The following is a 72,089-nucleotide window of genomic DNA, read 5'->3' on the forward strand; positions in this document are numbered from 1 at the left end:
GCCGAAGAAACAGGCGATGACGTGGAAGCTAAATGGTCGCAACTGAAATCCATCCTTCACCAAGCAGCTGAGAAAAGTCTCGGAAAATCTGAGCAAAAGACGAATGCATGGATCAGCAGCGAAACTATTGAGCTTGTCAAGAAACGTGCTCGAGCCCGCAACCGATCGAAGAAAGCGGAACTGCGGAAAACCATCAAGAAGGCAGTCCGCATGGACAAGACAAAGTATTTTGACACCCTTGCCCAGGAAATGATCGACGCGGACGAAACGGGCAACCTGAGAAAGGTTTACTCTGTTGTCAAGCAGTTAGCAGGGAAGCGTTCAGCCATCAGCGAGACTCTCAAGAGTGCTGACGGCCACCCGATTAATGATGCAAAGCAGAGAATAGAAGTATGGGCCAACCACTTCGAAAAACTGCTGAACCGACCACCGCCAGCAACTGCCGACATTACAGAGAATCAATATAAACCTCTCTCCGTAGTGAGCACTGACCCGCCCTCGCTTATGGAAGTGCAAACAGCCATAAGCAAGCTCAAAAGACGCAAAGCGGGTGGGCCGGACAACATACCGCCGGAATTCTTCTTGGATGGCGGTACTGCTCTCGCACAGGAGTTGACCAAACTCCTACAATGCATTTGGGCAACAGTGTCCATACCAATGGACTGGAAGACCGCAGTAATCGTCCCCCTCTTCAAGAAAGGCGACAAAAAGAATTGCGCTAATTACAGGGGCATATCCCTTCTCAGCATTGCTTTCAAAATCCTTGAAGCAGTAATAAAGAATCGTCTCGAACCAGCGTATATAGGCCGCGCAAATCAAGCGGGTTTCAAAAAGAACAAAGGCTGCAGAGATCAAATTTTCGCTATACGTCAGATACTCGAGCAACGCGAGGAGTTCAAAAGGTTGACAAACCTAGTTTTCATAGACTTCAAAGCCGCCTTCGACAGCGTGGATCGAAAATGCATCTGGCGTATCTGTGAGAACCTTGGACTACCAGACACACTCCTCAACGTGCTACGAATGCTATACGCAGAGACCTACAGCCAAGTCCGAGTATACGGCACCCTGTCCCGCCAATTCAGTATCCTCAGCGGTGTCAGGCAAGGCTCGATCCTGGCCCCCTTCCTATTCAACCTCGCAATCGACTGGATAATGGAAGAAGCCCTCCGCAATGACAACGTAGGCGTGTCTCTGGATGACACGATAATTGCCGACCTCGATTTTGCAGACGACATCTGTCTAATGGATGATAATGGAAACGACGCCCAGAGGCTACTCGACAACGTAGCCAGAAATGCAGCGGCAGTCGGCCTCTACCTGAACGTCGGCAAAACCAAATTCTGCTCCCAGGACATCAATCAGAAATTCCACGTCTACGGCGAAGAACTGGAACGTGTTGAAGACTTCACCTATCTTGGAAGTAAAATACAGCTCGACGGCAACGTAACATCTGAAATCAAGGCCAGGATAGGCAAAGCTGCAGGTAGTTCCAAAAACCTTAAGAACATCTGGAACCAGAGAAGCATCCCTCAGCTTGTAAAAGTGAAGATTTACAAGGCATGCGTACGAAGTGTACTCTTGTATGGTTGCGAGAGCTGGCCAGCAAAAAATTCTGATATAAACAGTTTGCAATCCTTCGAAAATCGATGTCTTCGATGTATTCTCCACAAAGGACAGGACCTCCCCGCTGAAAGTATCACCACCATTGCAAAATGTGATTCCCTTGCCACGACGATCCAAACAAGACGCTTGCGATGGCTAGGGCATGTCCTCCGAATGAATCCGTCCGAAATTCCAAACGCAGCGCTCGAATTCGAAAAGGGCGATAACTGGAAGAGACCCCCAGGCGGCATACGCAAGACCTGGCGAAGAATCGTTCGTGACGAAGTAAAGAAGCATATCAAACCACCGAAAATGTCAGCGAAGAAATGGGAGACTGAATGGTTCGACCTGTGCAAGGAAACAGCCCAGAACAGAAAGCAATGGAGAGGTCTTATTCGGGACCAAAATGTGGCGGGATAAGGGCAGCACTGCCCGTGAGCCCTATCTGGGAGGAAAAAAAATTTGATGCATCAATTGAACACTTTTCCAACCAATCCGAAATTTCAAAGTATGTAATTATCGCGAACATTATGCAAATTTAAATAGTTTTTTTTATTTGCCATTTGCAAGATGTTTTCTGGCATTAATTGTGCATTTAATAATTGTTACAAAGTTTTCGACACCTTTCTATACACACTGTACGTTCCCTTTTCGCATTTCCACAGAAGTTCAAAATCCCTTTGGATTTAAGACGGGTAAAATATTTTGTCTTTCCATTAATCTTCATAAAAATAGAACTAACAATTCCAGGAGTTTCATCTCGAATTCGCTTTACCACTAACGTCAACATTCAGAAACATTCACTACGTTTGTCAACATCCAGGAGGGAAACCCTATTCTATAGCAATATTTAATAAAACTCTAAGAGTTGGGGAAATGGAATCCGTTTCGATTTTTAAAATCTGTTACTAATTTTGTCGTGTCCTGTGGATTCTTTGCTTTTGAGAGCAAGTGTTATCTCTAAGATTTCAAGGCGATTCAATGGCAAGTAAACAATTGAATTCGCAGTTCTGGAGAGTTGCGTTTTAAACTAACCAAATTTTTGTTTTTAAACGAACTAAACAACCTAGCAAAAAATCTATTCATGATGACACTCTCTCCACGAAATTAAAAGGAAGCACGCAATTTTTATGCCCATTAATTTTTTTTACAGATTTATAAACATTCTGTCCATTTTCAAATTTTCTGGCATTTGATTCTTCCAATAAAGTCTATTGATTTTGCTGCGTTAAACTCGATACAAATATCCAATACCTGAAGCGTTCATTTCAAAAAAAATTACTTGATTCAAATTCATGATTGGTTTTTGATTAGCAGCCGCTTGTGGACAGAACAGGTCCTGGCAATTATCAGAAAATTTGATAAAGTTCTCTCATACAAAAATTTAATCTGATGAGAGGAATGCATACATAAATGGAACATAAAAATTGACCAGAGAAGCTGTTTTTTGAAGTTGTTGACCTTTTCTAAAATGATCTATATTTAAAAGGCTGCAGATAGGTATCCATAAAGTTATACATTTGTCTTTCAAATTTTTCTGTCAAATGTTCTTCTAATGTTTTGGGGAGTTTCATGCTCTTGTTATTTCTATATTATCCAATGATATCAGGAAGCTCAAAAATTTTAATTCTTGTGAATCTCATATTCTACTTTTATCAATTTTTATAATTGTTATCTGGCTCTACAATCCAATTCGAAAACTTCTTTTCTGTTTTCTTTCTTTCCTTATTAAACTCTATCCAACAATTGGGAAAAAAACTTTTTCAACCAAGTTTTTCTAATCACCATAAATTTGGGTTTTTTATTCAGACAATGATGGAGTACAATGAGTGTGAGCTTCATGAAAAAAGTTTGATGTTTTCGAGAGACCTAGATTCTCATTCCATTTTTTTTATTTTTAAGACCCTATTGGCCGTCATATAATATATCATTGTTATCAGGATAAAAATTTTGGCAAAAGATTGCAATTTTTGTGGATCTCTTGGCTGACTTCAGTTTTTCGTATCTTCTTGAAAAGAAAAATTGGAGAATTTTTCTTCGTTCTTTTCTTGTATCCCGTTGTCCCATTAAGTTTTTCTAATCGTTGAAAGTATTTGGCAAAGCCTGTTCTCTTTGTTTAAGAATAATTTACTCTTCTTTGCGAATAGATTAGTCAAAATCAACCCTATCGACATCAATATGTGTCTTTTCTGTTTTCGCATTATTTGGGGGTAGAATTCACTGAAGATAATGAATATACCAAACCTTTATCATAAGTTTTGGTATGTTCATTATCTTCAGTCCATTATCATCATTGGATAGAACCAAATACGCATTTTTATGTCGTTCCGTCATGTAAATTAGCCTAATTTTAAAAGTGTTAAAATTATTTTTCAATGATATTTGCGCGCTCAAAGTCTGTCTTTAGCGTAAAAGTGAGGAAATATTACAGTCACTCTGAGCTGTGTTTTTCTCATTTATATAAGTATACATTCGTAATCACATTCACACACACACACTTTTATATATATATATATATATATATATATATATATATATATATATATATGCATATATATATATATATATATATATATATATATATATATATATATATATATGTGTGTGTGTGTGTGTTTATATATATATATATATATATATATATATATATGTATGTTTGTGTGTACATTTATGATTTCTGATCTTTGTTGTTATAAACCCAACCGAGAGTTTTTATATCCTAAGTTATACGTGTTTACGCATACTATTATATATGTATTAATGTATAAAAATAAATCATGCATGAACACTTGTAATTGAGGATTCGAAAGTTCATACGTGGGGTTATAACAGCAAAGATCACAAAGGTGCACAGCCTGGGCTGTTTGTGCACCGCACATTGAGAGTTAGGTAGTGACCATCGATAGATCTATTTATGCTTTTTCTTCAAAAAAAATTTAGATATTTCTCATTATAAACCGCACGCCCCCATGCAAAATTATGAATCTTACTTTTTACCCTAACCAGTGTTGGAGGAACTTCTAGTTATGGGATCATTAAACTGGAGGCGGATGTTTTTTCAAAGATCTCAAATATTACGAAGGCCTCTCCTACTACTGCATCTATTAATTTTTATGTAATTTTGAAATTAAAATTGACAGACATCTTTGTGAACTTAACTATTGTTATCATTAAAGCAGATCAATAGTTAAATTTGGAAAATTAATTCTTTTTTTCCACACGCGAAAGATTTAATTTTATTCTCCGCACTCTAGACAGGTAAGAATAAAAACTCGCGCTTGAAAAAAGCTACAAGACTTAAGTAGTTTTTATGAATTGGTTCAAATAGTGAAAGTCTCCCCAGTTCATCAAGTAAAATTTATTGATGACGAACCTATTGTCCAGCGCGAGCTACTCATAAGCAGTCGAAAAACCCTTTGATTGGTAGCTTCTGGTGTCTGAAAGTTTTGCTTTTATTTTTCATGTTTTTTGAATACTGAGACAAACTGCCCAATTCTCCCACGGCATATGAGGGGAATAATAAATTTTGAGCTGAGAATATTTTAGTTTGTGCGCCCTGAATTTTTGATCCTTAATTGTTTCAATTACAATGCCTCTCCCACTACAACTACTAGTTTTTTTGTAATTTTCAAAATAAAATTGACAATTAACTTAGTAAACAAAACTATGGTTATCTTATAAGAATCAACAGCTTAACTAATTATTTTATTAACTGTATTTTTTACACATGGAAGGCTTGTTTTTTCCACATTTTGGAAAGGTAGGAGTACAAATTTGCGGTTAAAAAACAACATGACTTGAAGGTTTTTATGAATTGGTTCATTTAGTGAAAGTCTCCCCACTTCTTCAAGTGAAAATTTATTGATGAGGACCTCAATGATGAACGCCAGCTTCAAGCAGCACAAAGAACAACTCAAAAGGTCTTTGATTGATAGCTTCAGCTGTTCAAAAAATTTGTTAATATTTCCATGTTTTTCGAAAAACTGGAGACAAACTATCTAAATTTTTTTTACTGCATATGGCACGATCGAAGAATTTCTTTCTGAAAATTTTTTGGTTCCTGCACCCTAAGTTTGTGATTGCCAATTGTTTCAATTGCTGACATCTCGGTCACAATGGGTATTAAAATAGATTGAAAAAACAAATCCACTGTTTTATTGATATAAAATCTCAGGATGCAAAAAAAAATGTGCGTGGGCTTATAAGAGCAAACATTCTAATCTGACGCTAATTTGAAGCACAAAAAACGCAAAAAATAAGAAATGATTAAATCATCCAAGCTTGTTTTAATTGTACAGTCGGGTTGCTCTTTTCTTAACCTGTCTTTGCTCCCAAACAGAAAGTAATGTAGTGCCAACAAGATGCTTGGTTTATGCTGTTTTTCTTCGAAAGAAGTTTGCATATTTCTCAAAATAAACCCCTCAACCTCGGGAAAAAAGCCCCTTTCTTGTAAGTTGATCATGTTGGAGGGACTTCTAGTTATAAGACGAATAGCCTGGAGGCCTGCAATCATTGCAAATGCCTCTCCGATTAAAACTTCAACTAAGATTTTAGCATTTTGAAGTCAAAATGAACAATTAACTTAGTTAACAAAAATAGGGTTATCAAAACAACAGTTCAACAGTTTAAGTATTTATTTTTTTTTGCATGTGAATTGTTTGTTTTTTCTAGACCTTGGACAGAGGTAAGAATGAAAACAAAATAAGGGAATAAATACGTTTTGAGTGTTTTTCTTGAACCTCCTGAACTAGTGAGAGCCTTCCCACTTAACCAAATAAAAATTTATTGGTGATGTTATATACGTTCAATTTGATTTATTGTAGGATTTGTGTTTGAGTTGGTCAGGTTGAAGTATCTCTGAAAATCAGCGGGAAAATTCATGACCGGCAGACTAGTAATATAAACGGAAACACATTAGTTGCAACTACTGAGAGCAACTGCGTCCACTACTCAAAAGCTGTAGAAAAAACATCTATTGGCATCTTCTGATGTCTGGATGCGTTGATAAGGGTTTTAATGTTTTTCAAAACTTAGAAACAAACTAACGAATTCTTGCTCTGCGCATGGCACGAAATAGAAACTTTGTGCTGAGAAAATTTTTTTTGTTAGCCCTACACTTTTTAAGCTCAAATGCTTCTATTGTTGAACCTGATATCTCAGCCGCAATTCTGTTTATGCTAGATTGTAGACAAGAAGTCACTGCAACATCATGATCAGAAGAAATAACCGACGTTAATTCAGTCAGCAAAATGTCTCAAAGATGTGTCCTCATGTTCACAACTGGAGACAATCTAAACATCGGACAAACTGTTGCAGCTCTGTCTTTTTTTCTACGGTATCAGTGTCTCACTTTGTCCGTGATATACAACAGCATTGTCATCAAAAACATCAAGAATGCGCGAAGTACAATAGGGGCAAATTCTTAAGGTTATGATAAGGTTCTGAACTTCACTTCTACAAATTATACCTTACCTTCTTCCAAAAACTGTAGGACATCGATGCAGCCAGCAAACAATTATGAACACTGAAGCTAACCAAGTGCTTGATTGTGGAAAAGAAAAACTTTTGGAGGAGACTAATTGGAATGCAAGCAACATGATACGTGTTGACAAAAATTGATGCAAATTCTCTCTTCAGCAGTTTTCATTTTCTTTTACTTCAATTAACTGAAAATTTTTATTTCAAACACAAGTCATTGTTCCCCTAAAAATTGTCAGAAATATCCAATGAACATTGTGAATAGGCCAGATAGATCAATTTTTCACGTAATCTCCATTTTTTGAATTTTTATTGCAAACACTCGAAATCATCGCCCAAAAACCAGATCTCGCTTATCTATCGATAGATGCAATGTCTGTCCTCGACTGAATTTGACACGTGTTTTATCTTAAATAGGGGCTTATAGGAGGACCATCTTTGTGATGGAAACGTCAGTAAATTTTGGTAAAGATGTTGATCAGACCCGGCGAAAAAACCGTCCGCTAAGTACTAGGTGAGCTCTGTAAGTTTGGGATCAATCTCCCTCACTTTTAAGATCTTTCCTTAAAGTGTCAAATTGAACAGCGACGGGCCCAATGGAATCCTCTGTTGAACACCAGTTTCACTCTGCTCTGTGGTTACGTTCTTGTAGAGTATATGTATTTGCTGGCACTAAAAGAGCCTCTGCAACAAATGGAAACAAATCGTTGAAATCTGACCGAATTGTGAACTCTTGAATGAACTCAATGTAGTCTCAAGTTAAACCTGAAGAACTTGAAGAAAAGACTCAATACATTGTTTGATTTTGTAAGTAATATAAGCAGAATAAGTTTCTGCCGCTTCTCCTCCAGTGACTCCACCTCCCTATGTGAACTTCTCAAACAAACCAGTTGGGTCAGATTTGGTTTTTTATCACAATGTTTTCCGAAGCCGGCTTCATTTATTGTAATTGAGCAGAACTGACCCTTTTTAGCCAAGAATGCAGTAGATGAAGCACTGCAAACTCCCTGGTCGTCACATCGGGAAAAAAATCACCAAAAGGCTTCGTTTACAATTTGTGGCTTCAGATTTCAACGCGCACTCCCATTGATCTGGGGCTGCGCACTGCATGGTGTAATAAGTGCTGCAAAAACATGGAGGATCGAACAAAAGTGCATTTTTTGAATTTCAGAATTGCATTCATAGACGTTTTTTCTTCGCTAAACTGAAAACTTTTTGATTAAAGATTATTTAAAAAAATTAACTTAAGGCAAGGTTTTCTCAGAAGGTAGATTTTTTCATTCTCTAATTTTAGTTTTTCGTCAGGTGCGATTCCATCCGACATTGAAATACTAGCGATCCTTGCTACTTCGTATCGACCTTGAAGGCACAACAAATTTGCTCTTTTTTACCAATTCTCCATTTTTGCTTCCTCGTTGTCATCTGGTTTGCTTCTGCAAACCACCAAACTTCCCAATGTTCCAACGTTATAGACGTTTGAATAACCTTTGATCTAGGTTACTTTTATGTTTTTTGTGGGTTCGTATTGTCGTATTGATTTTGAAGGCGCAAAAAAATTGCTAATTTTTTAAATCCAATTCTTCCTTTTTACTGTCTTGTTGTCCTCTTGTTTAGTTCTACAGATAACCAGACTCCCCAAAATTCCACCGCTGCAGACGATGGAACAAATTTTGTTCTAAGTTACGTTTATGTTTTTGCTCCAGTGATTGCTGAATCTAAAATTTATTTCAATATCATAAAACAGTTTTTCTAGATCAAGTGCTCATCTGAGCTCTAAATTTAATCGTTTACATTATCTCTGAGCAATTGGGACCATCTGTATTGGAGCTTTACAGGGAACAAGGCAAAGCGGCAATATTTTCTTTCGTTCAATATTTTCCATAGTTTGGTCAATGAGCTCCCATCCCCAATACAAAAGGTCTTCCTCTCTTCACATGGACCACTGAAAATTCTCTGTGCAAAGATATAACTATGAGTTCGTCAAATCTGGCCGGACTTTTATTAGAAAAAGTTTTTTCAGCGTTTTAGGAAAAGCTTGGACTGGGAATCCGCCCATAATGACTTCAAATTTTTCCAATACCCTTGTTCCAAGCCCCTCGCCAGTGTAATGCATTCTCATCTTTTGTGTTATACTTTTCAAGCACGTGCAATTCTCAAAGTTTGTTTGCTGCGTCAGGGAGAAATGATATTGTACTTCTGGTTTTGTGATAATGATCATTGAATGCTCATAATGCTCAGATTCGGTGCTCGGATGTTTGTGTTAAACCCATATGAGCATCATCAAGAGGCTGAACAAAAGTATCGTGCGCACTGTTTTTGAGACAAGAACAATCGATTTCATTTACCTTTAGATTTCACGTCTTGTTATCTGTCTGCTGACTATTAGGATTAGACTCATACCCCTGCTGAAAGCATAGAGCAAACATACGGGCAGGTTACTGGAAACCACCAGCAGTCTTAGACAAAACTAGTGAAAAACAACAAAACGAAAATTAGAATGAAAATCAGGGGAGGGCTTTATTGGGAAGAATTCAAAAGTTTTCAGCAGAAGTGCTGAATAATTTCGTATGAAGCATTGTTTACAAAATTGACCATTGAGAGCTTCGACTTCATTTTTCCCGTTTTCGTTCAGTTGTTGTTGTTGTTGTTGTTGTTGTTATTGTGGATTTGGGACTTCCATCGTAGGTTCCATAGAACCAGTCGTCAAGTTTTAAAATATTGTGCACTTTTTACCACAGAGATGGCAAACAAAGAACAGTTACCACGTGCCGATTTTTTTTCAGAAAAATTTTTGTGGACGAAAAGCCTCGTTATCGCTATTATTCTATTTTTCAGTCGGGCTTTGTTCTCAATTTCATCGTATTTGTCCATTCTATTCATAAGTCGACAACTTTTGATGACAACCTCTCCTCCGCTTGACAGCTCTTTCTTGAAACTCTCAAGCTGTTTCAGCTCAATTCTTGATACTTTTTTGCAAACGAAACCAAACAACATTAATGGAAGGATCAGAGATTTGTAGAGTCCAAGTTTGATCCGCGCTTGTACGCCCATTGCAACAATCCTGCAAAGTCAACAGAGCACTTTTTTCGCTTTCATCAAGCGTTCTTCGTTGTGCGCCTTCCAAGTAAGTTTACTCGAAACATGCATTTCTAGTTCAAAAATTGGAAATTCATTATTTTGAGGGATTTATCTTTTCCCCTGAATGTAATCTCCGTGCATTTATCATGGCAAGATCCTTTTTATTCATTTCCACTAATTTTTGGATTGCTTTCGGGTCTTTTGTACATCCGATGTTTTTTTTCCAATTGCTCATATTTTTAGATAATGAGAACAAAGCAATGGATCTGAGAAAATCAGAGCTTCCGGCAGGTCTCAATAAAGATGCAGTAGAAGGCGGGCTCAATAAAAATCCTTGAGGTACACCACTTGACACTGTTAGTGTTCATTATCTAGTGTTGTCGACGCATACAAATTGTTTCCATCCCTTTAGGTAGTTCAATAGGATCTCCAATAAAGACCCTCTTACTCCTACGTCTACAACTTTTTTAAGAGCTCGTAGTGAAGTACTTTGTCAAATGCCTGCAAGAAATCTGTGTAGAACGCCACAATCTCAGAGTCGGGAGTTTCTTCAAGGGCCTCATGTATCTTTTTCAAGAAGGATAGCACATTGGTTGTGACATAGCCATTTCTTCCGAGTTATGTCCATGTAAATTTGCAAAATACGTGCAATTACGTGAATAATTTAATTTTCGACGTACCGTCTCATGAGTTTACTGTTTTTTTATTTCATCGACTGTCCTGTTGATACCGTCTTTGCTCAGTGATTCGTTACTATAAAGACCGTGTGAGAGAATTTGTTGAGTTGAGTTCTTGCATAGTTTCAACTCCCTTAATGAGCACCTGTAGAAAGATGTTTCGGTAAGTATGGCAGTTGTAACTCTTAGTTATGCCGTTTTTCAGAAGCCGTGAATTAAAAAGGATTAAAAATATCCTTCATACCTCTCGTACTAAATGCGCGTTTTTGATCTTTCAATTGTTGTGGTTTTTCACCCCTGCGTTATCTCAGTGGGCGTTAAGACTCTGAAAATTGAAACCACTTTTCTTTCAAATTTAAAAATAGACTAAGTAATTGAATTCTGGGCGTTAGCCTTCGATTGATTACTTATATTTGCTCTCAAAATGAGCTCAAAGAGATAAATTTTAACGCACACAAGAAGCCGGTCTTGTGCATATGCCCTGTTTCCCCATAATTCTTCGCTATTTGGGGGGGGGGGGGGGGGGGGGGGGGAAGGGGATGATGAAAAACCGGGCTCCAAATCAATGCAAGCAGGGGTGAGGTTAAATTCTAACGCAGCCTGGGGGTACGGATATAATTTGATTTTAGGGGCCTGACTGGAATTTTTAAATCCTTCCTATAGCTTTGCCGGATTTGATGGCAGTACATGTGGGTGTGGTGGAAATTTTCCAGGAAAATTGGGGAGCGTTATTTCGGTGCAGAAGTAGCATTTTGTTTCTTCCATGGGATGGGTATGCCTCGGTGAATATTTGGTGACCAATGCACGTAAAATTTACCAGACACGAGTATAATTTTATCACGGAGAAACGAAGTGTTTTACCAAATAAGGAAGGCACGTTATGGTTGCGCTGTCTTTTAGTCTGCATAACTCAGCGTGTATTTTGCCTGATATTAATTTTACTAAACAGTTACACAGCGCTGCGCGAGCTAAACGTGAGGCAGTTCAACTGGTGAAATGAGAATAATGTATGTATATATGCATAACAGCATTTCCTACTGAAGTTATCCCCAAAAATTACATGCATTTACTGCAGAGAGCGAAAGTGTATACCGCTGTAAGAGAATAGAGATATAAGCACACATTGCTTAGTCGCATTTTCCATTTTATCCCGCTTGCGTTCAACTGCTTACTCGTATGTTAAATACATTTTTTTGTTCTAGCGGTTTTTAGCTACAGCAATCTCTATTCTTGCATAATTACGTACACGCGGTTATATAAAATTGAAGAAAAACCTGCCGTACACATTATTTGCCTGTGACGCTTCTTGTTGAGATTAACTCTAGAGAAATCCCTTGAAAATAATCAGCCCGCCACGGATCAGACCCCAAAGTCATTTATTTTCCTGGGCTTTTCCCTGCTCGCGATCTGCGCATCCACATACAAATAGTCACACACGTATAACCCTCCTCAGACCAAAGCCCTAGTTAGTAGTAGACTACTATTCCTGCTGCTTAGACTTATATCTATTTGTCAGACTTAGTGTTGCATCAAGTTGATATAGAGTTACGTAACACTTGAGCATTTGCACGCATGGAAATTTCCTGTCTTTTCATATAAGTATAATTTTATTCACATCGTTTTCAGCCTCTCTCCATCTTTCTCTGCAAATGGATTGCCAAAATTGGCAGGCTATCTTCCAACATTGTTGAATACCGGCTGAAATATTTTATTTTTCTGGCTTCACGTGTTTAAAACAGGCTGAAATCTTACATTGTTTCATCTTTCTTAAAACATAACGTGTAGCGATGCGTGCAAACGTTTAAGTGTTCATATTGATTCAACATAACAATAGGATATTGAACAACGTATTAAGATAGCGAAGTGAGATTAACACATTTGTTCACGCCTCGATTAATTTCACACTTTTTGAGCAATTGTGGCAAAACGTGTTCAAAAAGCTCAGTTGTCAAAAGAGCACGCAACGTTTTTTTTTGACAAACAAAATCATCTTTTCGAAGTCTTCAAACTTGTCATTTGAATACAAAGATTGTCATTTTCTTTGTTATGCAACACTGGGTCAAAAACATTTAATGGTCGCACATTTACTGGTCAAACAATTGTGTAAACTGTAAAACGCGGGGAAAACTCCATTTTGTTTTGTATAGAAACTGAATTACACACAAGGTTCATTCACATAACACTTACTCTTGGAATTGAGTAAACAAACTTCCGTTATAGGTTTCGTTTGACTCATTCGTTCATTTTACCATTTACCGAATTCGTCAGTTCAACTTTAGGTAAAGTTACTTACTGGGAACAGATATACAGTCAAGGTAGAGCAGAGTTACGGGTTATTGTGCGCTCCATTTCAAGACGGGGCGCGCGAGCAAGGCTGACACGGTTACTAAATTTGGTTCTACTGTTTGGTAAATTTCCATTACAAAATCAATTCTGGGCAGTTGTATAACTTGATCTGGAACAAATCTTGACTGCCAAAATTGGAGTAAGTTTTATTAGACTCAACTTGTCCTTGGGCAAAGGTAACAGATTCGAAAACCCTTTTGCCTTCTAAGACCGGTAATTTTACACTTTGAAAGCTTTCCTTGTTCAATTGACTCGCAAATATCAGCTTCCAGCTTTACCATAGTAGCTTTTTGGTAGTTGTTTATCTCGCAACGCTTACCCTACTATTTACCTTTTGGCTCGTCAACCACCTCGGGTAAATATTTAGTTCTTGTTCAAAGAAGTAATTACGCTGCTCGTGTGTTTTTGGTGCCTCCGACGATTTTTAATTTCACCAGCCATGCTGGAATGACGCATATTTCTAGTGGTTAAATTCTAAGTCCAATTGCACCTACATCCACCCACCCCACCAGCACCACCCAGTTATATATAGCTCAAATTTTAACCCCTCCCCTCCAACCACACAGCCATAAAAATGAATTTGTTAAAATTAAGCTATAATCGCGGAAATGAACAAAAAGGAACCGCAACAAAAGCAATTAGTGAGGAAACCATAATCTATAAGACTTAGCCTCGAAATGTATGTACATATTTGCTTCTATTTCCTCCTCCGATTGTATAATATATCGGCAAACCTCAGTTATGGATTGAAATTCATGTGCCTATACTGTAGAATCTTGGCACAATGACATTGTACACAGTTCACTCACAATGAAGTGACTTAATGGGTGGGAGGGGCAGACAGAGTCACTATTGAATTAGGAATAGGAATATTAGGTCATATTGCACATGTTGGAATCTGTGGTGTTACCAGTTGCATTCCCCGTCAGTGCATTTGCAAATGAAGCTACAATTTAGCAACGCAGATTTGCAAAATGTAATATCCACTAAGTGTAAATGTGTTGTCCATATGGCGTCCTTTCCGAACCTGAAAGAGTATTGCTTATTATAACCTTTTTCTAAGATGGCTATGTTTTTAAGTTTTAGTACTTCGAATTTTTTACTTATTTAGTAAGTCATTGTTGAGGATTTGTAAGCTGGTTCTCGCTTTTTCAAATAAACTTTACCGCTTTACCCATACAAGCCCTTACAACCAAGTTGAGATTTTCAGAGTTGTCCAGGCTTAAATTTGATGAATTTTTACCGTTAGTACGGAAAAACAATGCTGATACCATTTCGCCAGCATTTATTTGTTTTGATGTCTCATTATTTAGTCTCATTAATCAATTATCTGTATATCTATGTAAAGAGTTTTAGTGAAATAAGTCATCGTTCTTAGTTAATACCTAAGGGCTCTTGTGTCTGTATTTTCCTTATCAAAAATGTCAGTGAAATTTTGATCTTTGCCAGCTTTTTAACCTTATTTCTGTCACTTTGTAGCTAGCTCTCAGCAATGACAGGACCCATTTTTAATAAAGGGAAAAGTACGAGTTTCATTAAAAAAATTATTTTAATGTTTGCCTTTGTTTGCTGTTCCTTCTCGGTCTCTTGTCACCTTATTACATAAACGACAGGTCCTGTTGCAGCTGTAAGAGGCTTAGTTGAAAAGATGTAACATTTCCTCTGATTAGCTTCCGTTTTTAATGGCTTCGACACTTCGCAATTATTAAATTTCCCAATTTTGCCAGAAATTGGTTTTCTTTTCATATTCGTATTCGTATTCTGAATTTCGTATTCGTATTCTGAATTATGGCAGGTTTCAATGGCCTCCCATGGAATTGTTCGTGAAATTTTTTTACTCTTGCAGTTGACAGTTGATGGTTTTAATGACTTTGGATTTGTTTGTTTTCAAAAAATTCGGGTAATTTTGAACTTTTTACTTTGTCAACCTTTTACTTGGTCTCATTCATAACAGGTCCCATCCACTTTCTAGAGAGGTAATGAATAACCTAAAGGTATGCGTTTCAACCTATGCTTTTATGACCACGCATCGCCTCCACTTAGAAACTGGTCCAGCTGATGTTAAAATAATGCGCAAATGGAGATACATTTTCCATTAATTGCTCATGCTTATAATGTCTTCAAACTTGTTGTTCATGAGTTTTTTTCCGATTTTTTTTGTGTTGCCTGTTACCTTTTGCAAAAAAGAAAGAAAAAACTAGATACAAAAACTACAAATTATTGTGACTGATTAAAAACACTTGAATGGGTTTCCAAAAATAAAAACCACCAGCCCGAGCGGCGAGCAACGAAAATTAAGCTGCTGGCCTTTCCAGCGGTATGTCGTCATGATTCCTTTTAGTTGACAATTTCTTTGTTGCTCCTATGATAGCATTTGGGGCAGTTGTGCACTAATCAATAGCCCTTTCAAATTTTCATGGAGATTTTCAAATTTCAATTGAGAATTCAATTACTCAAGAGTTCAATTACTATTAAATCTTGGAATATTCTCTGTAGTTAAAGGCCTAACATGTGTTTCTGAGAAGAAGCAATAAGGTTTTTATCAATTTCTGAGATTTTATTTATTGGAAAAATTCATACTGAATAATAAATTTAAAATTTCGCCAGCATTTATTTGTTTTGATGTCTCATTATTTAGTCTCATTAATCAATTATCTGTATATCTATGTAAAGAGTTTTAGTGAAATAAGTCATCGTTCTTAGTTAATACCTAAGGGCTCTTGTGTCTGTATTTTCCTTATCAAAAATGTCAGTGAAATTTTGATCTTTGCCAGCTTTTTAACCTTATTTCTGTCACTTTGTAGCTAGCTCTCAGCAATGACAGGACCCATTTTTAATAAAGGGAAAAGTACGAGTTTCATTAAAAAAATTATTTTAATGTTTGCCTTTGTTTGCTGTTCCTTCTCGGTCTCTTGTCACCTTATTACATAAACGACAGGTCCTGTTGCAGCTGTAAGAGGCTTAGTTGAAAAGATGTAACATTTCCTCTGATTAGCTTCCGTTTTTAATGGCTTCGACACTTCGCAATTATTAAATTTCCCAATTTTGCCAGAAATTGGTTTTCTTTTCATATTCGTATTCGTATTCTGAATTTCGTATTCGTATTCTGAATTATGGCAGGTCTCAATGGCCTCCCATGGAATTGTTCGTGAAATTTTTTTACTCTTGCAGTTGACAGTTGATGGTTTTAATGACTTTGGATTTGTTTGTTTTCAAAAAATTCGGGTAATTTTGAACTTTTTACTTTGTCAACCTTTTACTTGGTCTCATTCATAACAGGTCCCATCCACTTTCTAGAGAGGTAATGAATAACCTAAAGGTATGCGTTTCAACCTATGCTTTTATGACCACGCATCGCCTCCACTTAGAAACTGGTCCAGCTGATGTTAAAATAATGCGCAAATGGAGATACATTTTCCATTAATTGCTCATGCTTATAATGTCTTCAAACTTGTTGTTCATGAGTTTTTTTCCGATTTTTTTTGTGTTGCCTGTTACCTTTTGCAAAAAAGAAAGAAAAAACTAGATACAAAAACTACAAATTATTGTGACTGATTAAAAACACTTGAATGGGTTTCCAAAAATAAAAACCACCAGCCCGAGCGGCGAGCAACGAAAATTAAGCTGCTGGCCTTTCCAGCGGTATGTCGTCATGATTCCTTTTAGTTGACAATTTCTTTGTTGCTCCTATGATAGCATTTGGGGCAGTTGTGCACTAATCAATAGCCCTTTCAAATTTTCATGGAGATTTTCAAATTTCAATTGAGAATTCAATTACTCAAGAGTTCAATTACTATTAAATCTTGGAATATTCTCTGTAGTTAAAGGCCTAACATGTGTTTCTGAGAAGAAGCAATAAGGTTTTTATCAATTTCTGAGATTTTATTTATTGGAAAAATTCATACTGAATAATAAATTTAAAATTTAATGCAAGAATTATCCCATGCTACAAACGGTTACATGACAATTTTCCCAATACCATTATACCCAATGCCAAAATACCCAATGCCATTATACCCAGTTCACATTGATATTTTCGTTCCATAATCCGAGTACTAATTAGCAGAAAATAGCTCTTACACGTATGATTTAACGCGTGGATAATTTAATCCCATGTTCGGTTGTGATAGTTTTATATCAAGTCCCACGGGCCGCTGAGGCATGGCCATGGCCCGCGAGGCATGGCCATGGCCCGCGAGGCATGGCCAGATGCGGTAAAAATTATAATCTAGCATTAGGCTATGTCCAATTTAGGCTAATTGAACACTTAACAGTACAGTGTTTTAAATTTCTCAACCAATCACATTCGTTGAAAATTCTACATTTTGGTACGTCTATTTGTTAAGACGTCACCAGCCTCCTTATGTAAATAATATAATATAAGTTGAAAGGCGACGCAAACAATGACACTGGTTATTATGCGTATGATCATAATGATCCTACATACACAGTTAGCATACTTCAGAAACATACAAATTTAGTGCATCGCTTGTAACCTAAAAATGGGAGGTCAGCTCAAAGAATTTATCTTTTTTCAAGTAGAACAAAAAAAAACAGTTGTGACATCTTTACAAAAAATGTTCTCGAAAGTATTCTAGAAAAAGATTTGTAATATACAAATCAACACTGAAAAATATCGGGATGCATTTTTAAGCTATTTTTTTTTCGTTCATAAAAACGATTGTTTGCGCATCAAGTTTGTTTTATCTCCGATAATAATCTTAAAAAGCAAAAACGTGGTAACTTAAACCATGGTTTAGTTGCTCTCGAAGGAACTTTGAAGCTGTTATTGTGATTGTGTATGTCTTCGCTCTGCAAAGTTCTTATTTGTCTGCTTTCGTTTTGCAATAATAAAATATTTTGCCCGCTTGAGTTATTTGACTTTTTTGACAAAAGAAACGATGGAGTTGTTGTAGCTATAAAGTTGAGATCAGCCGTGGTATTTTAGTCAAACATGGATGAGTTGGGTTGGACAATCATGCGCGAATGCACTCACATTACGAGCTTCCTTATATAAAGAAAATAATATAAGTTGACGTCAATAAGAGGTCATGCAAAAAACGACGCTGGTTTTTATGCGTTTGAACATAAGGATCCTGTTTAAACAATTATCATACTTCTCAAACATGCAATATTAATGCATCGCTTAGAACCTAAAAATTGAAGTTCAACTCAAAGGAGTTGTTTGTTTTTGAAGTAGAACAAAAAAATATTTGTAACATCTTTTTACAAAAAAATGTCCTCGAAAAGTATCATAGAAAAAGATTTGTAAAATTACAATGACACTCAAAAATTTTGCCATGCAATTTGTAAAGTTTTTTTTGCCTTTATTAAAAACAATCGTTTGTGCCTCAAGTTTTTGTTTTTTCTATATTTATCTTTTTAAAAAGCAAATAAATCTTGCTCGAACGCGGAAATTTGAAACATGGTTTAATTGCTCTGAGGAAATTTGAAGGAATTATTGTGATTGTGTATGTCTTCTTTCTGCAAAGTTTTTATTTGTCTGCTTTTGTTCTATTATAATACAAGAAGGCTCGATAATGTGCGATCGCACTAAACATTTCGACCCCGCTCATCCACATTTTTGGCATAATTGTCTACCAAATGAGGAACAGATAGAAAACTCCAAAAATTTTGGTGTATGAATGTGCAGATAGCCTCCAAAGCAAATAACTCAGTGGAGTGAAAAATGATGCATTAGACTAATGAGATATGCTAATATTAAGAAAGCGAGTCAAGAGAAAAATCAAACAACAACAAGAAACATTAATGACATCAAAAAATTTAAGTACGTTTTAAAAAACAAAACTTAATAAGAAAGTCAAAATAGCGTCAGATTAAACTGAAACTAAACAAAATAACTTGTAATTCACCAGAAAAGATATGGGACCAATCCCTGATAAGGCTTGGTTACAATTAGACAATAAAGAACAAAAACGTTAAATTTGAAAATATATGTAAAGTAATGAAAACCATTTGAAATCAACTAAAATGTCCCATAGGTTTACTATTACTAGTGTTTGCAAGGATGGGAAATAATAACGGTCGGTATTCAATTGTTATGCGGTTACAAAAAGAACAACAAATAGACAACAAACAAAAAATCAATTAATTTTTGCCAGAAAAAGCTTCCGAAGCCGTATAGCCATACTTTGGCCCTCAAAATATTTTTGATTGCACCTTCTTTGAACATAATAATGTCTTATGTGACCTCTTTTTGAAGAAACCAGGCAACAAGTAGACAAAAAGAAAAAAAGCAAAATTAAGTAATACTTGTTGTTATTTCAAAGAAAATTTTTTCCAAAGATATGAAAGCCATTAATTACAAAATGATTTAATTTAATAGGTTCGTTTCTTCTTCCAATGGAAACCCCTAAGACCTGTATTTATCCAGAATATGTCTTACATCTACAAAAAGAACGTAAATATGACAAAAAATTAAAAATTAATTTACTTTTTTTTGATAAAATTCCGTGTCGAATCCAGTAAATTCATAACGAATTCTTTAAAAACGTTAGATTTTGTGACACCAATCTCTTTGACACCTTCTTTTGACAACAATATTTTCATATTTGGCCTGTAATTAAAGAGAATAGTTAACAAACAGACTAACGGGAGCAAAACTGCGAAGTTAAAAAGTGATTTTTTGGAATACAATTGTTTTCAAAGTCATGAAATCCATCAGCTATCTACTTATATCAGAATATCAGCAAATCTGTTCTTCCATAAAAAGCCAATGAAACTGGGACATTGTACAGGAAATTTCATACGACTAAAAAGACAAAGTAAAAACGACAGTTGAAGACAAAATTAAAAACCTCAATCAAATTCTTCGAGAAACATTGTCGAAGCAATTACAACCAGAGCATATATCCTTATGGATTTTAACATATTCGATTGCGCTTATTTTGATCGCGACGAATGTTATATATGAACTGTCATTAGCGTTATAATGTGACAAAACTAGAAAACGTGAGAAATGGGCAAATACCTGAGAATAAAAATGTGAAATCTAGTAGTATCAAAGCCAGAAAACCATAAGTTAAGTTGTAAAACCGCAATAATGATTGAATTTGAATTCAGTCGAAAGAAGAAGCATTCTTTCTTTGCTGACATATAGCTACAAGTTGACCGAATTAAGAGAAAAATTGAGGCAAAATTCAATAGGCCATTATTTAAAAATCAAATATTTTTAAAACTCAAAACGAGCATAAGCTTTCAACTAATAAACTAGATACAATAATTTGGAGCTTATTAAGAAGCAAATTGGACTTATCACTAGTGAGCTTTGTTTTGAAATGTTTTGTTTTTTAATTATTATATAAAAAACATCGATTTTATAAAAAAGACCAACTGATTACAATCCGAATTATTTTTGGATTGTAACAGTCCAAGATTGGTCCAAAACTAGCTCTGCTAAAGCTGATTGTCCACTTAGAACACTTAAATTTTCGAATGTTATAGATATAGATACTTTGTCAGTTTAAAAATCAAAAATAAATGCTACCAAAAGTGTTTTTGGTAATCAACGAGTAAAGTTAGCAGAAAACGGCAAAATTTTAATTACGGAGCACTCGCAACGGAAGCTGGAGTAGAAATAGCCGCTTTTAGAGTCTATAAAGTTTGTCTTAGTGGTGTTTGGGTGTGTACTTCCTGCAAATTCAATCAAAGAGGACTAAAGAAATTTTTTTCGTGCTGTTTTTGATGAAAAAGTCGAATTTTGAAATATTTAGCCAGAATTGTTGACAAAAAAATTTAAAAAAGTTTTTTGTCTGAAAAAAAAAAATCAACAACACTTTCTTTATAAAAAATTAACAAATTTTTGCAAAATTAGCAAAATTTTAGTCAAAATTTCCGGAAAATATGAATAAAATCAACGGAATTCACTCTGTTTTCTCAAAAGTTTAAAGCTCGATAACTCCCTGTAAAAAATGAAAATAAAAAAATCTTTTTAATTCCATGTGCTACGCTGGACACGCTTTCTAATGATACTGGTCTCAACTCTCTACGATGAATATATCGATCGGCCAAAATTGTCTGAACAAAAAAACGCATTTGAGTATATACTTCCTCCCCCCTCAAGAGGGGTCGGGATGTTTTTTTTCGCTTGAGTTATTTGACTCTGCCAAAAGAAACGATAGAGTTGTAATGCTCGAGAGCGTTTTGTCCCTGCTTAATGGTTTTGATCCTTTGTCGGCTCAATCGTATGGTATTGTATGATTATAGGCGGGACGAGGCGCTTAGTGCCCAGATACGAGGGCGCTTTTGACCGAACGCTTGGTACAAGTCCACAGTGTGAGAGTTGAAAATTTTTGTACCCCTTTAAGTGGTCTTCGCTTGTTATACAAGTGGAGTCGGTTTAAATAACACTGGAGTCATTATCTACGTACTAACGTATTTATGATCTGTATCACATTTTAAGAGCTGATCTGCTTATTTCTTCCAATTTTGGATTGACGAGACACCAAAAAATCGAGTTTGTAGGGTGCAAAGTTGGGGCCAAAAACTTAGCAGTTTGTGTTCAATACATCTTGCCCCGCACTTTGACGCACCCAGCCCCCCCCCCCCCCCCACCCAGCAGCTAGCTACTGAGGAAGCCAAGCGCAGTCGTTTGAGAGCACTTGGCCCAAAGTTAGCTGGTTGTGTTTTCTTATTGTTTGTCAATTTAATAAATTAAAACTTCATTGATAGATTAATTATTTAGAAACTGTCAATAATAGATTGTTTAGCTAACTCATTGATAGAGTTATCGAGTCTATCAGATCAGGCACTAGGTTTTTCAGCCACAAGTACGGGAGGGCCTTATTTTAAAAAGCTGATTGAATTATTCGCAAATTTCTTTGAGCAGAGCCCAAAGAAGTTCAATCGGAGATAAATCTGAGGAGCTGGGTGGGTTACCTTGCAAATTCGAAGAATATCGCATTAGTTTGCGGAATATCACTTTCCGGCTCAAATTTCCAGATATGAAAGTAATGCATTAAAAGCTTTAATTAAGGTTTTGTTTTTGCGACAACGAGATTTGTCTGAAATTTTCAAATAAATTCAGTTCAAACCATCACTCCAGTTGCCTTCGAATTAAATCGCATTTTTTGGCGGGTTCGAAGCATTTACTTGACTGCCAATGAGTTCTCAACCTGTGTGAGTGGTGAGCACAATACCGCCTCCCTCCCAAACCTTTAACTTTTTTCTATTCGTTGATTCAGACGCTTCGTATGCAAAAGCTTTCTTGGCTTCGTTGTAACAAAAATGACCGGCCTACGACATTGCGCATAGCAGAGTTTTTTTAAATGAAAAGTATTGCTATGAGTCATAGACGTAAGGTTCCAGTAACTGCACGTTTCAGTAGCTGTCAGTTTTTTTTGCGCCCATACTCCTGGGCTTTTGGGCTTTTTATCCGCTCTTTTATCTTAGTTGATCTCCTAGATCTTTGACCTCGGAAAAAAGCCGTGGGTGTGTTTCCCAAACATTTTTTTTATCGAAGCAGGAGTTCTCTGACAGTCCAATTGTTAAAGCTAACCGCGCTGATCGCTTTTTGTTGAGTCTGCGACAGAATTTTTGCTGTCGAATTGATCATCTCAGCCAAATTAAATCTCCAAATTTTTAGGCCACAAAATAAAAAAATTTTTAGCTTTTATTAATGGAATTGCGAATTTATAACCGCCGATCAATTTAAAGAACGTCATTGTTTTTTCCACTTTCCACTTTTAAAAATGGGCGAATCTCATTCGGATCAGGTTTCAAATTTATGCCAGAATTCGAATACCTGATTGTGCGGGTGCAATTGAACTAAAGGTGATAAGTTTAGTGTAAATAGGTTTGGACCCAAGTTAGGTTTTAGTTTCCCAAGCTACATGCAAATAATTTGAGATTGTGAAAAATAATTGACGAAAGACTTGCGCGTCCTAAGTAAATAAACTTCTTCGAAGAACTTTTGAATGAACTTAAATGATTCGAACTTTTTAGACGATTTTTAAATAGTCTAACCTTTTGAAGTAAACAAGAACGAAATGCCGATAAACAAAACTCTAACACAAAACGAGTTATACGTGATATATTTTTTGTCATTATTCAACCACATAAAGCTTGATCTATCAACTTAGTTTAACCGAGATGCTATTTAATAATGAAAGTTATGAAACACTTATAAGCTCTTTAAAAATACCTTCTTGAAAGTATCATTCGGGATTTGTAACTTCTTTTGATCAGTTGTTGTTGAGAACTCGCCTGCGCATCCTGAAACACCTCAAGTATCGAAAGTACTCTTATTAGATGGTGACAGCGAAGGAAATAGTCGTTGAAACAACTTTGAATAATCTTGAATAATCTTTAAAAAATTTGCAAATTTTCGAATGAATTCCCGAATACCAACAAAATATTGAACGGACCTCATCAAATTTTAACGGCCAACATTGGATCGACATCTGAGCAGCCATTTGCACTAGTGGACCAGTGAGACGTCTGACTGAAAAATTTTGGGCGGCAGACAAAGAGTTTTGGCAATAGTGCTCTTGGTGGTTTCAAGTGACCAATTTCAAGTGCAATCAGTTCTATATGCTTTCAATTTGATACCATGCAGAAAAGGTAAAATTAAATTGAAGCTAAACGCAACTCTGGCGAGTTTAAAATCGGCGTAAAAACTAAATTAAATTTAAGTAAAGCAGCATAAGTGAAGTGACCAGAATAACTTGTAACAATTAAGTTTCTTTTTGTCACATAAATACAATTGAGTCTAGTCTGCTGACAATTTAGAATACTTAAGTAAAGAATTAAGTTTTATTGCATTAGAATCCATAGATGCACAGAGTCAAATAAAATCAGCACATTAGAAACTGCGCTGGTACCAGCACTTCATTTTCAATTTAAGAAAACACTTAAAAACGGCAAATCCATATTCAAACGTCTGTCTAACTAAGCTTAATGGTGTTGAGTGAATTTGAGTCTCAGCTTAGGACACTTGTAGATGTAGCAAATACAGTGAATGCAGAGAGAAGCGGCTATATGCAGTTACACCTAGCTGGTGAAGCATTGAAGTATTTTTTAACACTTGAGCAAGTGGTTAGAGATAAATTTGAACAGAGTTTAACTTCATTATGGACACACTTGAACAACCCAAAAATCACAGTATTACGTTTAAGTAAGTTAGATACAATGAAATACGATCAGAAGACAATGACGTCTGATAATTTCCTGGTAAAGCTACAGTCGCTAGCTTTACCTGATCCCGTTCTTCGGCCTGTTCCGGCACTTAATCAAGATAATGACCAAGATCGATTTGATCGAGAAAATCGAAAAAATCAGATCAGGCAGCAGTTTGCGTTTCAGGAACAAGATAGGCTAGTCTTTAGACTGTTTAAGCGTGCGATACCCAACTGGATTAGAATAAAACTATAAGAACAACCAGCAGACGCACCGATTCGTGATCTGTGATATAGGAAGCCAATTAATGGTTTTTAACACAATGTGCCCCTCGGATGACAAAACGCGAGAACAAAGTTAGCCCCTACATAACCAATAACATAGTTAGCGCCCTGAGTAAGCTCTCTGAGCCATAGGAGCAGTTGAGAACGCAACTTTGCAATAACAAGGGAGCTTAATGATCAAAAGTCACAACGTGAAGCCCAAAACTTAGGATGCCAAGCTAAATACGGTCAGAATCCTTACTACCGGGGTCCACCTGACAATCAGAAACAGAATCAACGAAATAGCAATTTTTCTGGTAATTGGAACCAAGACAACAGTTCCTGTAGTAATATTTGTAGAAATAGAAGCAATGGTCCCAACCGGAACAACTGCGCGAATATCGGTGGCTTACCTCAGCCACAAGCAGGAGCTTCATACAATGCAAGCTTAGATCTCTCCAGAGGATTTGATGCTTACGGAAACAGAATTTACTACCGTAGCAAAATGCCGGGAGAAATTGCACGAATGTTTGAGCGAACAAACACAGCAAAGCAGAAATTCAGACCAGCCAGGTTCTATCATAAATAACGACTCATCCTTTGATGTAATCTTTCCAAAGCGCTATATACCCTCAAAAAATAGTCTCTCTGAACAATAGGAGCCGACTGAACTGAAATTAACGCAGCTATTTTATTGGACGGTGATGTTCTCCACTATGCGCCACTTAAGTTTTCAAATTCAGTAAAACAAAAAACCTTAGTTGACACAAGTGCTTGCGCAGTTGCAATGCCTCAAGTGATTGATGAAGAACTGAAAAACAATAACTTGATAATCCAATTAATGAAAAGTCCGTATACAACTGTAAAAACAGCTTCTGGCAAACCCGTTAATATTCAGTATCAAGCTTAAGTTGTGTTTTATTGGAAACACTGAATTAGAGGAGAATTTTTTTATCCTACCAAAAATGAACCATGCGTTATAAGGAAATTCGTTTTTCAAGCATTACAAAATTGACATATCTCCAGAATGTGCATGGTTAAATCTTCCTGATTTTTCAGTTGAATGAGTTAAATCCTAACTTGCCTTCTGAAAATGCTAGTAGAGAATATCCTTTGTTGGCTTCAAAGAGTTGTTCAACCGTTTCAACAGGACATAATCGACTGTCTCGTCCAAAATCAGAGCACTGAAATAGCAGATGTTACCAGTATTGTCACGCCTAACAAAATTTTTTTTACAAAAAGACAACACGATCACCTTGCGATGTCGTCCATGAATCCATTAGACCAAACCTTTATAGTTAAGGCTAGCGTTTTTAACTAACGATCGAATTGTAACGATTTGTAAAGATACTGAGATAGATAAATTCAAGCTTATCACACAAGCACAGTTTCTCCAACCGATGATCTTAGACTAATTTTGATAGCAAAAACGAGAAATGTTAGAAGGTTGAGAGAGAGAGCAACCTAATGTAAATTGCGCAAAAGATAAGCTTGACAAGAAGCTCTACTTGTTCAATGTATACTTGGCTAGAGAAATGAAGCCTTGAGGAACAAGAAAGAACGTGAGAATGGGTTATAAGAGACGCCCAAGTTGGAGAGCTTAAGACCAGTTGGTGTGATTGGGTAGCACACTAGGCTTGCAAGTAAGAGATGCTGGATCGAATCCAGTACTGGTCCATTTTCAGTAGTTGCACCTGAATAGACCCCCTAACAAGAAACAGTGAAACTTGAACAGGAGCTAAATCAACTTCTGCAAGTTAGTACGGTTAACAGTGAATCGCAACCAGGAAGACCGCCTTCAGAGTATAACAAGTTGTGGTTCCCAACACCGGAAAGTTGCGATCCGTCTGAACAATTAACACCTGTTGAGCGAAAAATATTACCGGCTCCAAGAGTTTCATGGAGCCGAGCAGCATGAGGCGTTGGAAAATGGAAATGAAAAAAATCTGGCTTTTAAAGCAATTTTAATGGGAAGTTTCAGTACTCAACGAGGAGCAACGCCAAGAAGTTACTCTTAGAAGTCACTCTTAAAAATTACTCTCAGAGTTCAATTAAAGTTTTGCACGACATTGTTTTGACGTATCTATAACGCTGAATATAAAGTTAAATTGAATCCAGACAAAAATAGACGAGTTTACACTCAGTCACCCAACCGCAAGTCGTCTAAGGGACGAATTCCTAACTGAACTAGCATTAATGCAGTAATATAACGTCATAACAACGCTTTGTAACTCACATTATTGCAGCCCTATTTTTGCCCAGAGAAAACCAAACGGTCGCCTCCGTCTGTTAATTGACTTCCCTGGAGTGAATAATCTTTTACGACATGACTACCGTAATTTCAATTTTCGATTTTCTAATATGTCGGACACTATAAATCAATTTGCCCGGAAATCATTCTTGAATAAATTCGACTGCTCCCAAGCATACCTTTTCGTCCAAATGGCCGACGATAAGTCAATCCAATTTCTATTATTTAACTATTTATCTCAAACACACGCTTTTAAGTGCTTAGCACAAGGACTTGCGAAATCCGTTACAGGTTTTAGTGTCTTCGTCCGTAACTATCTTTATCCTTGCTTAGCGGCAGGAACTTGTACACAGTTTATGGATGACACAGGTGTTGAAAAATTTGTGGAGCTAGTATCTAAATTAAGAAAAATCTTTAATTGCATAAGAAAATCTGGCCTCAAATTTGCACCTCCAAATTTGGCCTCAAAATGTCATATAGGCACTGAAAAAAAAATCAAAATTTTGGAGAAGTGTGATGACTACAGAAGGCATCCACCCAAGGTCTGCAAAAATTCGGAAGTTTTTGAAAACCATAAAAATGCCAAGAACTTTAAAGCAAGATAAGCGTTTGATTGGATTTTATCAATTTTTTTGGGAACTTTTTGACCGATCTTAACGAAATGTTACTGCCATTTTACAAACTTTTGGAGTTTATCGGAGTTTTTGTTCATAAATTACGAACACGTCAAAAGTTTAGAAAAATTGCGAAAAAAGCTACTTACTGCTGTAAAAATCACGCTTCTGTTAGCAAAACCTAACTAGCAATATGTAGTTTTGACAGATGCAAGCTACTATCAAGCTGGTTTTGCTCTTATGATCGAAGACTACGTAAAAATTGAAAACACAGGCACAGAGACTAAAATATACGCACTGGTCAGCTTTGGATCTAAACTAATCAAGGCTGCACAATTGAAAGATTCTATAATTTGTAAATAGTTTCTAGCAAAATACTTTGCACAGTATATTTGGGTTTGGAAAACTGGGTTTAGTATTGACAGACGACAAAAGCTTCAAAAAAAATTTTTTCAATCAAAATGGGTACCACCTGCTTTTTGGAATTTCATTGAGCGTGTTTTGTCATTCAATATATTAGTAAGACATATCCCTGGAGCTGCTAACGCGGCAGCCGATTTTGGACAATATTACGGCACGGGACAATAATCCTTATAAAACTGTTACGTTAAAATGACATCGCATCCCAGTTAAGTAAGTTGAGGTTTCTATGACAGGAAAAACGCCTGATCTTTTTATTACTAAGCTAGAACATAGCCCAACAACTGAGCTGTCAGATGTTATTGAAAACGTTATAAAAACTCTTCAGGCAGTAAATGAGCAGAGTTAGTCTTGTAACTTCTACATTTTCACAAAAAACCGCATGTGATTCAGGAGGTAGTGCGATATAAAATTAAAATTGGCAAATCCCTGAATGCCTTATAAATGCGTAGTCCTTTTGATGACTTTCTAAGCAAGAATGAGCACGAGCAGTTAGAGCTGAAACATGAGCAAAACAGAGATTCAACAATTCAGAAAATAGTTGATTGGGTTAGAGGTAGGCCAATAGGGAATTTGAGTTACAGCAGTTTTGAGCTTCGTAAATATGCGAAGAACCTTCCACACTTAGTCTTGAAATTTCGTTAAGACTGTTTTACTCAAACACAGTGCAAGTGCGATACAAACAAATTTGCTTCCCTAAACACTTGCAAAAAGAAAGTTTCGCGAGTTCACAACTCAACTACGGCTGGTCATATTGGCGCAACGCGTACAGTTGCAGAATTTCGACAAAGTTTTCACGGTTTTAGCGAAATCCTTTTGCAAACTATTAGAAATTGTCGTACATGCATTCACACGAAACGAGTTTTACAATCAAAATTAACGCCGCCTCAAACAAAATCTTTCTACAAACATAGTTACAATCCGGAGGCAATTTTTTCAGATCTAGGAAGTGATACATGAGCTAGCTTTGTTATTAGAAGTCAAACTAAATCACAACATGCTAAAGCTTGCACAGTCTTTAGGAGTAGTAGAGCAACTACACGGAGCCCTCAAGCGTATCTTTAAGCTAAACTCATCGGGTCAATGGAGCGATTGCTATCGTTACGTAGATCTCGCGTGTTTCGTACACAGTACTTCATACTATTCCACTATAGATTGCACACCGTCTTGTTTATTTCACGGCAAAGAGCCAGTTAAATCTCTAGATTTGAGATTCAAAAATAAGCAATTAAGCAGAATTGAACCCAACTTTGACTGTGTTAAAAACCAAGAAGACGCTTTAACTGAAAAATATGTTGAACAAAGAAAACTTGTTTAGCAAATATCACGAGTACAGAAATTACTTTGAACCAAAAGCAAAAGTTTCACCACTGACAAGACTTTCCCATTGTCTCTTGCGTAATCCAAAAGTGACGTTTAAAAACACTTTTGCAGCAATTTTTTGCGAACTTAGCGTTGTATAGAGTAGATGAAGTCAAACTATTTGATTTGCAAAACAGGTTCCAATTGTACGCAAGTAGTTCATAGAATGAGGTTTAGAGTAGAGAAAGTCTACACAACGTCAAACTATTTGATTTGTAAAGCAGGTACCCATTATACAGAAGTAGTTAATGGAATGAGATTAAGACCTTACAAACCACAAGAAATCGTTTGAGATATCTCGCCAATAGACGAAAGGCAATTCATTACTGACCCGTTGTTAAGAAAACACAGGTGAGCGAGAATTTTTCGATTCAGCTGCAATATGTAGACGACTTACAAGTAACACTGGTACCAAACGCAAATACCAATGAAGAAACGACAGCACCGGATATAGAGGTAACGTGGATGTTTCCGGGCAACCCGGCTGCGCCTGCCCATTATGTGCATGGTGCTCCCGCGCTTCCAGCAGTAGAAGCTGCGGTACCAGAACTAACTGTAGAGTCTCTTGACGAAGAGAATGACGACCCAGGACCATTACACTTTCCGGAACCCCAACCAATACAGATGATGCTTCTAGACGAACAGATTGAAGCTCCAGAGTGGACTTGACCCGACTTAGTAGATGAGATATGTTTGAAAATGAGAATCACGGATATGTTGCCCCGGAGCCTCAAAAAAACTCCCTATGTAATTGAAGTGCTCGCTGAAATACAGGCACATATAGAGGCAGACAGAGACCCACAGAATCCCTCAACTTCGCCGAAGCAAGGGCCATCAACAGAGGGAATCAAGGTCGTTTAATAAAAAAAGTGAGTCGCCACGCCTAAAACATGTTCATCTTAAGATAGGTCATGAGGAAACATTATGTACAGAGCTTTAGGCCGCCGATGCCGATACCCATTTGAAGGACTTAAGGCGCTTCCTTTCACTGTTTTTCTCGAGAGCAAACAAAGCAACACCATGAGATGCAAATCCATATAGTTGATTGCTGTACATTTTCGATTTCCCCAACAAGTTCGAAAGTTTGCCTTTTAAAAGACAAGATTGGGTATAGTGTTTACATAATCACCACAATAATCTAATAATCTATTGCTATGGGCTCACGTGTCGGAACATTTGTAGTCCGAGAATTAAGCGCAAGTGTTTCCTCGGGAATTTTGTTACCGACATTGTAAAGTTTAGCCTCCACAGAGAGTTTCATAAATATGACTGTACCGATCTAAAAGCGCACAACCCACTGACTCCAACTTTTCCAACACGTAGAAGGTTCAAATCATTGATGCAATTGAATGCGTTTACTTGATTCATGATTTAACTCCTAAAATGATAAAACTTACACTTAAAAGCTGCGCACTGAAAAAGAGTTTTAGAAGCTTTCTAACCTTATGTTAATTTACCTGTAGTTTACAGTAAAAGGAGAACAAATATGTCAAGAAACCAAAAATTTTTTTAGTTTAAAGTCGAGCTTCAAATCTTACTACATTCCTCTTCTAAGAAGAAACACTAAGACCACAAAAAGTGGCAGTACCACAAGTGGTGCTAACCACGAGTGGTCCCTCTGCTCGCCTACAGGATAAGAGACCACAAGTGGACTCAACTCAGCGTGCAAAAGAAAGTGTCATTGGCACAACACAGAAGACGAAAGTCTCCAAGAGACACGTTGAAACAAATTTCAACAGTTCAAAACCAAAAAACTCGTTCAAACCTTATTACCTAAAACTAAACATAGAACAGGCGACACAGCAAAGAACGCAGCGAAACATGAGATTCAAAATGGGAAGTTTTGAAACTCTGAAAGTCTGAAACACAAATGCATAGTTTGATTTTTAGAGCATACACACACACGCAAACAGAAAAACACACACAGACAGACACTGAAAAAAAGATAAAACAACAAAATAGGAAAAACTGGCATAAAGTTCCTGCATTAATGTCCTTGTCTTAGTCCTAACATAGCCTATTCCTAAATCTTGGCCCAAAACTTAAATTCTTAACCTATTCGCAAATGCTGACGTAAAACAAACTTTCAGTCTACACAATTGAAGTTGACAACGCTGATAGTGCTCATCAGTGTTGCATCAAGTCAATTGATTTCGGATTTGAACACAATAAACAATGACGATGAAATAATGACAAGCGGTGTCTTGTTCAATAAAGAATCAAAACTCCTTCTCACGGGAAAAATTCGTTAACATGGAATTTTTGGTCCGTTTCCAAGTTTTGATTTGAACATGACAAAAGAAATTGACAATTACTTGAAAAAACTGGACGATCTATGGATGCGTCCAAGTGTTTTCTGCAACTTGAACTTCCCAGCGACTTTCAACTCAAATGATTCTACTTTGTGGCTGATGACTGAACTACACAACGAAATTGATCTTGCGCACCACGATGAAGACAAACTGCGAGAGGAGACAAAGGAGTTCTTAAATCCGATAACATTCAGCAATGCACCACGACGAACAAAACGAGCGGCACCACTTAACACTTGCAGCTTTAGCTGTTGCATCAATCGGACTGCTCTGTGGAGGCATTTCAGTTGCCAATCAAGGATACAGACTGAAAGGAATATTCGGATCTTGTAAAGAAAAGACGAAAGAAACGCCGAAAACATAGGAAAAATGGCGGACTTCATCGGCGAAGTTACAATAGACGTTCACCGGCTGAGAGCATAAACAAATGAAAAATTCTTCTTGATGTCAAAAGAACTTTCGGCAACACCTCAAGCTCATGATGAGTTCGTTAAAGTGCAGAATGAAAACTGGAAAATAGTTGAGGAGCAGTTCGACGTTTCTCTAGAAGTATACATTTGCTACGAGACTGCACCAAACTTTTTTCGAGACAACAGTTAAATTTTAAGTATGACTTAATAGCGTTACTACTGTACCTTGCATACACAAACCTAAGATATAGATCAGCGCGGTATGCTTTCAAAGAAACTCATGACTGCTATGCCAACTCTTCTAAGGAACCAATTGACAATGTCTCTACCGCCAAAAGATTCATTGTTCCGAGTGTTAGAAGTAGTGGCAAAGGAGCAAGCAATGGCAGGATATCAACTATCGCTTGCCATACCGCTGAATGAAATTTTATCTTACTACGCGGCCCAACTTGTGACAGACACTTTAACAATTGACGAAGATGTGTTAATGACGCTTGCGATCTCATTTGCAAGCAAACAGCATTCTGAGTATACCTCGTGCACAGAATACCTATGCCGCTGCCAGAAGACATAGTTGCACTTAGATGGAAAACTGAAGCTGACTACCTAGCGATATCTGAGGACGGAACTAAAACAGCACCAATTACAACGGAGCAACTTTCAAAATGGATGGGTTCTTCCAGATATCAGATATGCCATGAGAACATTGTCACCGAAACAACCCATGCCTCTTGTCTTGCAACACTTTTTCGAAAGTGGACATTCGAAGGATTGGGAGTGTGCCATACGGAAAAAGTCTATCTACCAGCCCGTTATCAAGCGGAGAACCCACGATTTGGAGTTTGGTTGATCACTTCAGCTACTGATGCTTACACATTGATTAGGGAGATAATATCTGGTGGTAAGACAACTAAAAAAAGAATGTCGAATCTATTATGACATTGCAATGTGGACATCAGCTGAACGGAAATTACCAGATCTGTTGGGACAACTCGTCGGAGTGTTGCAAACAGTTGACGAAATACCAACATACTACACAAAAATAGACACAAGCTTTGGCATGTTACGCAGTGTACGCGAAAAACTCAAGATACTACCATCATCTGGAGACCAAGAAAGTTGAAGAAATTGCTCAGAAATGAGGCAGTTAAAATCAACACTAGTTCGCCATTTCGAAAGCCATGCACACGTAAAACAATCAATTCTTAGTGTGATTTCTTTCATTGTTTCAAATGGTCTCGTCGATACAGTGGAATCAGAAACTGGTTACTTAACTTCATGAAAATCAAAAACAATGACAAAATCAGAAAATACCCTTGAAACCATTCATGTTCTATGACAGTGATAAGCATGGAAACATTGGTGTCAATGATCATGATGACCGATACATAATTCCTATCAACACATTCAGAGACATAATGGGCTCTGCAATGAAAACTGATGATCAAAGGAGGAATCAAACTAGTAGCTTAATAATGCGGAGTCGATCAAACTCTGCCTTCGACATAGCAGAAATGTCATTAGCAGCATCGACCAAACTTTGAAATTAGCTGACATAAATAACGCAGAAGCTGAACTGAACAAGGAGCTAACACTCTAATGTTGAGAAGCGGAAATTTCCGTTAAAGCGTTTAATTGTGACTATCATGTCTATCAATCATCATATTATTTTTTCTCAGTGCAGGATAATTGGAAATTATTGGTCAATTATATTTGAACCCTGGCCTGGTCTCATTTGGCAAAAAATTGTTCCATTAGCCAATGTTGAGATAGATCTTGTTTCATGTACAATGACACCTGCGATCATGCCTGAGAACGACACATCTACACATCTTCGAACAGTGGAACGAGAACAAAATAAGGGAGACGAAAACTTTAAGATATGGAGAAGTTATGGAGAACTAAAACGTTATGGAGAAGTTGTGTCAGACGGCTTGCGCGTCCAAAGTAAATTAATTATGTCGAACTTTTGAATGAACTAAAATGCTCGATCTTTTGAAACGAAAATTAAAGATTTGAAGTAAACAGGAACGAAATGCCGAAAAACGAAACTCTTTAATCCAAAACTAGTTATACGTGTCTAAATTATGTGATATGTTTTAGTAAAATTTTTCAACCACATACGTCATGATCTATCAAACTAGTTTAACCGAAATGCTATTTAATAAAGAAAGTTATGTAACATTTATAAGCTCTGTGTCAAAATACCTGCTTGAAAGTATCATTCGGGAATTGTAACTTCTATTGATGAGTTGTTGTTGTTGTTGATGAAAACTCGCCTGCGCATCCTGAAACACTTCAAGTCTCGAAAGTAGACTTGTTAGAATAATTTTTTAATCAAAGTGTTGTCAATCTACGTTTTGCAAAAATTGTTTGTGCTGGAACTTCACATACAACGGAAATTCGAGAAATGCTAAGGATTAGGAAAATATTTTTGCACATCTTTTTACGACAACTTTCGAAGACACTGTAGTGCTACATCAGCTGAAAAAGGTACGTTCTGTTACATAAGCTCTGTTGCTTTATTGAAAAGCTGACAAGATGATGATCTTGCAGACGTTTTTGTTTTTATCCAACTTATATTACAATGCGTTTTTTTGCAAGCGTTAGTTTCACTTCTGTTTCCACCTTTTTCTCGATATTTTTACATATTGTTTTCAATGCTTATGTTCTTACGTTGCACTGAATTTCTCAAACGGTAAAACTATATATGACTTGGACACTACTTGTACTCGTGAAATATAGTTAAATCTTTGATTTTTCTGTGTTTTAAATTCTTAGAATGTCCTGTCACGTATTTGCTTTATGAATGTTTTCACTAATGACAGTTCTTAGACTTTCTAATTGATCAAAATTGGTTCTATTTAATGATTTCGGTTTTTAGCGATTCGTAGATGGTCTTGGCTAGTAAAGACAGTTCTTATCGAAAAAAAGAAAAAAAGTTACCCCAAGGCTGCTTTTTTGCTAAGACATGCAACTACTGAAAGCTGATGAAATCAAATGAAAGTTAATTTTTCATTGGTGCCCCTGAAAAGTTTTTTCTCCCTCGTTCTTCACCTCTGACCAACACTGTGTAAAACTGTTAGTATAGAAATATCTGAAACAAATCATTTAGTGTGGGGACTAGTTCTGATCAGGGGCTTCGAGGTAGGACTTGAAGCAGATTGATGGAATTGGAAACATAAAAGTTTTGCTCATTTAAATTTTTTTGAAATTTGAAATAGTATGTGATTTTTTTGGCCGCACTTCAGCATCCCCCCCCCCACTTTTTTCTATCCTTTCTCCAGTAAACAATAGTTGGGAAACTTGTAGCCAACGAAAGGAAACGAGGAAAGACACAGTTTGAGGTGCGGGAGTCACGGGAATCGATATGTGTCTTGAAACTGACTTCAGAATATCAGTAAGGGTGGGCAGTGTGATCATGGGACTCATACTGAGGACTTGATACTGATTCTACTCCCTACTCCTCAGTGACAGACACCACACAATTCTCGCTTGGGAACCAACACACCTGAACGAAAACAATGATTACTCTCAGTGCACTAACCGGTGGCTGCTCTCCTGAAAGGGGGACTGGTTTCAGGGAGGGAGTGCACTGAGAGTAGCTCTCCCTTCTCTTCTTCCACTGTTTTTTCTCCTTTCTCTATTGGTACTTATTTGTCCTAACTCCACCTCTGCTCACTATCTCTCTCTCTCTCTCTCTCTCTCTCTCTCTCTCTCTCTCCCAATTAAGGAGCGGCAGTTATCAGGACACTGCTAACTAAACAGAAAAGACGGAAAGAATATAAAGACATTTCTTATGGGAATTAATTTTAAAAATTATGGATTGTTTGTAGCAAATGATTTTAATTACTTCGCCGTAGTTAGTCTGTTTTATGAACGTTGCTGTGATTTTTAATTGCTACCGAACGAAGTTTGAAGAATTATTTTAAACGTTTTGGTCTTTTTTTGTGCAAAATTTTACATCCCTGACTTTTTTGTTTTGCGTGACAAATTTCTCATTCACAAGTGTCTGCAACTGAACTCAAGGGGTGGTAGTTGACTACTAAAAGTCAAATTAAATAGTTCGAGGAAATGTAAAATTTTCTCACTTTGTTTTATTAATGGTTATAGTGGTAAATAATAACCTCTAATGGCGTTTTTTGAAGCCCTTAGTGAATTTAGATACTCCCGCACGGTCTAAAGTAACGTGTAACAGATTGGAGCTCCAACTAGTCGTTGGAGAGCAGTTCTTCCGGCAGTAATGCTTTTTTCAATTCTGCCTACATTTGCTGTCACTTTTTGCTACGAATCACTTAGCTGTGTCTATAAAAAATGGTACATGCTTTCAATTGATGCAAAGTTTCTTGCTTTTTAAGATTCGTGGTTTAAGCTACGTTTTTCAATGACAGTGACGCCCCTTACTTTTTAAGAACGTCAAATATAATTTTGTTGTCATTCTTCTACATCTATCAATGTATTTCATTTCGCAAAGGTATACGGTGTATGCGGTCTAAGGTCACATAGGGTCAGCGTTGTTTTTTTTTGAAATTTTATTCAAACTAATATTGTCATATTTGACAATATAACTTTCCTTTAAAAATTAAAGCATTCAACAATTGGGTTTTTAATAGCTCCAAAGTGATAGCTGAGGCTATTTTTTGCCTTCGCTTGTTGTTTTTTTATTTCGTCAAGATTGTTGTTACAGCGATATTATGATGTCACAATCACTTCAAATCTGCTTTTTGTCTATTCGTTCATAGTTTCAACTGATTTGCGTTTGTGACGTCATTTTTCACCCTTTATGGATATAATTTTTGTTCATTTGCTTGATTACGTTTTTAGTGACACGTAACTTACCGGACTCTCAGAAATGACTTCCTCATTCTGAAATTGACTTTTCTTTACTGCAAAGAGATGAGCTCAATTGAGTGCGTGTCATTGTAATTGAAGGGTATTTAAGGGCAGCTAATACAAGCAGCAGTCAGTTAAATAGGTTCTTACTCACTATATAACCTCTCAGCTTTTAATGAAAAGTTTCATTTTGATCCGTTTCTAATATTATCTTTTGAGAATACAGATCTACGAAGCTATTAAGGCTATTTTCTGGCAACCTGCCACCTATGTTTCTTTTTAAAGGTTCCGTGGGGGCTTGGTTTTTCTTTTGTAAAGTGGATTATGTTCTGTAGTATCTTAGTTTGCCTCTGTTGCAGTTGTTGCACCAAATAAGAAAAAACAAATGCATTGAAAGTATGTAGCTGAGTATAAATAAATACCGATAGCTGAATTGATCTATCATTGGTCTTATCTTGGTTTTACTATTAAAACAAACTGAATTGTATCAGGGTTCTGACTTCTTTTCGATCTGTTCATACATTTTAATGATTTTCACAGTCAAATTTCAGTTATAAATTTAATCTCGCCGAAGCAGGAGCTGCAATAAAAAATCAGATACAGCGAGTGAAAGTCAGATACTAAACAAAGTTTGATGCATTTACTGTAAACTTGTGTGTCTTTTTATGCAATATTTTTGCTTGGCTGTTTTATTCTAGAGCATGCTTTCTATTTAAATTCTCGAGTGACTTTTTCACGGCTGACTTGATATTTGCGTGGCTTCAATTGCTCTCATTCATAAAAGTCTGTTGCTTAAACAAGAATGATCGGAAGATACACCATCACTGTGCGTCAGTGTATTACGCTGGAGGTCAGTGTTCTCTTGGTCGGAATTTTCTGCGCCAAAACAAATTGTTTAGGGTACTGGCCCTCTCAATAAAATTGCTCCGCCTGTCGAGAGCAATTTGTCCAATGACGTTCACCGATTTACGTTTTATTAAGTATATTTAGACCGAATGGCAAAGAAGAAATTCATGTTTTCTGCACAATCTGCCATCTACATTTTGAAGATGTATTTTCATTTTTGACCAGAATTGATGAAAAATAACCAGCCACTGCAACTGTTTAATTGATCCAACATTTTATGAAAATGGGGAATATATATATATATATATATATATATGTATATATATATATATATATATATATATATATATATATATATATATATATATATATGTTAGGGTGTTTTTTTTTTCTGTCAAATTCTCACTTTTTGTTTAATTTTCTTTTTTTGTTTAATTTTTGTTTATATTGCAAAATAATTGATAATTAATGTTGTTTAGTATCTTTTTTAATAATTTATAATGATGGTTTTTAATATTGTCAGTTTTCTTATTTAAGAAAGTTGTAATCGAAGTTGCTCCAGAAAATTTGTTTCGATTAGATTTGTGCGAAACTGATAATCAAAAGAGCTCGCAAAACAAGGAGAATTTTTGACACACTTCTGACGAATGTTGGAGCATTCTGTGCTACGCACATATGACAATCAATACTAATCATTTAACTTTTTGTAACCATCTCTTTACTAAAATTTGCAGTAACAAGCTCATATTTTGAAGACGTAAGTAATAACACGAGAATTTTATCATGGGTAACTTGGCTCATTCGAAAACTTTTCTTTGCCTGATTCCGTTACAATGAAGGCCATGAAAGGCAAAGTCAATCACGTCTATTTGAGGTCTATATCTCGCCTGTATTGTAATTTTCTATTGTAAGTGTTTTATCTTTATTTCCATTTAAAACATCATTAAAATTTAAAAAATTTTTAACAAAAAGCGTTTTAAAACTCCGTTGAACTTGGAGACTATTTGGGGGCAAGCGGCAATTAGATAGTTCCAATCGCAAAATTTATCTCAATATTAACTGAAATTGTTTAAAAAAGAGTACCGAAAAGTTAAAATTGTGTACTATTGAGGCACAGTGAGTTCAATCTTCAACGCTTTTGATAGTGCTTAAGTACTTTCTCGTGATTTGGCAAGATTCTTTTAAACTTCAATATTTTGTTGACTGTTTTGACTTTATATGGGGGGATCTATTGTTAACACAAAAGAGCGGAGTGGCTTTTAACTGAACAAAAGACGGTGGCGTGCATATGCGTGTGCTGAACATACTGACTTTAGGACCTGAGTTGTTGAACATGGCGAATAAAAGGCTTCGTGTTCCACCAAAATGTGATACGATTGGTTTTTGAAAAGATTGAATAATAATTACAAAGTAAAAACTACTTGTTTTTTCACTCGTTAATATTGCTATAGCTATTATTCAACGCTTTACATAACTATTACATAATATATGCTAACACGTGCTGTGGCTGTCGCATTTGTATTGTTCTATCTGTAAACTGACGGGATATATAATTTACAGCACGAAATTTAAATAACTTATAATTGTTACCATAACGTGTATGCAAACTGGGCAGATTTATTTCTTAAAATTAAAAGTATAGTTGTAAGCTTTTGAAAGTTTCGTTTCAGCGTGCTGTTCACCTTATATCTTGACCGTTTTTCAATTTCGACAATCAATTTGAAAATTGTTCTAATTGGTAAACGAAATCTGCTCACCGAAAGGTGCTTGTTTCTGTTGTTCTCAGTTCAAAAAACACTACCAGCTTTGTGATATATATTGCTATCACTTAGAAGGTGTAAAATCATAAGTACATTGTCGTTTCGTAAGACGTTGCATACTTATCTTAATCGTGCCGAAAATATTTAAAAATTTAAAACACTTAGAAGGCTGTTTCATAAAACAACTACTGTGGTTTAATTGTAACCCTTTTGTTCGACTTGCTTCAGTGCGAGCCATGAAGAACAATGAGAAGTCACTGGACAATGTAGCGCCCACGAAAGTTGATAGAGAGGGTCGAGAGACCTGGTCGGGTCGCTTCGACTGTCTTATGACCCTGATCGGGTTCAGTGTCGGACTCGGAAATATCTGGCGGTTCCCTTACCTTTGCTTCAAAAACGGAGGAGGAGTTTTTCTTATACCCTATTGCATTGCACTATTTGGTGTTGGTGTACCCCTGCTGTTCCTGCAAATCGCCCTCGGTCAGTTTATGTCCAGGAGCGGACCGGATGCCTGGAACCTTTATCCTCTTTCAAAAGGCCTAGGAGTGGCCTCTATTTTTATCCAGTTCTATGTTTCCTTGTATTACATTGTTATCATTGCTTGGATTATTTTTTACTTTTATTCGACATTGACTTTTGACGACTTACCGTGGACCACGTGTTTGGACAGTTACGGACCCCTCTGTCTTGACAATACCCTATCGCCCTCCGCTATTTCAAATGGCAGCAGCTCTGCTGCTGTGGTGCCTGAGGTGAGTGCTGGTGACTACAAAGAGCCAGCTGAGCTGTTTTGGACAAAGGGGGTGCTGGGGTTGTCGGACAGCATGGAGGAAGTTGGTTCTGTCCAGGGGCACATGGCTTTGAGTCTGCTGGTGGCCTGGATCATAGTGTACGTCTGCATCATCCGCGGCATCAAATGGACTGGCAAGATTGTATGGTTCACCGGTCTAATACCTTACGCAATGTTGCTAATCCTTCTCATTAGGGCGTTGACTTTAGAGGGCGCTTGGAATGGCGTCAAGTTTTACCTCAATCCCGACTTTTCCAAGCTCAGCGAGGGCTCAGTCTGGCTCGACGCTGGTACTCAGATCCTGTTCTCAATGGCACTGGGGGAAGGCACGCTGCCTACCCTGGGCAGTTACAACAAGTTCCACCACAACAGTCTCCGTGATTCCTTCGTATATTCTATTGTAAATTGCCTAACCAGCTTCATCGGGGGATTCTGTATTTTTGCCACTTTAGGTTACATGGCCCACGAGAGAAATGTTGATATAGCCTCTGTGACGGCCAAGGGTCCCGGCCTCACCTTCATAGCATACCCGAAGGCCCTGTCACTGCTGCCCTTTGGTGCCAAGGTGTTGTCGGCACTCTTTTTCCTCATGATGCTGTTCCTGGGACTGGACAGCGAATTCGTCGCAGTCGAAGGTCTGACGTGTCAAATCATGGACACGGTTCCCAACTTGTTTCGATTCCGCTTTGCACGCCAATTTCTCCTAACCTTTTTGAGCATTCTCTGTTATAGCGTCGGACTCATTTTCACCACCAACGCCGGAATGTACTTCTTCCAAATTCTGGATTTTTACTCGGCCAGTGGGTTTGTCGTGCTGTTCCTCTGCTTCTACCAAGCAATCACAATCGCCTACCTGTACGGAGGACGAAGATTCATGGATGACATTGAAGCCATGATGTCAATCAGACGTGGTCTCAAGTTCTACCTCCTGTTCTGTTGGTATTTTGCCACACCTTTCATCTGCGTATTCATCTTTGTCATCTACTGGTTCAAATTCGCACCTCTCAAATATGAGGACTACACCTACCCTACATGGAGCTCTCTTATGGGTTGGACTATAGCCCTTTCCAGCTGTCTGGCTGTGCCGGTCACAGCGCTTTACCAGCTGTACAAATTCCGTCACAACACCTCTCTAGTATCCACAGCAGTGCTACGCGATCACCAGATTCACCCCAAGACACGAATGCCCTACCGGCTGGCTCCAGGAGGGGGAGGGGCAAGTTGTAACGGCTGTGGACCCCTACACGGTGAGCAGAACAGCCTGGGTCCCATTGACTTCACTGCCGAAGACCCGCTGCAGAAAAAGTGGCACATTGAAATGTCAACCAAATGCTGAGAAGAGCAGTAGCGAGCAAAGCACAAATGCAACGTTATCCACTCACACATGAACAGACTGCCAGCTTTGTTCTTCAATCAACCCACGTACCAGTTGCTATTTGGACAAATATCGATCTATCTTTAGAAAAGATGAACAGCTTTAAACTGTGCTCATAGTTGACTGAACTGGCTGAAATGTGCTCTGTTTGCGTACATATGATAGTGCAATTTTTACTGCTGCTATGATATTGTGTAGTGGTGTCGTGTTTTGATGCTTCTGCAACTTATTGGTGTTATTGCGCCTGTTTTGAACAAGAATAACGACTGGCTGGCTGTTGTTATTGTTGTTGATTTATATATTATGCGATTAGTAGTTATGATGTGATATCTGATGATTTGTTTCATTCATTATTGTTCTCTATCATCATCCCTGGATGCTAACGATGCTACTACTAGTGCTTTGTTTCTGTTTGTTATTCATTATACTATATTATATCAGCTTCAAGTGCACTACTGCTTTTAGTCACTGCAGTTATCCATGATTACTGTTAGTAGTGTATCATAAATATATACGATGAAACTATCATTGTTCAAAAATAAAGAATTGTTAATTGGACAAACACGTTTTCTCTTGACCAGAACCGCAATAAAATTCCGGGGATATGTTCCATATGTTGCCAACCTCCAAAAACATCACATGTTCAACGTGCACCTAGAGCAGTACTTGGCAAATAGCCGCTTTCAATATTTTCGGACTATATCAGTAATATTTTCAGTATTTTTCCCATTATGTTTTCGCGATGGAGAGACATTCATAGTGGTTAATAGTCAGGGAACTTTGGTAAACTTTTATGCAATTCTTTTGAAATAAGGGAACTACCGCCTGGTCAAACAGAACCATTTAATTAGCATTTGGTGAACGAATCTACGCCAAATCCTCAGAGCTTAGTCATCTAATCAAGAAGGGTCCACACATTATTGCACACTTAAACGGTTTTAATTGAGAAAGCAATTGCGATTCTTAAATGAAATGGGATGTATTCTCAGTATAAAATAAATTGCTCGCAAACGAGTTATAATTAATTGGGTATCTTTGGTGTTTTCGCTTGTTTGGATTTAACTGGATTTAAAAACATTTTTCATATCTGTTTAACAATGGTGCTGTGGCATCTCCCGTATGAAGGAGCTGTTGCTAGTGGTGTTGCTATCCTGTTTAGTACGGTTTTTATTCGGTGTTTGCTAAGTTTTCCAAGTGCGGGGTTTTTACAATTCAAAGAATTTGAATTGTATTTGGGCGCTGTCTTTTTTTTAAGATCTGTTCACACATTTTCATGATTTTTGAAGTCAAATTGGAGTGGTGATTTTGGCACACCGAAATAGGAAGTGGAGTTAAAAACCGAGTGGTTTTGCGGCGTGAATTGCTTTTGCTCTAATTTTAAAGTAGAGTGAGAAAACGGTGTTTGAACAAAAATTCGCTTTATCGCTAGTTGCTTTTTGTTCACATGCGGCAATTTCATTCTGATTTTCGGTTTTTCAATTTTTTGGATCGGATTTTTTTCTAATTAGTTTTCCCAATCCATTCATAGTTCATTCTAGGCCTAGTTTATTTTTTGTTTTAACCAAATTTCCATTTCTCGGTAGTGGTTTTTTGTTCACAGACGGCATTTTGACATTGATTTCATTTTTTAAATTTTTTGAGCTGATTTTTTTTAGAAATGGTTTTCCCAGTCCACTCATAGGCCATTCTAGGTCTATTTTGTGTTTAGTCAATGAAAATATTTCGAATTGTACGTCAGGACTTGTCCTGCTATGTTTTTTATTTCGTCGTCAAGATTCTTGTTAGGACCATATGACGTCACAACCACTTCAATTCTGCTTTTTGTTCATTCGTTCATGCAATTTCAACTTCATTTTTAGTACATAAAAATTCAGTTTTCGCTCTTAGTGGAGCGAGTTTTTAACAATTCAAAGATTTTGAATTGTATTGGGACGCTGTCTTTTTTTTGTTTAAGATCTGTTCACACTTTTTCAAGATTGCTGAAGTCAAAATGGAGTAGTTGTTTTCTTCACGCCGAACAGGAAGTGGAGCGAAAACGCTAGTGGTTTTGCGGCGTGAAATTTTTTCGCTTTAATTTCAAAGTACAGTGAGAAAACGGGGTGTTTGAACAAATACTGGTTTTTTTGTGCACATGCGGCATTTTGACATTGATTTTCTGGGTTTTTTATCTGATTTTTTTAAATAAATGGTATTCCCAATTCACAAATAGTCCTTTCTATGTCTAGTTTTTTGCTTCGTCAAAAAAATTCTGTGAATTGTACGTCAGGACTTGTCCTGTTATGTTTTGTTCATTCGCGTGATTCAATTTTTGGTCACACTTGACTTACCTCACTCTCAAAAATGACTTTCTTACTTTGAAATTGAATTTCATTTACTTTAATTCAAAAAGATAAGGTCAAATGGGCGTGTGTCACTCTAAATGAAGGTTATTTGAGAGCAGCTAAAAGAGGCAGCAAAAACTTATACAGATTTTTAATGGAAATATAACATAACAGCCTTCAATGAAAAGACGAAATTTTTGGTCTGTCTTTTTTACTGTTTTTTATCAGACTGTAGATCTAAAAAGCCTTTGCAGCAATTTTCAGGCAATCTGCCAGCTATGTTTTATTTTTATCAACCAATTAAAAGCTGAAGCGTGATAGGTACTTAAAATAGATTTAATCGTACCGAATTTGAGCTGATGAAGTCACTAGCGGCCACTAATTGGTGCAAACCACTGACCAAAGAAATTCTCCAAATGTGCGATGGGGAATTTTAGCCACACAGCAATTTTGCTAAAATTAGACGAATTTTGCTGCTTATAAAAACCAATAGTTTAGCTGAACAACAGCATTAATGTCGGAGATTTCTCTTACCAAAAGGCAGGAGCATTTTTTGCTCAATTGCTGACACTCATAATATAAGAAAAATCTAATCTAGTGTACGTTAACAATTGAGCGAAATACTGAGCAAACATTCAGGAAAATTCCTTAGACCACCTGAGACAAGCTTTGTGGAAGCACAATAACGGCTTAGCCAAACTCTCCTTTGCTCAAGTTTGGAACAGAACCGCTTGCAAACAACTGTCCCTACAAACACACCGCATAGTTAGTTCAAGCGTGGAAATGCGAATTCATGCGGCAAACAGAAGCAGGCTTATTTTTTTGCTTCAGAAGCAAGTTGGGATTCCGTCTTCTCAGAAATATAGTTTAGCACATACTAAGAATGTCAATATACAAGGACTCTGACAATACCGTTTACAGCTACAATGAAGCTCTAATGATTTTGCCGTACTATAAGAGGAATACCAAATGAAGAGTCCAAAATGAAACTTGAGAGATCAGTTCTTGACTCTGTGGATTTTACTTGTTGTTGAGGGAAGTCCTCAACTTGAGCTGTTTGTTTTTTGGTCGGATTTTTTTTCATTATCTTGATTTCGAAAAAAATGATGAATGCTCTATCTATATAAATCAGTCAAAAATAAACAGCTAGTAAAGTCTCTCTTAATTCAATTTTTTTCGAAACTAAAACCGCTGACTCGATTTGACAATAAGGGGGTTTGTCAAAAGCAATTGTTAGCAGCGAAATTTCCACCTTAGTTTATTATATTGCAACCAAGTACATAGTAAACTCATTTTAATTAAGTAATTAATATACGATGTACTTAATTTTCAATTTTAGGGCAATTATTATTAGTCAAGTTTAGTTCATCCCGTAACTCAAGTTACCCTAGTGTTCACGTGTACGTCTGTTATATATATTCCCGCGTCTATGACTAGTTTCTTCATGACCCAAATATCTGTTGCTCTTGGAGATTCTTTCTCTTCATTTTGCTTCTCGTGATTAGTCGCTCAATTTAACCTTTTTATTACACGCCAATTTTAACTTCAAGTTTATTAGACAAGATTGACTATGCATTTCGCTGAGCGAAACCTTGCACAAAATTTTCACACGCGCTAAACGAAACAACAATTCTAATAACGAATCGTAATTTGTACCTGAAGTACAGTACACAGATCTGTCTCTGTACGACATGGTGCAGTTAGCTTCCCATAAACGGAGCCTTTAGGCATTGAGCCCTTTTGGGAGAAAAACATCCCGGACCCTCCTCTCAAATGGGAGAAGTGGCACATTCAGTTGAGGCTAGCTGTTATAGCGAAGGAAAACATAACCCTAGACACTATATTGGCCCTAAACCAGAACAAGTACAACTCCCGCTCGAACCAACTTATGAAAGTACTATTCAGGAATCTTCAGCACAATCAGAACGCAGAGACTGGCCAGAAATGCACAGTTAAAGATGAGTTGGGATAATCGTTGTCAACGTCGATTGGAAATCGGGATCATATTTGGTGATAAGCCCTGGAATCAAGCAGATCGAAAATTGTCTCCAAAATATACCTTAGCCTCGAAACCGAAGTGAGGAGAATTGTTTACAGCCAAAGCCAGCACCTCAGATTGGACATTCTAACGACAACAGAACTCTGGCGGATCATGGAGGCTTTCATTAAACCAATAAACATCACTTTCAACAGAAATATGCTGCTCACAACGAAACAAACAAAGAGAGAATCAATCGAACGTTTCTATGGAAAATTGAAAGAACTGTCAGAAATCTGTAAACTAGGTTACCAAGAAGACACTCGAATAACAGATCTTTAAATAGCCAACTTGCAAGATTCTGAAGCTCAAAATAACTATTGAAACAAACAGTTGAACCCTGCCAAGCACTACGTTTAGCAATTAACATGGAACTCAACTATCGAAATCAACTCCCAATTTCTAACAGTCAATCTGATCTTCAAGTAAACGCTATCGTACCACAAAGAAAATTTTGCAATTCGAATCAACACCAAAACTTTCAAATACCAACTCGACCCGCAAGTCAACTCTGTCGAAACGGTGATCTCTCATGGCCAATCACCCACAAGATAGATGCATAGCAAAAGGTAAAACCTCCAACAATTTGGTCTCCAACCCTGCAAAATGAATTATAACACGGAATGCAAATCCTTTTATGAAAGTTCAGATGGCAAAATGGTAGCTCGTATTGAGAGTGATTCTTTTAAAAGTGAAAAAAACACAAGACTACCAATTGGAAACACAAAACTGGGCCTCCTTATTCACTCTGGAAGTGTCTGTAGTATATTGAACGAGTCACTAGCTACATAAATCATCAATAATACATCTCTTGTAAGATGGCTAACAACTGCTTCCACAAAAGAACTTTTCCCCAATGAGCCAATTCCTGTAACTGATTTGATGCAAACTCCAGTAGAAGGCAATGGTTGGCCGTTTGAGGACGCCAAACTTTTAGTAGTCAGGGACGGCCTATAACCATTCATTGGTCGAGACCTTTTTGATGCGCTCGGCATATTAGTCACTCAAGTACTAAACCTCATTAAAGGTACTATTGTCAACTCATCAATACGCAGTGTCCCTTTAAAACTAGAATAGCAAATCATTTTTCAAAGCTTACTTGACGTTTTGGACGATCTAAAGTAGACAATGTCAAACCAAAATTTCACAAACGCTTTCAACCAAAACATCAAAAAGTAAACGGGTACGTACTAATTTACCTGAGAGTTTACGAGTTAATACTGAAATTTAAGCAGTTACAGCACACTGTTACCTTATTATTGTAAGTGATAATATGACTGGCACGTATTGATTCTAAACTGGTTTTATGGACTCACCGATGTGACTGCCGAGTTACAAAAAGCCATGGACTATGCCCTTATAGGTCTTACAAACACTTTTTTCTTCCCTGATGACATAATAATCGCAAGCAAATGTTCTGAAGAAAATCATGTTAAATTAGTCACAGATTATCTCCTACAGCTTGATGCAGATAACCTTCGTATAAATTTACCTAGATGCCATTTCGCTCAACCTGAAATTTTGTGGTTAACCTGCAACATAACACAATCAGGTATTTCCCCCTCGAATCGAAGACATCTGTCAATGTTGCGCTCAAACAACCTAATGCGCTTACAGGAATTCGCTCTTTTCTTGGTTCTATACGGTATATTAGTAATATTATTCACACTCTAGCTCAGCTTTGCAACCCTTCAAGACCACTACTTCGAAAATCAATAAATTATATCTGGACTGAAGAACATACTATTAAATTTAATGCCGTTAAAACTCGCATTGCAAATCATACTGAAAGTTTTTACTACAACCGGAAATCGAAACACGTGTTGAATGTGACGCCTCTCGCTCCGGCCTAGGAGCAGCTTTTGAACAATTAACAGTTGATGGCTGGAAAGCCATATCATTTGCGTTATCATTCGAGATTTTGAAATAGGAATGGAGAACGATATGGTTTTAATCAGCTAGAATTACTCAGTGTAGTTTGTTTAGTCCATAGAATTTTTTAAAATTTATCCTTACGAAAAAGAGTTTTCAGTATTAACTCTCCATCGAGCCCTTCTTTCTATTTTGAAAGATTGTCGTTCTAACAAATCATATAATAGTCGTTTAGTACAATAGGTTGATCATCCTTTACCCATCCAATTCAAATTCAAATTAGAACACATACCCGGAGCCAAGATGGGCTTCGTGGATTACATCTCCCGAATACCATATCAACCAACAAAGTATATTTCAAATAACAAAGGAAAATTTTCAATCGCTACTTTATCAAATATAAAATCTGACGCTAAATTGTTACAAAAAAGCTATTTCCGCCATTCATCTGAAACAATTTTTTCTAGATATCACATTTGATACGCAAACTCATATTACACAAGATTTTACGCATGTTAATGACACTTAAACATTGATCATGCATCGCCTGTACATTTAGTCAAATATTTGCATTCAACCGCAAAGCAGATTTTGACTCATAATATACCTACAAATCATTCTATTAATCCAAATGTCAACCTTGCATCTCAAGCATGCTTGGCTCAAAATACTTTGGAACCCACTCGGTGGAAAAATATCTCCTAATTACATACATTTAATAACATTAATTTCGATACCACTTGCGCACCGCAAATACGCTTAAATTAAGATAAAATGGCAACAGCTCAGCAAAACTCTACTCAAAATACAAAAGCACCTAATTTTCATATTAAAAATATGCAACAATTTGGTCTCCAAACCTGCAAAATGAATTATAACACGGAATGCAAATCCGTTTATGAAAGTTCAGATGGCAAAATGGTAGCTGGTATTGAGAGTGATTCTTTTAAAAGTGAAAAAAACACAAGACTACCAATTGGAAACACAAAACTGGGCCTCCTAATTCACTCTGGAAGTGTCTGTAGTATACTGAACGAGTCACTAGCTACATAAATCATCAATAATACATCTCTAGTAAGATGGCCAACAACTGCCTCCACAAAAGAACTTTTCCCCAATGAGCCAATTCCTGTAACTGATTTGATGCAAACTCCAGTAGAAAGCAATGGTTGGCGAATTGAGGACTTTTAGGGAGGAACTTTTAGTAGTCAGGGACGGCCTATAACCATTCATTGGTCAAGACCTTTATGATGCGCTCGGCATATTAGTCACTCAAGTACTAAACCCCATTGAAGGTACTATCGTCAACTCATCAATACGCAGTGTCCCTTTAAAAATAGAATAGCAAATCATTTTTCAAAGCTTACTGGACGTTTTGGACGATCTAAAGTACAAAATGTAGAACCAAAATTTCACAAACGCTTTCAACCAAAACATCAAAAAGTAAACGGGTACGTACTAATTTACCTGAGAGTTTACGAGTTAATACTGAAATTTAAGCAGTTACAACACACTGTTACCTTAATATTGTAAGTGATGATATGACTGGCACGTATCGATTCTAAACTGGTTTTATGGACTCACCGATGTGACTGCCGAGTTACAAAAGGCCATGGACTATGCCCTTATAGGTCTTACAAACACTTTTTTCTTCCCTGATGACATAATAATCGCAAGCAAAGGTTCTGAAGAAAATCATGTTAAATTAGTCACAGATTATCTCCAACAGCTTGATGCAGATAACCTTCGTATAAATTTACCTAGATGCCATTTCGCTCAACCAGAAATTTTGTGGTTAACCTGCAACATAACACAATCAGGTATTTCCCCCCTCGAATTGAAGACATCTGTCAATTATTCACACTCTAGCTCAGCTTTGCAACCCTTTAAGACCACTACTTCGAAAATCAATAAATTATATCTGGACTGAAGAATATACTATTAAATTTAATGCCGTTAAAACTCGCATAGCAAATCATACTGAAAGTTTTTACTACAACCGCTAATCGAAACACGTGTTGAATGTGACGCCTCTCGCTTCGGCCTAGGAGCAGCTTTTGAACAATTAACAGTTGATGGCTGGAAAGCCATATCATTTGCGTTATCATTCGAGATTTTGAAATAGGAATGGAGAACGATATGGTTTTAATCAGCTAGAATTACTCAGTGTAGTTTGTTTAGTCCATAGAATTTTTAAAAATTTATCCTTACGAAAAAGAGTTTTCAGTAATAACTCTCCATCGAGCTATTTTGAAAGATTGTCGTTCTAACAAATCATATAATATTCGTTTAGTACAATAGGTTGATCATCCTTTACCACTCCAATTCAAATTCAAACTACAACACATACTCGGAGCCAAGATGGGCTTCGTGGATTACATCTCCCGAATAACATATCAACCAACAAAGTATATTTAAAATAACAAAGGACAATTTTTAATCACTCTTTTTCAAATATAAAATCTGACGCTAAATTGTTACAAAAAAGCTATTTCCGCCATTCATCTGATACAGTTCTTTCTAGATATCACATTTGATACGCAAACTCATATTACACAAGATTTTACACATGTTAATGACACTTAAACATTGATCATGCATCGCCTGTACATTTAGTCAAAAATTTGCATTCAACCCTAAAGCAGATTTTTGACTCAAAATATACCTACAAATCATACTATTAATCCAAATGTCAACCTTGCATCGTAAGCATGCTTGGCTCAAAATACTTTGGAACCCACTCGGTGGAAAAATACTTCCGAATTATATACATTTAATAACATTAATTTCGATACCACTTGCGCACCGCAAATACGCTTAAATTAAGATAAAATGGCAACAGCTCAGCAAAACTCTACTCAAAATACAAAAGCACCTAATTTTGATATTAAAAATACCTAATTACCGTCTCGCGCTATTCTACGATTAAAAAAACTGTCACGCGCAGCTCATACTACAAATACAATTCAATCTACACTACTAAATAGTGTCTCAATACCAGAATTTGCATCGCAAAACAAAATACAATTGTCTATTGCTTATCAAAAACCACTACAATCAGAATCCACTATAAGAGGAATACCAAATGAAGAGTCCAAAATGAAAATTGAGAGATCAGTTCTTGACTCTGTGGATTTTACTTGTTGTTGAGGGAAAACCTCAACTTGAGCTGTTTGTTTTTTGGTCGGACATTTTTTCCTTATCTTGAATTCGAAAAAAATGATGAATGCTCTATCTATATAAATCAGTCAAAAATAAACAGCTAGTAAAGTCTCTCTTAATTCAATTTTTTTCGAAACTAAAACCGCTGACTCGATTTGACAATAAGAGGGTTTGTCAAAAGCAATTGTTAGCAGCGAAATTTCCACCTTAGTTTATTAATTTGCAACCAAGTACATAGTAAACTCATTTTAATTTAGTAATTAATATACGATCCACTTAATTTTTAGTTTTAGGGCAATTATTATTTGTTAAGTTTAGTTCATCTTGTAACTCAAGTTACCCTAGTGTTCACGTGTACGTCTGTTATATATATTCCCGCATCTATGACTAGTTTCTTCATGACCCAAGTATCTGTTGCTCTTGGAGATTCATTCTCTTCATTTTGCTTCTCGTGATTAGTTGCTCAATTTAACCTTTTTATTATACGAAAATTTTAACTTCAAGTTTATTAGACAAGATTGACTATGCATTTCGCTGAGCGAAACCTTGTCCAAAATTTTCACACGCGCTAAACAAAACGAGAATTCTATAAAAACGAATCGTAATTTGGACCTGAAGTACAGTACACAAATCTGTCTCTGTACGACATGGTGCAGTTAGCTTCCCATAAACGGAACCTTTAGGCATTGAGCCCTTTTGGGAGAAAAACATCCCAGACCCTCCTCTCAAATGGGAGAAGTGGCACATTCAGTTGAGGCTAGCTCTTATAGCGAAGGAAAACATAACCCTAGACACTTTACTTGGCCCTAAACCAGAACAAGTACAACTCCCGCTCGAACTAATTTATGAAAGTACTATTCAAGGATCTTCAGCACAATCAGAACGCGAGAGACTGGCCCGAAATGCACAGTTAAAGATGAGTTGGGAAAATCGTTGTCAACGTCGATTGGAAATCGGGACCATATTTGGTGATAAGCCCTGGAACCAAGCAGATCAAAAATTGTCTCCAAAATATACCTTAGTCTCGAAACCGAAGTGAGGAGAATTGTTTACAGCCAAAACCAGGACTCAGATTGGACATTCTAATGACAGCAGAACTCTGGCGGATCATGGAGGCTTTCATTAAACCAATAAACATCACTTTCAACAGATATATGCTGCTCACAACGAAACAAACAAAGAGAGAATCAATCGAACGTTTCTATGGAAAATTGAAAGAACTGTCAGAATTCTGTAAAATAGGTTACCAAGAAGACACTCTAATAACAGATTTTTGATTAGCCAAATTGCAAGATTCTGAAGTTCAAAATAACTATTGAAAGAAACTGTTGAACCCTGCCAAGCACTACGTTTAGCATTTAACATGGAACTCAGTTATCGAAATCAACTCCAAATTTCTAACAGTCAATCTGATCTTCAAGTAAACGCTATCGTACCACAAAGAAAACTTTGCAATTCGAATCAACACCAAACTTTCAAATACTAACTCGACGCGCAAGTCAACTGTGTCGAAACGGTGATCTCTCATGGCTAATCAACCACAAGATAGATGCATAGCAAAAGGTAAAACCTGCAACAATTTGGTCTCCAAAAACACTTTGCTTTTTTGTGTTGAAAGGCAAATTCTAATTCTACAAAAATTACGCGTTCAAATATGACTTCAATCAACGATAAAACAGCCGATAACTCAGTTAATGCTGTTTCAAACATGAATTATAACACGGAATGCAAATCCGTTTATAAAAGTTCAGATGGCAAAATGGTAGCTGGTTTTGCGAGTAATTTTTTTAAAAGTGAAAAAAACACAAGACTACCAATTGGAAACACAAAACTGGGCCTCCTAATTCACTCTGAAAGTGTCTGTAGTATACTGAACGAGCCACTAGCTACATAAATCATCAATAATACATCTCTTGTAAGATGGCTAACAAATGCTTCCACAAAAGAACTTTTCCCCATTGAGCCAATTCCTGTAATTGATTTGATGCAAACTCCAGTAGAAGGCAATGGTTGGCAAATTGAGGACGCCAAAATTTTAGTAGTCAGGGACGGCCTATAACCATTCATTGGTCGAGACCTTTTTGATGCGCTCGGCATATTAGTCACTCAAGTACTAAACCCCATTGAAGGTACTATTGTCAACTCATCAATACGCAGTGTCCCTTTAAAACTAGAATAGCAAATCATTTTTCAAAGCTTACCTGACGTTTTGGACGATCTAAAGTACACAATGTCAAACCAAAATTTCACAAACGCTTTCAACCAAAACATCAAAAAGTAAACGGGTACGTACTAATTTACCTGATAGTTTACGAGTTAATACTGAAATTTAAGCAGTTACTACTAAAAAAAGGACATAGAAAATCTCAAAAATTGAACAGATCAATAGCCTATTTCACCCATTGATGTTACAGTAAATAAAGTCCCAACTATAAAAAGAGCTCTCAATTCAGGAATACTTAATTAATCCATCCATGAATACAAATACCAGATGCCCAATATTAATACACTAATTGACACTATATCACAAATACTAATTAATTATCAAACTGAATCAACTAAAAAAGTCTTCTTTTCTAGCATAAATATCAAATTTGCATATAGTCAGTAACATTTTAACCCTGATACCGCAAAACATGGTTACCTTAATATTGTAAGTGATGATATGACTGGCACGTATCGATTCTAAACTGGTTTTTATGGACTCACCGATGTGACTGCCGAGTTTCAAAAAGCCATGGACTATGCCCTTATAGGTCTTACAAACACTTTTTTCTTCCCTGATGACATAATAATCGTAAGCAAATGTTCTGAAGAAAATCATGTTAAATTAGTCAAAGATTATCTCCAACAACTTGATGCTGGTAACCTTCGTATAAATTTACCTAGATGCCATTTCGCTCAACCAGAAATTTTGTGGTTAACCTACAACATATCCCAATCAGGTATTTCCCCCCTCGAATCGAAGACATCTGTCAATGTTGCCCTCAAACAACCTAATGCGCTTACAGGAATTCGCTCTTTTCTTGGTTCTATACACTATATTAGTAATTTTATTCACACTCTAGCTCAACTTTGCAACCCTTCAAGACCACTACTTCGAAAATCAATAAATTATATCTGGACTGAAGAGCATACTATTAAATTTAATGCCGTTAAAACTCGCATTGCAAATCATACTGAAAGTTTTTACTACAACCACTAATCGAAACACGTGTTGAATGTGACGCCTCTGGCTCCGGCCTAGGAGCAGCTTTTGAACAATTAACAGTTGATGGCTGGAAAGCCATATCATTTGCGTTATCATTCGAGATTTTGAAATAGGAATGGAGAACGATATGGTTTTAATCAGTTAGAATTACTCAGTGTAGTTTGTTTAGTCCATAGAATTTTTTAAAATTTATCCTTTCGAAAAAGAGTTTTCAGTAATAACTCTCCATCGAGCCCTTCTTTCTATTTTGAAAGATTGTCGTTCTAACAAATCATATAATAGTCGTTTAGTACAATAGGTTGATCATCCTTTACCACTCCAATTCAAATTCAAATTAGAACACATACCCGGAGCCAAGATGGGCTTCGTGGATTACATCTCCCGAATACCATATCAACCAACAAAGTATATTTCAAATAACAAAGGAAAATTTTTAATCGCTACTTTATCAAATATAAAATCTGACGCTAAATTGTTACAAAAAAGCTATTTCCGCCATTCATCTGAAACAATTCTTTCTAGATATCACATTTTATACGCAAACTCATATTACACAAGATTTTACACATGTTAATGACACTTAAACATTGATCACGCATCGCCTGTACATTTAGCCGAAAATTTGAATTCAACCGCAAAGCAGATTTTGACTCATAATATACCTACAAATCATTCTATTAATCCAAATGTCAACCTTGCATCGCAAGCATGCTTGGCTAAAAATACTTTGGAACCCACTCGGTGGAAAAATACTTCCGATTTATATACATTTAATAACATTAATTTCGATACCACTTGCGCACCGCAAATACGCTTAAATCAAGATAAAATGGCAACAGCTCAGCAAAACTCTACTCAAAATACAAAAGCACCTAGTTTTCATAGTAAAAATACCTAATGACCGTCTCGCGCTTGTCTACGATTAAAAAAACTGTAACGCGCAGCTCATACTCCAAATACAACTCAATCTACACTACTAAATAGTGTCTCAATACCAGAATTTGCATCGCAAAACAAAATACAATAGTCTATTGCTTATCAAATTCCACTACAATTTCAAGGATTAAACTAAACTAATCCCTCAATCAAATCCAAGTCACAGACTCTTTTCCAAATTTATACTAAAAATCCAAATTCTTTAAATAAATCACGTGCTTAATTGTTAAACAATGAAAAAATGCTTATTGCCCTTTTCAAATCTACAGATCAGTCGAACATATGTTCGGTAAACTCAATTATCAAAATGCATCAATCATCAGCAATGAAAAGCAAATCTATGCACAAATCTTCATCTCGAACTTCGCTACCCGGAACCTTCACAACGGATACTGTACCCAATATGCGTGGCCAATCCCCATCTAATTCAAACCTCAGCAATCCCTTGACTGATAGTCCCCAGGTTTTATCATTCAAAAAATGGTGGGAAAAATCTTCAATGAGAACTTGATAGCAGCTTTAACTAGTAAAAACGCAGTGCTCAAGGAAGTTAATGACTGCATATTACAAGACGATGAGGATAGACTTAAGCAACTCAACCCCTAACTCAAACTTACTGGTATGATCTCCATGTCAGTAGTGTTTTTGTTTGCTCGGACGAGCAGGTGGTCATTCCCAATGAACTTATGGAGACACTCATTGAAGACTTACATGGAAGTCACCCGGGCGGCTGGGGGTTGGTTTCTATGATCCAACATTGCTGGTGACCATACATGAACCACGATCTCCTGGTTCGCTCCATATGATGCAAACCGTGCACGGCGGCGATTGGCAAAAAACCTTAAATCAGTTATACCTGACAAGCGATATCATTCTCATAAATCATGTATTGTTCCTAATCTGGAAAATTAAATTGATTTTGCAGGTCCTATCAACAATGAAAAGAACATGAAATCTATATTTCAATATGCATTGACAGAGTTTCCAAAAAATCAACCGCAGAAAATTTTGAGAAATCAATTGCCTCAAATTTAATAAAGTTTTTGAACATTTATATACAACTTTTGGTGTACCCCGTTCCTTAGAAATAGATGAGGCTCGCAGTCTTATCGGTAACCAATATAAATTTTGTTGTAAAAAACAATTTAAATTTAATCCCAGCTCCACCAAATGATCATTGGGCAAATGGCTTAGTAGAAAGACTTTTTTTTTATTAAAGCAGCACTTAAATGATTACTTTATCGGCTTCGCATATGCAAACATAAAACTACTGGGATTTCGCCCTTCTAATCTCATTTTGGTCCTCGTGCTTACACACTACTTAGCCATGTTAGTATTTATCCCAAACACTCTGAATTAAGTTATGATAAAATCATAAATACCTATTTGTGTGTGGAAACGGCAACAAACAATGAACTTCATCCTGAAGACGACTGGGGAGCGTATAGAAGTGACAAAGAGTTGAAGCGAAGCATGTGCAAAAAAACAACCCAGGATTAAAAAAACAGGGAACGCGATGCAGCAGACAACAAACCCTCTTCCTTCGCCCTCATCGAAGCTGCATCGTGCCATACAACTCAAGGAACCTGCTGTTTAAATTAACCTACAACAAACTTTGCCTAAGACTGGAAAACGTACACGAAAGAGCCGCAAATATTATGGTTTTGAACAGGATGACTTGTCTGAAGAATCAACAAACTCGCGCCCTCCAAATTTGCTTCAGCCCAGACAAAAAGGAAGAGCATGTGACAACGAGTCCTTCCAGCCTTCAATCTTAAGGTCGATAGTCGACACCCCAGCGCAATTCGACCACATACCAAAACCCTATCAATCGCCAGTTATTGGTACAGTTTCTCCCACTGATCCACGAATTTTCCCTGCGGATCATAGCTCTGATGACAACTTGCAGATAGCTGAGGAAAACTACAATTTTGAATAAAACTGTTGAGAACTCAAAATTTCATATAATTTACTTAACATCAGTAGCTATCATAACCAGCAAATAAATTGTTAAATTTTATACAAGTGGTGAATAAGTATTAATATATTATCATTATTATTATTTAAAATTTTTTATCAGCACAATTTTTATATTTTGTCAAACAAGGGGAAATTTTGTATATAAAAAAATGAATTTATTTTAGTGCTGTAAAATTCATTTGCGATGTACTTAGTTTATTGGTGCATCTAATTTGAAGGGGAATTATTATAAGTAAAGTTAAGATCCTCTTATACCCCATGTTATCTTAGTGTTCACGTGTACGTCTGTCATTTATTTTCCCGCATCGGGAATTAAATTGTTCATGTCTCAAGTTTCTATTCTTGTGGAGATTCATTCTCGTCATTTTGCTTCTCGTGATTAGTCGCCCAATTATATCCTTTCATTCTACGACGTTTTTATCTTTAGGTTTATTAGACAAGATTGACTAGGCAATTCGCTGAGCGAAACCTTGCACAAAACTGTGCAGAGCGCACGCGCTGAGCGAAACGACAATTCTAATAACGAAACAAAAATTGGACCTCAACTATAGTACACAAATCTGTCTGTAAAAGAAAGAGACTAAAATTAATAACATATAAATTTCTAAATCTCATGAAACATTTAAACTTTGTTTTTCGCTAGTACTATTAGCATGGCGAGAAGTTTTGAAATTGTTACGATATTGTGAGCAATCAATCCTGAATGGGCTATTGTTCAAGTACCTCATTAGTTCTGTAACTGATTGCTCCTCTCATCCTTTAGTTTTTCACTATGTATTGAGACTCAGTGTTGTGTTACAGTAACAGTAGGATCAACACATTTGTGATCTTACTGTCTCAAAAAACATGGGTCGAATGAAGTACTTTGTTAAATTATAATGTTAAAAAATTCTTAACTTTTTAATGTTAAGAATTTCGCCACGAATAGTTCTGTAAATGACGTAAATAAACCATCAAAAGTACCGAAATAGCAAATTTTAAACTTTCACGGGCCGAGGTTTCACCCTCAATCCACCCCTAATTAGTGGGATTAATAAGTAATAAGAAGTTACACTCTTTTGTTCCACCATTATGCATACTATCGCTTTTTGTTTCACTCTTTTTACACTCTTCATATGGAGTGTCATTTAGAGTGGACTGATCAGAAATTACTATTGGCACAGAAAAACTACGAAATTTTAAAGGAGTAGAGATATAAGATTCTCTTATTTCATTAATTTGATATTCACATGGATTTTAATTTGAACTTAATTTTGATATAGCTAGAAAACAATTAAATGTCAATGCACTGCCAATAAATGATTTGATGAAGCTGAAGGGGTTTTTGAAATTTATTTTACACAACAAAAATAATTGTTGGCGCATTGTTGAAATGAATCTGCATTTTTTTGCTCCAGATGATTTTTCATGTAGAGAATTTACTGCTTTGCAAAACAACTCTGCCAAAATATTTTCAGAAAAGTCAATAAAACCCTTTGAAGGACATTGATTATGCACCTGCTGCGAGAGAAAGCTGATAATGATATTATCCTTCTTCAAAACCAAAAACAACTCAGAAAAACGAAAAAAAAAACACTTTCACGAGAAGCCATAAATCCTGATTTTTTTTGTGTGCAAAAAGGCGATAACACTAAATAGTTCTGTTTGAGGTTCGATTATTCAAAACTATTGTTACTAACTTTTTTTCACATTCAGATAATCATATTGAAATGGTTTGCAAGTTATTTTAAAAAACAAAGTAAAAGACAACTCGTATTTAATCGATTACCAAAACAGAGAAAACAAAACATAAAACTGAGCGATCAGAACAGACAGTGAGGAATATCTGTAGAAAGCATGAGAGAGCAAACTAATTGAAGTACTTCAAAAAAATTATTAGCCAGGATCTTAAATAACATCCACTGTTTGCAGAAAAATTAACAAAAAGTCATTGAAACACCAGGGATTAAGATTATACAGCAGAACAATGCTTGTGCAATTTTGAGAGAAGATTTTTTCATTCTGTGGATTTTAGTCAGTGTAAATTCAGCGCTCAGGTTGTATACCTAGGCTCTCGTAGACTTTTATTCATTTTCTTTGTTTAGAAAAAAATATTGGATGATGGTTGTCTGAATAGATCCCTCAAATCTTAGCATCCCAACAAGTCTTTTCGAAATTCAAACGCTATTGTTATCTGTCATGCCGCTACCTTGATTAGCGAGTGATGGGTTTTGTCCATTTAAAACCAAAATTTTTTCAAAATTTTTTGATCAAAACCGTTGAAAGGACATTGATTATGCACCTGCTGTGACAGAAGGCTAGTAATGATTTTTGATCAGATCAACTATAACCGATCATATCGAAAAAACATAGTTACTAGAAGCCATAAGTCCTGATACATTTTCTGTGAGCAAAGAAGAATCGGACGACTGTTAGTTCAATTTGAGTTTCAACCAATGATTACAAAATAAACAAGAAAAAATTTTCAAAAATACGGTTTCCTTAAACTTTTAAATACAGATACCAAATACCAAATACAAATACCAAATTGCAACCGTTAATATAAAAACTTTTCAAAAAAGTAAAGGACAACTTTTATTCAAACGAATTCCAAAGGAGACAATTCAAATTTTAATCATCTGGCAAAATGTGATCTAAAACTGACATAATGGGTTTTTTATAGGAAACAAGGGGAAAAAACCACACGAAGTATCCATATAAATTATTTAGTAGCGCATTGAAAAACTCACCACGCATCGTGAGAGTAGAAAAAAAATTGTTGGCAATCACTGAAACACAAAAGAAGGGCGATGATTAAGGACAAGAGATTATTTCAGAGAACAGTTCTTGATTCAGCGAATTTTGAGTAGTGGGAAGTTTTGAACTCGTGCTATTTAACTGAATTTTCACTGGGACTTTTGTCATTTTTCCTATTTCGCAAAAAAAACCATGAATACAGGGTGTAAATATAAATCCATCAAAAGACTGGACTCAAATCGTTCATTTGATTATCCAAATGCTGTTATCGAAACCAAAATAGCTCTTTTTGCAGTACACTGATACAAAAACGTGTTCGATAAAACATTTCAGAAGGTGCAAATAAGTGCTTGAGAGACAATGACTGCATAACAGCAACGCCAAAAAGAAAGGTGTTTCAGGTTAACAAATAGCGAACAGTATCAAGAAAACGACAACTTTTTTTTCTATTCACTTCAAGTTATTCAATTATCTGACTGACCAGCTGACAGGGCTTTGTTCAATTGTCAGAAAGATTAAAGAAATCATTTGCGAAATTTGTTTAGATAAAAACAACAAGAAGAATCCAATAGTACAAAATATCAGACTAAAATTAAATTCCTTCTTGCAGGAGCTGAAATTTTCTATCACATTGTACTCCATTTTCTATTTAGTAAGATCAACGAAAGATTAGGAGCTCAACTTAAAATTCAAGAGATGAATTGAGAGAATGGGATTCTGTCATGCGAATATTTTAACATTTTTTAGTTATTCAATATAGAGTACAAAACAGATGTTTTTAATTGGCCAACATTAACTGACGTTGTTTGAAATTCTAGGTCAAAGCAACCAAAAACATTGCAAACTGTAGCAAATGAACTGCTATAACATTTTTAAAAATCATATATGGTTTTGAATGTAAATGTGATACAAATTGTTCAAGATGCGTACAAAAAATGAAATGGATACCAAGGATGACTTATTTACTTTTCCACTGTCATCGCGATCTGGGGATCCATTTCTTACAATTCAAATATCTAATTATTCAAATCGTTTTCGTGCAATTCATTGAAATATGAAATAAGCAGGGAATGTGAGTGAATGAGCAATTGCCGATGCAAGATAATACAACACAATCAATGTTGTCTGAAAATTAAATCTAAGGTAGATAATCTTAACGACAGAGTTAAATTTTCTTCGAACCTTTAATTTTGACAAATTTTGGATATCTCCTCACTAATGTTCTCGTTTCCAGGTCTCGTTTCCAGATTAAAACAAGAAGTTTGTTGCCAACGGTGCCCCAAAAAAATATTTTCAAAAACTGACAAACGGTCTGGTTCCCCCAGCAGTCATCAGCGGTTTCCCTTACGGCGACTTTTCCGTATTCAGCCATTTAAAACTTGTAAAAACATCTGAAATATTTTTTAATGGACTGTATTTTGAGATCTAAAATTCCTTCAATTAGATCTAAAAGAAAGTATCGAACGGTGCCAACCTCTGAGCGGCGGACAAAAAGTAACCGCTCAATGTTTTCACATAGAATACTTTGTCACCTCCCGAAGGCTGGAGTTCTCTGTTATCTGGAGAATTGGATATATTTGAAATAATCAAATGATATGGTGTTGACCGTCTTAGATCTTTCAGGAATGCATTCGTAATGACACTATCTTAAGAGAGCACATATCTCTGTGGCCTGTTTTTTAATTAGATGATCGAATGGTTCAACTCAGCATTATGTGAAAACAAAGCAGTTTAACAGAAAAAAAGACAAAAATTAACGACAACAATAATCGAAAAAATGTCGGCAGTTGCGAGAATTGGATTCTACGTGGAAAGTATTTTAATTTTATTGTATTATTTTCTTTGAGTTATTTATTATAGAGAACGAAATCATTGCATTTATTTACCCAAAAATTTATTGATGCTCTTTAAATTTTTAGGCCAGAACAATCAACAGGTCACAAACTGTAGCAATTGAATGGCTAGCACAAACATTTCTTTTTATGTATAGGTTAGCATTCAAATGGGAAACAACATTGTCCAAGATGCATCCCAGCAGCGGAATGGCAACAAATGATAATCTAAGCGCTTTTCCACTGCTTTCACAAACTGGTTAACGATTGCAATCATTTTCAATAAGTTTCTATTGGTTTTCAGGAATTTCAAAAACTAGGCAGGGAATATGAGTGGATTATAACTTCTGAAAATTTTTTAATGGACTGTATTTTGAGCTCTAAAATCCATTCTATTAGACCCATACAAAGTATGAAAAATATCGAACTGTACCAATTGGGCAAACTCTGATTGGTGGACAAAAATTAACGCTCTCTGTTGTCGGAAAGAATACTTGTAAACTTGTTAACTCCCCAAGGCTGGAGTTGTCTGGAGAATTGTATATATGCGAAATAGTCAAACAACGTGGTACTGACGTTCTTAAATCTTTCAGGAATAAATTCGTCCCGACAGCTTCCTAAAAGAGCACATGCCATAACGGCCTGTTTTTAAATTATACAACTGAAATAATAAACTGGGTAAACTCCGCATTATCAGTGGCCAGTTGAAGATAAAGCAGCTTAACAGAACAATAAAGATAAAAATGAACGACAAAAATAATCGAAACAAATATGTCGACCAGTTGAGAGAATGGGATTCGGCAATGAGATCATTTTAATTTTTGTTATCTTAATTTTTTTGAGTTATTCACTCTAAAGGACAAAATTGTTGCATTTATTTGCCCAACACTTTTTGATGCTGTTTAAATTTCAAGATCAACTCAATCAACAGGTCACAAACTGTAGCAATTGAATGGCTAGCATAAGCATTTCTTTTTATATATAGGTTAGCTTTCAAATGGGACAGAACATTGTCTAAGATGCATCCTAGCATTGGAATGGCAACAAACTATAACCTAAGCGCTTTTCCACTGCTTTCACGAACTGGTTGACTATTTCTACCGTTTTCAACAAGTTTCCAACGGTTTTCAGGAAGTTCGAAAATTTCCAACGGCAGGGAATGTGATTGAACGAGAAATTTGAGATGCAATATATCACAACAATATCAATATTGTCTGGAAATTAACTTGAAGATCAAAAACCTGCTGACAATTGAATCGTAGTTTTAGAGGCAAGTTCTCTTGGCGCGCACATTTTTGTCTAACCTTTGTTCTCAATAATAATATCGTATATGCTCAATAATGCCTTGTTTCCAGTAACTAAGGAGGAACCCGAAACGTTTGTCGCCAGAATAAAAACATTGTGTCAAAAAACGAAAAATGGGCTGATTCCCATGAAATCACCAGAGGTGACTTGTCTAAATTCTACCATTTCAGACTTGTGTAAATTGCCGAAGTAAGTTTCAACGGACTATGTTTCGAGCTCCAAAATCCAATAGTTTAGACCTACACGAATTATTAAGCACATCTAATGGTGGCAAGTGCGCTACCTCTGAGCGGTTGAAAAACAGTGACCGTCCAAGACTCTCATGAAGAGTACTTTGTGAACTCCCCGGAGCAGAAGTTCTCTGGAGAACTGGATAGATGCGAATTAGTCAAATGACAGGGTAGTGATATTTGAAGAATCCACTTGCCCTGATACGGTCTTAGTAGAACGTGTGTCTGAGAGGCTTGTTATATATTCAGACCACTGATGCGATGAAAATATGACCCGCGAAAATGGTTTCTTTCCAAGCAAAATCATCTGTGTAGCATCTGAAGCAGTGTTTGTTTTTTGTTCAGTCGGAACGCAACAACAACCACCTTCTTAAGGTAACGATGCGGGAGCAATACCTGGCGGCAAATATTGTTTGGTGAAAACTCATTGTGGGAAGCTCACCTCCAAATCTCTAAATTTGATGGGTAGACCAAAAGGGTCTCATAAAGTAAAAAAGGTTTCAAAGCTGTCTAATTGACACTGAAACACCAACTGGATCAAAAAGGTGAGCAAAAAAATCGCAAATTGAAAGAAGGATCTAGATTCTATTATCTAATGTAAAGCATCCATTTCTCTAATTTTCTTTTTTTGAGACTGTACTCAAGTCGAGATCTCTCAAAAAGTGTGATTTGAATCAAAAAGTATGGAGTCAGCCCAATCGATTTCAGTCGCCTGAGTAGAGGATTCATAAAATAGAAAAACTCAAAGCCGTCAAATTGACACGACAGCAGCTAGAAGATCGAAATACTGATTCAAAAACTACAAAAATTGAAAAAGAGTTTACTTCTATTGTGCAATCACCAAACAGGATAAACTCATTTTCAGCAGTACAAACTCACAGGAAAAACCCGCAGTCATCAAGAAAACTAGAGGTCTTCATTCAAAGTTACAAAAATCTATAGTTGCTTAAATTGATATTGCATAATTATTTCCATTCAAGAGGATAGTAAGTCTAGATGATTTTTACATAGGAGGCGAACATTTGGAATTGAGCAACATTACTGTGTAACTTCAATTATTTGTAGTCAGAGTTTTTTCTCGATTAAACCCTTTCGATTGAATACGGATTTATTTTGAAGAAGAATTAATTGAGAAATAAAAACAAAAACACCAAATTATCAATGTTAAATCTAAATATCTCTATTTAAGGTTAGTTTTTCTCACAATGATGCGTTTGACTTGCTGCGCCTCCAGATAGTCTTCTGTTGGTGATTCCTGAAGATCAGCCATCCCGTTGATTTTGATAAGCATATAATTCAAGAAAGAAGACAATGTAAAAAGAAATTAATAAAATGTTAAGTTTGGCTCAGAAACCTGAGCACAACATAAAACTAATTGTTTCACACACAGTTATTAATGAAGTATCAATACATTTTTGCCGATTTGGTGGAAACCCATGGGAAAAATATTTGAGAAAATTAAATAAAATATTTTGAGTGTGTAACTCTGTGTATTTTTGTGTGAGAGAGAAAGACTCTGATTTGTATTCCAGGCTTGTATATATCAAAGAAGGATTTTTTGAAATAGGCGGAAATTCCAACTTCATTCATTGTCCTTGCGGTACGCACAAACAAGCGTGAAGGCTCTTGAATGGCATTGCTCACGACATATAAGAATGTAGGATAAAGGAGGAGCCGAGAAAAATCAAATACACATTTCTCAGATTTTTGGCTGGGTCTCTCAATAAATATAATATCTCTTGTCTTCTACAATCATCTCATTTTGTCAACTTTCGTTTACACAAAATATTTTACGACCTGAATTGACTGTTTTGGTATTCAATTTGTAACCGTTACGTGTTGATTTTTATATTATACGTGTTTCTCAACTTACAAACCATTGAAATATGGTTGACTCTATATGAAAAATTCTACTCCATAAAAAATGTTTCATTAAAAATTCTCATCTTTTCTATTTTGTATTCTTCTGATGAACCTAAAATTGAATTAACAGAAGTTTTCTCTTTTGATGCAGACTAGAGTGTCAGGTCATTAATGGCGTCTTGAAAAAATATTTTTATTGGTTTGCAGTTGGTTTTGAAGTGCCCCTAATAAAACTATCAGCTTTCTCTCTCTGCAGGTGCAGAAACAATGGTCTTTCAGCGTGCTTCTTTAAAAATTATGAATAAATCTTTTGTAGGTTGTATTGTAGAGCAACAATTTCTCTATTTTTTTCTCTTCGGGACTGTACTCAAGCCAAGATACCTCAAAATGTTTGCGATTATAAAAATGCAGACCTTTGCGCAAAGTTGCGTAAGGTTCTTTGGATCAAATAATGCAAAGTTAACCCAATCGATTTCAGTCGTCTAATTAAAAAAAAAGGCTGTTGAGACGCGCTCTTTTGCGATAGTTTCAGGGCGAATGGATTCCCGAAAAATCTAAAGCGGTCAGTAGCATGCCATTTGACTATTTCGCATATATCTAATTCTCCAGACAACTCCAGCCTTGGGTAGTTGACAAAGTATTTTTTTCTGAAAACTCTCTGAAAACAGGCAATATTTTTTCGCTGTTGCGCATTTGGCACCGTTCGATAAAACTGATATTTCGTGTAGTTCAAACAGAATGGATTTTAGAGCTCAAAACAGTCCATTAAAAGTAACTTCAGAAATTTTCAGCGTTGAAATGGTTGAATACAAACAACTCACTGCAGGGAGAACTAAACGCCTTTTCTTTTTCGACACAAGTTTTTTGGAGCCCCAACAATGTTTTTTTGGCAACAAATATTTTGGTGTGACTTCCTAAGTTACTGGAAGCAAGGCATTAATGTGGAGATATCCAAGGTTAGTCAAAACTAAATTCGCGAAGAGAATTTAAATCTGTGGCTAAGATTTCGATCTTCAAGTTAATTTTCAGGCAACTTTGTGATTGTGTTGTTTTATCTTGCATCCCCAATTGCTGATTGAATCACAATCCCTGCCCATTTCATTGAATTTCATGAAAACGATTTGATTATTTTGCTATTCTCATTGAAAGTGATAGAAATCTTCCTTTGTTCGTGAAGGCGGTGGAAAAACAAATAAGTCATCCTTGGTAGCCAATCCATTTTATGGACGCATCTTGAACAATAAACAGTTTCTGCCTTGTTGGTTGCTTCGACCCAGAACTTTAAACAGCATCAATTAATGGTTGGCCAAAAAATGTTACAATTTTGTTCTCTATACTCAATAACTCAAAAAAATTATTACAATGAAATTAAAATGTTTGTTTCGTAGATTTCCATTCTCTCAAATGGTCGACATATTTGTCTCGATTATTGTTGTTGTTCACCTTTGCCTTTTTTCTGTTCAACTGCTTTATCTTCAGCTGGTTGCTAATTGTTCTGCTCGATCGTTGCTACGAGCTCCGCATCAATATGACTGGTTTTTAGTTCCAACTCATCGCTTTTCTCTTTTGTACCTTGGATGGTTCAGTGAAAGAGTCTCGCGCAGCATACCTAGTTTAATTGTCGTGCCACATCTTCTAAACAGCTTCTCTAACTCATTTGTCGATCCTCCACTTTCAGTGCGGTAGAGCATTTTCCTCGTTATCGCTTACGATTTATCCTCGTTATACAGTTGAGCTCTTTTTGTCTCTCGTTGACTTATTCCGAATGGCGTAGAATTATTAGATAGAAAAATTAAGTTCCCGCAAGACGGATTTCAGCCTGGTGTTTTGTACTATTTGCCTCTTCTTGTCGTTTTCATCTGAACAGACTTCGTAACTGACTTTTTTTATCTTCTCCCCAATTGAACAGCGGCAAGTCAGACGGTCAGTCAATTATTAAAATTAAACGACGAGTTATATAGAAACAAACGTCTTTTTGATGCTGTTCATCATTTGTCATCATAAAACACATTTCTCTTTGGCGTTACTACCCTGCAGACAGTGTCCCACAAACACTAATTTGTGCCTCCCGAAACGTTTTATTCAACACTTGTTGTATCAGTGTTTTGTAAATTTTAGACCCGCTGGTTTTTCAGAACATTATATCAATTATGCAGACAACTTCACCTCTGCATGCTAAAAACGCGGGCGGTTTTACTGGCTGACCTGAGAAAAGATGTATTGCAATTAAAATCAACCGAAGACTGGGCTCAAAACTGTTTGGGTTCCCTGAACAACAATTGCTGACCAAACTGTCAGAACGCAGTTTTGGCGCTCCACATGTTTTTTTCTCAGCCAAAATGGTAGTGGTCCTTTTGTACGCGGACAAAAAGCGTGAGTGGCGCTTTTTCACTAAAGCTGACCTCATTGTTGTCCTCTGAAAAGAGTTGCCCGAAAGTTGCAAACAATTTGTTTCGCGACATCTTTGTGATTGCTGCCTTTCTCTTCCACAATCTGAAGCAGTGTTTCTCCATCTCAGAGCTAAACCACTGCTCCCTTATCTTCAGGTGACCAAAATGTAGGAATTTTTTCAACCACATTGTTGTTAATTTCTACTGAAGCGTCATAAAATTGTTCGATGCAAACCTTGGCTCTCGAGCTGCTGCAAAGACGTTCTATGTAGTCCTGATCTACCCCTTGTTTCAAACCAATAGTTTTAAAAACACTTTTTTCTATTTTCAGTAGAACTGAATGGCTTTGTTCAACTTGGCTGCCCGTACCTTACCTCCAGAGCAAATCAGAACTGGAACATAGTAAATTCAGGGAAACTCTCAGAGCTTGATCAGAGTCTGATCAGGTCACTTTATACGCTTGACAGAGTAGCTCCAGAGTAGAAGTTTGCGATTACCCTTGACAGAAGAGCTCTCGGAATAGCCCTATTCTGGGTTATCCTTGACAGAGCTGTGTCCAGAGCAGGCCTGCTCTGGGACAACTCTTGACAGAGCAGGCCTACTCTGGGAAAACTTTTGACAGAGCTGGCTCAGAGCAGAGCACGCCTACTCTGTGAAAACTCCTGACAGAGATGGCTCAGAGATGTTGGCTCTGCTAAGAGGCAACAAAGAAAGCAACAATCTGATCAGAGGCACATCTAGTGTCTGATGGATTTGATCAGAACCAAAGGGGTCCAGCTGAAAGAAGTTGCTGGTCCACTTAAGACGAAAATTTGATTAGCATGGCCATTGTAACGGCTGCTCTCCTATCAAAGTCAAGGAAAACTTTACACCGCCCAGTTCGTTTCAGCGGTTTCAAATCTGTCCGGATATTGTGTTTTTGCAGTTAACTTTTGTGAACTGTATTATCCGCTATACTGTAGATTACTGTTTCATTACTTATTGCACAATTACTCTTGATAGCTAATTGCTCAGCTTTGCTGTATAACAAACTTGTTTCTCTCAGAATAACAAAATAATTCAAATTGAAACAATCCAAGTTTTTGTTGAGTTTTGGTTAATAACTCAAAATCTAATTCGAAACTGCAAAATCCCAGAAGTACAGATCTAGATAATTGTCTTAGGAACTGACTGGGACAATTTGCTTCTATAATCAATGTCTCAATATTTTCGGAGACCTCTGCGCGATAATCAAAGTTAACAATTGTAACCAAATTCGCACTTTGTGCTTTTCAGCGCACTCAATTGCTCAATGACGCAATCAGTGAACTATGCTAGGTTTCGTTAAAGCCAGTAAAAGAAACTGACTTTATGCTTTGCACAAAGTTTCTCTTACTTAGGAACTCGTTTCCTCAGAAAGAAAGTTTTGAGAATATCAGAGTTAATTCTCTTTTCAACAAGTCAAAGTTAAGTTATTCTGTACAATCACTAATATGATCAACAGAAACAAGACACAATAACAAGTAATTTACCGCTCAAGAAACTGTGCTCGTATACGCACTGTATGTCAGTTTAATAAGACAAAATTAACAAGTTTCAACTGATTTTTGGTAGTTTTTCAAGCTCCTTTTATGCTGTTAGTCACGTGAATTTACGTGTCAAATTCAACTTTTGATTGATTGTAGATAATAATGTCGACAGAATGTGAACACTCTTCCATAACGTCACTTTTGCAGTGTAAATTTGATGTCATGGGAATTTTGTTAACCATGTAGAAGTTTTGTCGAATCTTCTGTATCAATAACAGGTTGATTCGCAATCCAATCGCAAAGAATCTGATGCAATACTGTCAAGTCGTAGTATTGTTTTGCTGGGGGTTGAGGTAGTTCGAGGTTGAGTTATAGTTTGACTTCGTGAATGACGATTGCGTAATAATAATAGTTGCTAAATATAAATGTTAAAGAAATTGAACAAATCCGTATGGTTTAAGTAGAAAGTAGCATTAAATTTCGCTTGTCATGCTATTCTAGCTTTAAGGCTTGAAATGGCCTTGAAGCGCTATTCAATTTAGTAATTGAGTTAGTAAGCTCAGTCGCCACAGCCATTATTATGGAAAGCTGTCTAAGTTCATCCATTGAGTCAGAAACATGCACTAACTGTATCCTAAATATTTTTTTCCTCAACGGTTGGGTTTTTTATCTTTCGCAATACTTTAAGAATGGTCTTTTCTTTAGATAAATTAAGCACTTCAAACATCATTTTTTTAATGAAATGAATATATTATAGCATTATATTTAGTTATTTTTTCTGTGATCAACTCTGTCAAGACAGACTCCAGAGTAGACTTACTCTGGCTTCTACTTTGTCAAGGCAAATTCCAGAATAGACCTATTCTGTTTTCTACTTTGTTAAGACAAGACCCGGAGTTGAGAAGTCTCGTACTCTGGGGATCTCTGTTTCAGCTCTGACAGCGCACCTAACACTGGAATTACCCTGATCCAGCTCTGATCTACTCTGGAGTTTCGGTACGGGTGGGACGTTGGTAAGATCACGGCACCGCTTGCTTTAGTGAACATTTCAGCTTTGATAAAAGCAGCGATTGACAAAATAGCATATTTTTCTAAAATTTTTTCCAGTTTATTACTGTTCTAGAGCTTTTGCCAAACGAACTCAAGGATATGTAGAGAGTTCAGTTAAATTTTCAAAGTGTATTTTCTTACTCAAACAGGATAAGCATCCATACCATTTGCGGTATTTGATTCCGGTTGATTCCAGTTCCTACTAGGCGTTTTAGTTCGCTTTCCAATTTAGATTTAAATTTGAGTTGAGTTTGTAAAGTTGACCAGCAATTCAAAAATATTTCTATGTTCACCGATGATACTTCAGAGTTTTTTATGAAAACTTCAACATAGCACCATAACCTCTGTATCGGCATTAGAGTTTTCGTGTTTTAAATAATCTCTGGAACTAAGATGCTGGAAAAATCTCGGTTTCACTAATTGATGTGAGAACAAATGTATTACACACAAAGTCAACAGAGTCGTCTTTCATCTGTTTGTGTTCTCCGAGGGACAATTGCTGCTCACATTGTCAAAATTTATACATCATATTGCACTTATTTAGCATGGTTAGATGATATCCAAATTCAATTCTTGCTGTACTTATCTTTTTATATCAAACAACTAAATTGCAGCGGTCTTTTTACTCCCTATTTTTTGTTTAATATTTTCTTTAATAATTTGTTCAATTTTTTGTTTTTACTCCCTATTTTGAGTTAAAAAATTCTTCCCCATTTTTGTCGCACAACCTGACACAAGGAATGATAAATAGATGTGTTATGAAGTTTTTGACTCATTTGAAACCAAGAGTGTTCAAACAACTTTCCAGTATTTTCAGTGCAACTGTGTGGTTTAGTTCAGCTCTGGCGCGGAGGTTCATACAAACTTCCGACAAAGGGTATGCAGAACATTTCAGTTTTGTTGGAAGCAAGGATTAATGTAGATAAAAACGTTTTTCCTTTCTTTTTTCGGACCAGTGCTCCAGTGCATTTGCTAAACAAATTCAAGGTAATCTAGGGTGGCCCGGACCGTTTGTTATTTAAAATTTATTCTCCAACTCACGCAAAAGGTGTCAAGTTGGCTATCGACATTCTCATATTTTATTCTAGTCCGCACTAGACGTTTTATTCACTTTCCAATTTAGATTTGGAATTTCGGGTTCGCAAATTTGGTCAACTATTTAAACCATTCGACGTCCATAAAAGCTACTTCAGAAAATTTAATGATACCATCAGCATTTGCGGCCAATTAATCTTCGAAAATCTTCCATCAATTGTGCTAGAATCATTTGTTCCATTTCAGCTCTCTCATTAAGAATCAGACAACCAGCGTAGAAATTATTTGACCGCTGGCTGGGCTTTGGGAAAGTTTTTCCCACTTTAACTTTTAATGGCAGCGCTTAAGCAAAAAAAAATTCGTGCCTCACTCAATTTTGCCCCTATGCAGAGTGAAAGAGTTATCTTTCACTCTGCATTGGCGGCCTGAGCTGCTTCCTTTCACCGTGAAACAGCGTTTTTTCGTACTGCTGAATTTGTTCAGTCTATGGTCTGGTGCGGTTACCTCTTTTGACACAGGGTTCACACCACTACCAGTGTCAGCATCAAAATTTAAGTTACACGCAGTACGTTAAAATTGGCATATATAGATACTGCGCGTAAATTAGATACTTTGTGTCAGGTTTGTGAAGTTATCTACTTTAGTTTAGTGTTCTGTAATAAAGTGTTATTATTTCGAAGGTGCCACTGAGAGTAATTGAGTGATCTATCTCAAACATACAAATTACTGAGCAAAAGCATATTGAGCTGTCAATATATTTCGATTACTTAACAAAGAGACTTATTTTGATTTTATAAAACCACTTAAATTTTGAAGTGAACTAGATATCTTGAAGAGAAATCGAATTTGGATTTGAAGTGACGGATTTTAATTTTACCATATAAAAACGGATTTAGTAGTTTTATGAAAAAAGGGGGTGGACACCGATCACTCCCCCCCCCCCGCGGGAAGCTACATAAAGCGGACGCTAACCAAATTTTAATGGCATATACACCCAAGGCTGCTGCTCTGGGACTGGTATAGTTTCAAGGCGAATCCGACAGCCCACCCCCAAGTTATTAACACCG

General features: G+C 36.5%; 1 protein-coding gene across 1 annotated transcript; it reads left to right on the top strand.

The window, feature by feature from the left end:
• Positions 1-11,941: 11,941 nt before the first annotated feature.
• Positions 11,942-42,115, top strand: LOC142354479 (creatine transporter-like). Its single transcript, XM_075406787.1, has 3 exons — positions 11,942-12,206; positions 12,983-13,536; positions 39,617-42,115. The coding sequence occupies exon 3, from the start codon at positions 39,625-39,627 to the stop codon at positions 41,512-41,514; it is 1,890 nt and encodes a 629-aa protein (XP_075262902.1). The 5' UTR covers positions 11,942-12,206; positions 12,983-13,536; positions 39,617-39,624; the 3' UTR covers positions 41,515-42,115.
• The last annotated feature ends 29,974 nt before the right edge of the window (positions 42,116-72,089 follow it).

Source organism: Convolutriloba macropyga, chromosome 15 (assembly GCF_964194025.1).
Source record: "Convolutriloba macropyga chromosome 15, txConMacr16.3, whole genome shotgun sequence".
Taxonomy (NCBI): domain Eukaryota; kingdom Metazoa; phylum Xenacoelomorpha; order Acoela; family Convolutidae; genus Convolutriloba; species Convolutriloba macropyga.

Excerpts from the sequence above, each read along its gene's own strand:
- LOC142354479 (XM_075406787.1), top strand. The coding sequence starts at position 39,625 with ATGAAGAACAATGAGAAGTCACTGGACAATGTAGCGCCCACGAAAGTT.